The 72,089-nt window shown below is 38.4% G+C and overlaps 1 protein-coding gene across 1 annotated transcript; it reads right to left on the reverse strand.

Moving 5' to 3' along the window:
- Window positions 1-41,021: 41,021 nt before the first annotated feature.
- Window positions 41,022-56,083, reverse strand: RFT1 (RFT1 glycolipid translocator homolog). Its single transcript, XM_074914539.1, has 13 exons — window positions 56,011-56,083; window positions 55,830-55,915; window positions 55,081-55,197; window positions 53,024-53,213; window positions 52,341-52,442; window positions 51,356-51,490; window positions 50,415-50,493; window positions 50,090-50,140; window positions 48,592-48,722; window positions 46,462-46,606; window positions 45,375-45,480; window positions 43,799-44,048; window positions 41,022-42,906 (listed from the first exon to the last, which is right to left on the reverse strand). The coding sequence occupies exons 1-13, from the start codon at window positions 56,071-56,073 to the stop codon at window positions 42,742-42,744; spliced, it is 1,620 nt and encodes a 539-aa protein (XP_074770640.1). The 5' UTR covers window positions 56,074-56,083; the 3' UTR covers window positions 41,022-42,741.
- Window positions 56,084-72,089: the final 16,006 nt, after the last annotated feature.

Raw genomic sequence — 72,089 nt, forward strand, 5'->3', positions numbered from 1 at the left:
GTATCAAAGGTTTTTACAAGCAGAAATTAGATCTGTGCGGAACATTGTTAAAATATATGAACATTAAACCCATTTTAGAGATGTGGAAACAAAGATAAAGACAATGTGAGTTAGGCATTGCAGCCGGGCAGAGGCCAGGAGCAGCAGGCACCCAGACACTGGGTGCGCTGGGAGCACCACTGGATGCACCCCAACTGCCCTCGCAGGCTGTGGAAAGCAGCACACTCACCGTACAGAGGCATCTCCGGTACATTATGGATGAGCTGCTACTGACTTTTATATGGAGTAGCACAAACATGAAGACATAATAGGATTTTCACTATGATTTTGATAACACAATGTAACTAATTCAAAACTGATCATCAACAATCTTTGCAAGTCTATGAAACAACTATTTAAGCAGCGACAGTAACTTTTTTAAGGGTCTACACAATCCAACGTCCATGATTTTGTACTTTCTTTTGTTAAGTGGTTCTTTCTACAATTAGTGTCAGTGCTGTTCGAAGTCGAAGGTAAAATATGCTTCTCCACAAGCAAAAGTCTCAGTACAAATCCATTAAATAATTTTTTTTTTTAATGTTTGAAAGGAAGAAACATGGAGAATTAAAGAGAATAAAATATGTCTCAAAACAAAACCTTATTTGTAAGCCACACTAGTCCATGGATGTTTCATTACAAAGCTCTCCCTACACCAGTCTCCCCACAGAAGTAAAATGTGGGGAGGGAGTTCAAATTCTCACCTTTGTCATTTGCCTGGGCAGAGCTGAATGTCCTATTTTAAAAAGAATAAAGGAGAAAGGCAGCATTGCCACTTCTACATTCCAAAATCTATTCTTTCTTAAATATCTTTGGCTATTAGGAAGCAAATTTAGCTACTGATCTAATTTGTTTCAACTTATAAGTACTAATACCCAAGCAAACATATGTTGAACAGGCTGGTTAAGAATATTTAATGAGAGTTTAGTTACCGATTTGTAAATGAAAAGTGCAAATGTGGCAGTTGCCATAGATCCTTGTAGTTCCTTCCTGGCACTGATCCCAGCTAGGCTTAAAAATATGCAACATATTGATGGGAGAAAGGGAGAAAAAATTTTAATATTATGTGTAAAACTTGCTGTGAAAATACAGTTCTGCATATGGATCTTAATGTAAATTGTATGAGCAAGACAAAATAATTCTGAATGCATTTATGTATGCTTTGTGCTGATGGGATTAATGCAAATATTACAGTTGCACCATAAATTCACAATGAAGTGAATGCCTACAGGCAATTCAGTTTCCTGTCCTTGGTAGCTGTGAACAGAACTGTGTTCTGTTCTACATTTGTCAGCAAATGAAATGGTGAGGAATAATCTCTTCACTTGTACCTACCTCTTTGTGACATTTCTGCCTTGGAAACAGGAATGCCTTTTATTGAAGAAACAGCCACAGAAAAGACACTTCGTGTTCTTGTTCCTGGAAACAGAAGGAATGCAAAAGAGAGCTAACGGGCCATTATTAAACTCTAATGCCAACAGAAGTTAAGCTTATTGCATTAATAAATTATGATAAACTCTAGTAGTCCCCTTGTCCCCCAATTATCATATCCATTTCTGCAAACTCTTGCCTCATTTTCTTTCCTAGCCCTTGTCTAAGAAGTAAAAGAAGCCCTGAGAACTGGGCAGCTAAAGAGCTGCTACTGAAAGAGATTACTTGTCAGTACCCCCAGTTCCCATCACCGGGCAGAAAGAATAGCCCTTATGAAAGGTATCTGAGCTTGAAAAGTCTTTTCTGGGTGACCTGCCCAGTGTGGCAACTGGCTGAGTGAAGAATTTTTCCTAATGTGCAATCTGAACCTCCCAAGAGTTGATTTGTTGCTGCTGCCCCTTGTATCACTACTGAGAATGTGTCATCTTCGATTATTACTTGGAGGGCAGTTACAAAGCTGCCACTCCACTACGTCACACTTCAACCTCCTCTTTGCCAAGAAGCAAGCTAATACGAGCTTCTCTTTACCGAGCACACACAGCTCCCTCAACCCCAATGTCAACTCATACCCGGCTCCCCAGACAGGCAGAACTTGTCTCTGTCATGTATTCACAGATTATCTCAAAGGAATAATAATAAAAAACAACAACAACAAAACAACCAAACAAAAAAACCCCAAACACACCCCCCCACACCCCCCCGCCAAATGGCATCAGAAAATGAAGCACAGAATTAGACATTTAAACAAACAAGTACTTCATAACGTGGCACAGACATTTCTAATTGACCTGCATGGTCACACACAGTGTGTATTTTCCATTTTATGATGGATAGAAAAGTCTTAGTTTTCCTAGAGACTTATGTTGCTTGAGACTTCCACTTTTGTAATGTTGATATGAATGAGAGTGATACTATTTCACACACACAAAAAGCAAAACAGACACAATCAACACGTGCTTTGCCAGACCCAGTGTCGTAAGTAGGAGTATGATTCTGTCAGTGGACTTGGCATTTCAGTTTGTGACTGGGTTGTCACCGGCCTCGGTACGTTAGAGCCAGCACTCAGCCCTTCTGCAAGGCACATCCAGGTGCCCAGAAGCTGAACCGCAGCCACCTGCAAAGCAGCTGGTTTGTGCCTTGTCCAGTGTCAGTCAGGATTTCTGTGGAATCAGACAGGATAAAATCCAACTCTCCAGAGCCGCCTTTAATTGTCTTAATTGCCTGATTAGTTTGCAAGGGCACGTTTTAGTCACCACATGCTGTCCGCAGCTCTGAATGCAGCACGAGCTGGTGGAAAAGTCCGGCAGCACGGACTGTATCCAACACTTACACATACAGTCTGCTTAGCAGACAGGAACTGCAAGTAGAAGAGATCCCTTCAACAGCTTCAGAGCATTTATCATCACATGCCAGCGATAGTCTGTGAAACTGGGGTTTCCAGAGGCTTACATTTTGGTCACATTTGGTTGGATTTTCACAATTACACAAAAACCACAACTACACAGTTTGCAAAGTTCCTCTTTTACAGATTTCATATCCCCACTTCAAATTATAAACGTACTTTAGTACTTCAAAATAAAACCTCATAAGGAAGTTTTAAAGGAGGGAAAAACCCACCATTTCTTGCCTTTATCATTCCCAGAAATTCCAACTACTCTGGTTAAAATTTTTCCTTTCCTTCTCCAAATCCAACATTTAAAAAAAACCCAAACAGTAGGCACACACAAAATACTAGAATTTTGCTTAAGCCTGAGTTGCTTAAATTTGACAAAGCATTTGAAGATTTTATCTTTTTTTTAAATGGAAAATTTCAGAAAGTCTTAACTGGACACACTGCTTATACCTTATATGTTCAAGACATAACCTTAAGGAATTTATAAAATACCAGAACATTAAGACACCCTGCTGAAATATAAAAAGCACTGAAGAGTGAAAACAGAAAAAACCAGTATGTTTAAAAAAAATAATTTAAAAATAAGTATATTATTTCAAGTACATTTTCTGTGACTGGCCAGACTTCTGTTCAAATCACCTTTAGGCACACCCATGTCACATGAAGACCACAGAGAGAGCAGAGCTGCCACAGGGATGTCTGCGTGGTTACACCAGCCCCGGCATCCCACGCCCCACAGAGGCACAAATCCTCAGCTGTGCAGGGCTCGGTAGCTCAGTGGCAACAAGTACTGCAGAGTCCCTTACGGGAAAAGCCTTCAGGTTAAATAATGAGTCTTCTACTTTCTTAGCTATGACTGAGAAAAGCTATAAAGCAATTCAGATTTTTATGTGTTTATAGATATTTAGGAAAATGTTTATATATCCTAATTAAGTTTCTACAGCCCCTTCTAGTTTCTACCATAGGATTTCTTCTCATACATGAATGGTTACATACCCATTATTAAAGCTGATTACACACCAAAGCATCTGAGTGTAGTTATAAAACCTTTACAAGAAACCATGATCTAATACAGGATCTGCGTGGTTCGTTAAGAATCTGAGGAATTACCCTGAAGAAATGTGACTGCTTTATAGAATATTATTTGTGTAAAAAGCATTTTTATTGAGTTTTTAAATTACACTGATGTATAAACTGCCAATCAAAACTGCCTATAAAGAATGAGTGAATGAAATGCTGGTGAACAGGCACAAATTATGAAGACAAGGGCTGAGAGATCAAATGAGTTACAACCACACAACAGCATCTGAGGCAAGAGATACTTTTTCTACAGGCAATAACATTTATAACATCTATCAGCTCAAGTCTATTTCTACCCCTAGTATCACTGAGTTCATTCAAAGTTTAAAGAACTTTAGAAGATGCTTTTGTAAGGATGATTTTGCTCGAGCAAAATAGGAAATGAAGTTCAATGTCATTAGTCACTGGTTTCCATGGGGTGAGAGGAGACCAGTCTGTCCTTGCTTTCTTCAGGCAACAGGCCAGCATTGGGTATATGAGGACTCACACCATTAACTTCAAAATTAGTTTGCACAGAACTTGTTCAAGTAAAAGTCAGAAGCCTCCTTGCTTATAATGATGTGGAGGAACTGGTTGCTTGGACTAGGTAGAGCAGCTGATCTTGTAGCCACTCATTTTACCAAAGAGAAATACTTTTTGCCAAGACTGAGTTTTGTATTTGTTGGCCTCTTGATTCTAGAAAACGAGAGCCAGCCCGCCGAGTACCAGGGTCATACACAATCTCTCAGATGCACTCTTAATGAATTCATGCTGTGAGATCCTTCCTCCGCCCAGCAGGTCAGCACAAGTAACACAAACTAAGTCATTCCACTACATCAAATCACATTCTACCAACCCACATGTTTGCTGATGGAGCTCATTTCTCCAGCAGCAGTGACACTCGTCACACAGGACACCATGTCTCCTCTCCCTTTCTCTCACAGAAGGTCTTTCAGGGACAGCTGGGACCTCGAGACTCCCTCAGCTGACCTATTCCTGGCAATGTTTAAAGCAGCAAAATCATCCATCCCTTCCATCAGAGCAGAAATCCACAAGAATGGTGTGAAGGCAAGGTAATTGGGAGGAATAGCAAAGGAGACACACAAATATTTGGTTGCTGCAGCAATAGCTGCCAGTTAAGTTGTTAAAAGTAGGTATTCTGATAAGGATTGGAATTTCAGATGGTACAGAACCACAGTGCAAGCTCTGCCCCACTGCCTGTGAGCAAGTACATTGCTTCAGGGGCTATGGACACTGAAAGTTTTCTGTGTGCTGCAAAGCTGATCTGATTCCAGGTGCCAAAGACAGCTCTCCCCAAGCCTGGGACTTCAGAGACAGGTTCAGCTCAGGCCTGTCACATCCCACAGAGAAACAACACTACCACACCACAGTGACTTGCACCCTATAGTTTAAGGCTTGTGACTGGCTTGGTCACCACAGCTTTTACAAAACTACCCACCTCACCTTCAGGAGCATATGCTGCAATGGACTTGTTCACCAGTTTCACTTCACTTTAGTATTAGGAATGAAAAATCCCACAAATTATGTGCCACAGTGTATGGAGAAATCAGAGACAGAGAGGAACACAGAAACTGCCAAATTTTGGTGGGGCTTTTTTCATTATAACTTGCTGTCCACCCTGCACAGCAGATAGTAGAACCTGTCCAGCAACTTCAACAGGAAGACTTATGCAGGTCATGCAACTGTTTATCAAGATAAAAAGCACCTATGCAGTTTCTCTGTCTTCAGCTGTCAGATTTCTTCATTACCTTTGCCAACTAGAAAGCCCGGAAGACCCCTGCTTCACTTAAAATACACAGTCTTTTTAATAGTAACAAATATTGACATATTTAACATTTCTAATGCTGATTAAAAAATCTTTTATGTGTTTAACATATTAATTTTAAAGCATAAGAATCTGAAAATGGTCCTATACTATCTTGACATAATCAACTATCTAAGAATAAACTCACAATCATCATAAAACATTTAACAACCTCCCAATGACATACTAGGTACCTCCAGGCTTACAATTTATCTTAAAGCATTAACCCAGTGTTTTAAAAAAATTAAGATATATAAGTGATTGCACAGTGAAATAGCAAACAGCAGTAAATCAGAGGACATCAGCACTTCTAAATAGCATCCCAAAGGCTGCCCAGCTTACTTGGGAGTTAGGCAGGACTACAGCATAAGGTTTGTTAGTTCAAATCTGACCTAGGGTTGCAAGCAAATTCACCCATGCAGTTCCAGCTGAAGCTCATCCGTCCATCAGACATGAAAGGATAAAAGCCCAAAGAACAGCTAACAAGAAGAGGTGGGCTTTTTGCTTTTTCCTTTGCCATTAGAGCCTAATGGCTAGAGTGCACCCCAGCTGTGTACAAGATTGTAGCCATCATTCATAGCATTATGAACTTTTATTTAAACAAAAACAAGTTTAAGATGAGATTCTTACAGAAGTAGCCTCTAAATCCTGTGTTACTGATAGGAAAAAACAACTAACACCACCACCCCCACCCCCCCACCCCCCCAAATAAGAACTGCAAAGCACACGGGTTTTTTTAATTAAGAAAAACATATTTTCACTGAATGCATTCTAACCAGACACTGGCTCATTGTGCCATGCAAAGCCTGTATTTTAAACTCTGCCCTAAAACCACACCCATTCCTACACACCCGGAATATAAACTGGCTCAATTGTTTAAAACTAGATTTTCTCTTAAAGATCGAATTTTAAAGTTTATGTTTTTCAAAGATACTTCTGACCTGTTTTATTTCTGAACATCGTGAAATCTGTTAACTCTTTCTTGTGTCATGACAAAGGGACTTTGTTATTTTATCTATTACCTTCTGTGAATTATATTATTTGAAATTTTGGAGGGTGAGGTATCCTTTTCCTAAATAATGTACTGGACAGCAAATATAAACTTTCAAAGACCTTCCTATTTGGGATTTTGCAGAATTCTTGCTAATACTTTATGTTGTATACATTAATGTATAATATACATTATACATTCTGTATAATACACATTATGTATGGATACAGCACAGTATCCATCCACTCAGTAACTTTGCTCACTGGATTCCTGAAGCAAATGTTGCATTAACCATCTGAGACACCTACGTGGGTAGTTAACAGGAGTTTTTTAGAAAAACAGGTTAAAACCAGTTTCTGTTCAGGGGCAGCTGCACTGTACAGAATTAGTCATCTCACTGATGGATTTAAAAAGTGGAGTCGGGCTACAAACTTGAGAAGCCTACATACAGCTCTCTTCAAGCAATCCGAGCAAACCTTTCTTTTTCTTTGAACACTGCATACTGCATAGAAGAAAATAAGGTCACAACCAGAGATGTCAAATTAATTGCCTCCCTTATCTGAAAAAGTTCTTCACTGCTGCTGGCTTTCAATAGGCAACTAAAAGCTGTCTCTTCTAAGGCCACCTATCTTCAATTAGCTAGTGTGGATACACTACACAAAAGAAACATTTAGTGACTGAGTCTCTCAAGTCATACAAGTAGATTAAAATAATTTTTAGAAATGCCACTGTACTACTACTCTTCCCATCTCCAGCCTTTGCCTTTTCTAGTCATTCTTTTGTCTTCATTTTGACCTTCTGTGTACACTTTCTAGGCTTAGTCTCATGCTGGCCTTGAATAAAGAGCAATATTGTCTGCTGAAAGCTGAAGTTAGTAAAGTGAAATACATAAACAAATTCTTGCCATATACCCAAGATTTCATTATTTCCTTACATCTTTCACAGAAATCTTTGAGCATTAATATGTTTTCCGTGGCACTGACTGCAAAAGCAAGCTATTCCCACTTTATGATTGAGACAGGATGAGTAGAGTCATTTAGCACAGAGGCAGACTGCCTCTTGAGGCTCCCTATTTTCAGGTTAATGCAGGGCAAGAAGGAAAAACAGAATCACAGAATCATCTAGGTTGGAAAGGACCCTGGAGATCATCTAGTCCAACCGTTCGCTTAGCACAGTTCCCACCTACAGCATATCCTTAAGCTCCAAATCGACCCTACTCTTGAACCCCTCCAGGGATGGGGACTCCACCACCTCCCTGGGCAGCCCATTCCAACGCCCAACAACCCCTTCTGTAAAGAAATGCTTCCTAATATCTAGTCCAACTTTCCCTGGCGCAACTTGAGGCCATTCCCTCTTGTCCTGTCGCTTTCTACTAGGCTAAAGAGGCTCATCCCCAGCTCTCTGCACCCTCCTCTCAGGTAGCTGTAGAGGGCGATGAGGTCTCCCCTCAGCCTCCTCTTCTCCAGACTAAACACCCCCAGTTCCCTCAGCCGCTCCTCGTATGACCTGTGCTCCAGACCCTGCACCAGCTCCGTTGCCCTTCTTTGGACACGCTCGAGTAACTCTATGTCCTTTGTGTAGTGAGGGGCCCAAAACTGAACACAGTAATCAAGGTGCGGCCTCACCAGCACCAAGTACAGGGGCAAGATCCCTTCCCTGTCCCTGCTGGCCACACTAATCCTGACACAAGCCAGGATGCCATTGGCCTTCTTGGCCACCTGAGCACACTGCTGGCTCCTGTTCAGCCGGCTGTCAATCAGCACCCCCAGGTCCCTCTCTGACTGGCAGCTCTCCAGCCACTCCTCCCCAAGCCTGTAGCGCTGCTGGGGGTTGTTGTGGCCCAAGGGCAGCCCCCGGCATTTGTGAAACTCCTCCAGTTGGGCTCAGCCCATGGCTCCAGCCTGTCCAGGTCTCTCTGCAGAGCCTCCCTACCCTCGAGCAGATCAACACTCCCACCCAACTGGGTGTCATCTGCAAACTGACTGAGGGTGCACTCGATCCCCTCGTCTCAATCATCAGTAAAGATGTTAAACAGGAGTGGCCCCAAAGCCGAGCCCTGGGGGACACCACTCGTGACCGGCCGCCAACCGGATTTAGCTCCGTTTACCACAACTCTTTAGGCCCGGTCATCCAGACAGTTTTTAACCCAGCGAAGTGTGCGATTGTCCAAACCTCGAGCAGCCATTTTTGCCAGGAGAATGCTGTGGGAAATGGTGTCAAAAGCCTTGCTAAAGTCAAGGTAAATTACATCCACAGCCTTTCCCTCATCCAATAAGCAGGTCGCTCTGTCATAGAAGGAGATCAGGTTTGTCAAGCAGGACCTGCCTTCCATCAACCCATGCTGACTGGGCCTGAGCATCTGGTTGTCCCTCATGTGTTTCATGATGGTGTTTAGGATGAGCTGTTTAGGATGAACCTTACACATGCCCTTACATACATCTGTTTCTTGCACTCATAAACATGCATCCAGTTTGCAAACACTCAGTATTGTGTGGAGAATAATTTTATTCCTACTACATATTTTTAATCTTTCTATAATTTACATTGGGATCAAAATTATTTCCTAAAATCTGTCCGATCACTGAAGGTCCAAAAGAGGATTTAGAACATCTAAATGTTCCATGTTCTTTTGAAATTATTATTTCCTTTCTGTTAAATCCTACAGGTCTTTTCTTATAAGAGGAGATAGGGGGAAGACGACCCAAGAGCTCAGACTGCTTTACAGTACAAGACACTTTAGCTGAAATCTCTACAGGAGCTGCCAGTGAAAGTGACAGAATAAACACTGTCTTCTCTTGGGTTTCATAAAAACTACTGACACCAAGATTTTATTATTAATCCTTTTTTCCTAAAAATAGTCCAATATATAATAATATGTTTTAGTACTAGAGCCAGCAATAAATTAATATCTTTTACAGACTCCATGCTTTATTACTAAAAGATGACTTGTTTTTTAAATCTCAAACTTAATTTTTCCAGAGGACCATTATATAGCAAAGAAAAATCCATCCAATTTTTACTAGACAAGCTAAACAAGTTTCCCTTGGAAAGAATAATTTCAATCAGACTAGGTTAGCATGAAGGCATTGTGCTATTGTTTATGCCTAGAGCCTGAGGTCCTGGAATCATATTCAGATTCTTAACTGAACTGTCCCCAAAATAACCCACAACTCATACCTATACAGTAACTTATGTGCATTGTCATAGATACAACTAGATGCAACTGTCATGGTTTAAGCGTAGCTGGCAACTAAACACCACATGGCCACTTGCTCACTCCTCCTCAGCCCAGTGGGATGGCGAGGAGAGTCAGAAGAAAAAGGTAAAAAACTTGTGGGTTGAGATAAGGACAGTTTAATAGGACAACACAAGGAAAGAGGAAATAACAATAATACAAATAAAAGAATATATAATGCAACACCCGATGCCCCAAACACCCACCCCCCGCTCCCCCAGTTATATACCAAGTGTGACATCACACGGTATTAGATATCCCCTTGGCTAGTTCAGGTCAGCTAACCTGGCTGTGTCCCCTCCCAGCTTCTTGTGAAAATTCACACTCCCCTAGACGAACCCAAGACAGCAACTATGACACATATATTGTGTATGTGTGTATATATAAATACAAAATCTTATACAAAACATCCCATACACACACACAAACTTGGGCCAAGCTCTGTCTTCACCCAGCTTCAATCATGATGAAAAACACAATTAAACTGGTCATCTTCCCCTTTCAGGATCTACCATTTCCCACATTAAAGAAGAGCTGTTCCTCCGGTGTATTCAATATGCAGGGAAGAATCAAGTCTTCTGAAAAAAGATCATTTTGTCTGTTTCTAATCAGTCTTAGAGGTCCAAAGTACTATCTGGAAGGTTAGATGTTTATCCACAGTTCATTCCTGTATTTACTGAGATTCACTTAGGTGTCTTCTTATCCACTTACCATACAATCACTGGCTAAATAAAATGAGCTTGGTTTTCATTTAATAAAATAAGTTCGATATTTAACATCACACATCATGGAGCTAAATCCTGAAATTGCAGAGAGCAGACTGGCCTCGATTATATTCTTTAACGATTCAGAACCCATTGCCAGTTTTCAAGCAGCATGTGAACAATAATATATAGAAGAGAAACAATATTTACCTTACACAAAGATTTATCTTATGTTTCTGTAAAGATTAATCACTTGAGAAATCCCTACACACAAAACATTTTCTCTTGTATACTTATAAAGAATGGCTATTTAAATCAGATCTACAACTTGTATTGCTACTACTCATCACTAAACATCTTTTCATTAGTTTCAATCACATTTAGTGCTGGCAAAAAGCCTTTAACTATTAAGGAGAAAAAGTCCTGTATGTACACAACAGGCCAATTTTATGAATGTGTCTGCCAGCCACACAAATGCCAGATGATCTTTGTGTTTGAGGAGATCCTCCCAAGGCATAACGTAATCTCTAATCTCTGCTGAAGTTTTGAAGAGAGACAGTTGATGCTACTCAATGTTTGTGACTATAAACTCATTTCACAGCACATTCAAATGGTAATAAACTTTGGAACACATCATAAATGTCTTTGACCAACAAAAGAGTTCAAATCCCAAGGAAAATATTCATTTCCAGAATGAGCTACTTATTGAAGACTCTCCTATGGTACTTACTCTTCAACTGCTCTAATAAATCTAAGCTGCATGCCAAAGAATCTTTACCAAAAACTAGAGAGATTTAGTGTTACCAGTGTTATGATTTGAAAAAAGTAATTATCAAAAGGAGACAGATTTCAGAAATCATTGTTCTAAAAGCTCTAGATGTTCTGAAAGAAACCAGTACCTCACTCTCAATTTTCAGACTTTGCATTCCTGAGGAACAGACATCCTTAGTGATGTGTGTCCTGGAAGTGTCAAAGCCAGCATGGCCTCTGGAAATGAGTAAGCAGCAGATTTGTATGTGCTGCAAGAAAAGATACCCTCATATTAAATATATATATATTAGAATGTGAAGTTAACAGCCTGGTATAATCAGGATTTTTAATAAAGCTGATAAATTTTTCAACACAGATGTTCCCACTGAGGAATTGGATTTAATCAAAAAACGTTCTTATTTTTCTAGGAAAAAATGTATGTCATATTTTTCAATTACAGGAAAACATTAAATGAAGGTAATTGAAAGTTCAGTTCTAGTTCTGTTTTCTCCAGAAGGGTATTAAAACCTTTCCTTCCCTTGTGTGCTCTAAAATGGTGAGGAAAGGCATAGTAATTTTAAATGAAGAAAAATAAAACTTCAACTGGAGAGTGTTTTTAAAACAAGTTCCATTTTTTCATTAATTATTTTTACTTATTTCATGTGTTAAATGTAGAAAAACAACTTTTTCATCACTTCACCCATCCATCAGAAGCTGTGGGTCCCCACAAGCTTAACAAAAGCATTTATTTTTTTTTCAAGAAAGAAAACAGAGCATTACTACCACTTATTGAACGATCTTGGCTGGTTAAATGAAAAACCGTTATTTACAGGAAATCTTTGCAAGGCAGAGAAGACAAGGGACCTTCAAAGCAGGGGAACTGGCATTTGTTCCACAAACTTTGTGAGCACACTGAAATAAGAACCAATGTTATAACACTGTGGTGTTGAGCCTGTAAGTCTGTCAAAGCACCAACATCTGTGTCCACTGCATCTGAGGGAGGTGGAAGCTGGTCCTGGGTAAGACTGCTCCCGTCTTCCATAAGCTCATGGCACAGGGCACTAACAGATAGTTCCCTCCAGGGTAAGTCTTCTATTGCCACCAACAAATTCAATTAGTCTGGCAAACACCTCCACTGCATATTCAAAGCTCAAAACCTAAATATGCATGATGGGGCAGTGGTTTATCAATAGTTTACAGGAGAATATTTTCCACTTCATCTTTTTTTTTGGTCAGAGTAGAGAGCAGTAGGTTGCCAAGAAAATGAATTCATATCAAAATTCAGGCTAAATCAAGCTTTCAAGTTAGGGAGCACAAGACAAGAACCTACCTGAATAGGCTTGGTTCTGCCCCTTCATACGTTCCCAAGCTATATAGCCTTCACCGGCACAACTGCATACTTATTTTTGACAGGTTTGCCTCCTCATTCCGTACATGACAAGCACCATACAACTGTACATCTGTGATTTCCCAACATTTGAATGCTCCTTTTTCAATTACTATTTCTATTACATATGTAATTGGTACACCTTATCGACATGCCTGAAAATAACATAGGTGGAAATCTGCAATATGCTGCTGACAGATCCTTTTTCTCAGTCTAAGCTTATAAGTATTCTTAAGACTAAGAAGAACATCACAATATCTCCACTGTAGAAGGATGAGACTGATGCTGTGTTGTCAGGGAACCAATTGCAAACTAAATATAATACTTCTCAACAGGTGCATATCTCAGATTCATTAAATACAGAAACTAGATAAAAGGGGTTATGTAACAGAAAACATAAGCACCAGCTTTTTAAAAATCAATGTAACAGTAAAAGCACATTTGACAATGCAATTAGCTAAGACTGATTCTTGTATATTGACTATGAATATTCTACAAAGTATGTAAGCCCTAATAAGTATGTCTCACTGCGTACACTCACATGTAATATCAAATTTAAGCATATGTGACGTGATCTATGCTCAAAAGGAAGTCTTAAGTATATATATGTAGATTGTTTTTTCCTACTAGACTGATTGCACAGATTAAAGTTTTTTATGCACTAAACATGCATCACAGAATTTGCTTAGATCAGAACATAAACATCCCTGTATTATTGGATAGCCAAAATGTTACAGTGAATTGGTTGAGAAGAGTCAGCTATATTATGAAACAAATAAAAGACTTATTGCTGGGGCTGCAATAATAACATCATATAATGAGTTACAAGCAAAAACACTATCCCATTTTCTAGAAACAAATATATTTTTAAAGTATTGTAGATAGTGGTGATGCTGACATACTAAAATGTATTCCATTAGAAGCAGATGCACTCAGACTCAAAGAAAGATTTGGCAACAATTGAAACCACAGCTTCAAACCTGAAGAGGTACGACAACATCATGCTAAGTAGCTCATATCATCATCATATTGGTGCACATTTCTACTGCAACTGAGTGATGGTGCTATAAAAGCATGTACTGTGAAACCTATATATATGTGTGTACACACACACCCACCCCCCTGTGGAGTCTCCACCCTTGAATATATTCTAAACTTGACGGCACAGTTTTGCCTTGAGCAAACTGTAAATTTTCATATTAACTGCATAAAATACAAATACTGTAAGATACATGAAAAGAAATGCAAACACATACAGATAGGGCAAGCAGACCCTAAACCATTCTCTGCCAAAACACAAGAATCAGACTTACATATTTTAAAATACTAAGGCTGGGAGAAAAAGAATTAGTTAATGGTACAGGGTTTTTTTATCTGTAGTGTGCTTTTTAATTGTGTGCAATTCTTTCCCTGATAATTCTGGCATTTTCTGTCACTGAAATGGAGTTTTTAAATGGGGTCGATAGCCTACAAAGATATTAACATTATATTTCAGTAGTTGTATGAAGAAAGTCCTGATAAGGGTGAACAAGGCAAAAAGGAAACAGGCTTAAAAAAGAATTCATAACTTTACCAAGCTTAAAAAAAAAAAAACCACATTCCAATTCAACTGCAATCAAAAATATCCAACTCCTTTTAGAATGAATACAGGTATTTTTTGACTCCCTAGTGTATACCATAGGCAAAACAATACCAGAGGAGTTTGTCTTTATAAAGTGTATATATACTATATGTATTTTGAGAGACAGCTCAAATCAACATAAACAATCTGTCTTTAAAATAGACAGTCATACAGCAAACAATATAAACCAATTGCCTGTATCTCATGTCACACATAACACACTTTACATCTTTGTGACTTTAATTTAGACCGATAGCCTACTACAAGTTCATCTGCAGCACAAACAGAATAAATAAAAACAGTAATGCATGGAATTGTTTTATGAAATCAGATATACAGGAAGGCCTAATTTTTGCTAATTTTTTGTATTGGAAAAAACCCACAGCAGTTATGAACATAAAGGAAAATGAGGTCAAAATTATCATGAAGTGCCTTTGGAAGAAGTATTCATTTACCTTCCATCAAATCCCATTCTTCGCTGGCACGGGTAGCTGCAGAGATAGCAAACAATTAACTCTGCAAAACTGCTGTTCAGGAAAAACTTTGCTCTGTTGTAGTAGTACTGACACAGACAGCTAAGAAATCTCACCAGGAATAACCTGCTTCTAACATAAAAATGACACTGAAGAAGTCACCATGGTCCCCACACAGCTAATATATGCTGCTAAGCATCTTGACAGCACAGGTGCAGCAGAAGTGTGAAGTCATATTAACCAACTGGATTAAGTTCTCTGCAACTCTACATAATCAATCTATCACTGTCCTAGAAATAGCCAGGAAGGTAGCTTCTCTCCCTCTCCATCTGATCCTATATACCAAGACATTTAAACCAATGCATTGTTTCTCCCTCCTAATGACATCTAAGTATTATCACATAACACAGCTCGTGCCTACTCAGCAACCCAGGCAGAAGGTCCACTGCCTGTGGCAAGACACTGAATTCACTCAGCCCATTGAAACACTTGTTGAACCACAGAGACAACACAAATCATTCAATTTTAAAACGTCCTCTGGGGTAAAGGGTAGTTTGTCAGTAACAACAAGGGGCTTTTCCCTTTTCCTCCCAACCAGCAGCACCCATTAGTTATTTCTTGGGGAGCTTTACTGGTCAGAAAACTGTCCCAGTGATCCCACAACAGCCCACAACCACTTGGCTTGTGGTCTTGATCCAATTCACATTTAAAAAAAAAATATAAATCCCAAGTTAGATTTTCTCCATTTCATAGTTGTAGAAGCAGGCAGAAGGAAGTGTAGTGTCAAAAATTAAACACCTGAGTACTACGGGAAATTAATGAATGTAACCTCCTCTTGATGCCAGAGGAACTGAAGGTAGCAAACTGCAGCATCAATTTTTAAAAGCTCTCAGGACATAATTTAAAGTAATGCAGACCAGAAGCCCAGGCTTCCACTGCAGAACTGCCAGAAATGATAAGAAAAATTTAAGGATACATGCATAAACAGAACATATGGAGGAAGAGTTAACACCATGTTTCTAGAAGCAAATCACAACTCACGAGCTACTAGAGTTCTTGGAAAGAGTCACAGAGCATATGGACATGAAATATATGCCTGATATAGTCTTGTTGGATTTCCATAAGTCTTCTGATCACATATATCAGTGAAAGTTTTTATAAGACTAATCTGCCAGGGGACAGAAACATACAAGTTGAATTGGTTAAATGTTCAAGAAATGAACGATACAAAAATAAACCCATCATCTAATCCAGAAAGCCTCCAGTGAGGTCCCACTGCTCAAGCAGCAATCATGTAGAGATCACAGCACAGATTTCTGTTAAAGGCCACAGTGTTCAACACATTCATAAATCATCTGCAAAAGGGGTGCATACCAAGATTACAAAGTCTGCTCATGTTAATAAAGCATCTATAATAATAAAAATATAACTTGACGGTAGAGAATTGCAGAGGGTTCTCATGGTGCTGAGTGACTCTAATAGAAGAGCTAGTAAAACTCCAGATTGATAAAAGTAATGCATGCAGAAAAATATGATACTAAATTTTTACGTACAGTGATTGACTTTCAAACTACTATTACCACTCAGGAATGAGATTTTGAAGTTACAGTTGACAGTTCTGTAAACACATCAACTCAGTCTTCATTAGCAGTTTAAAAACAATAAAATAAATGCTAGGAATTATTAACAAAGGAATAGGTACAGTCCCTTTTCTCTCCATCACAACAAAGCTGTCGTATACTAGAAAAAGTACAGAATACAGCAAAGACAATCAAAGAAATGCAATGGCTTCCATTCGGATGAACAACTAAATACATCAGTAATATGTCTGGAAAAGAGACAGCTAAGAGTATGGTGATGATCTTTAAGATACTAGAAGCCATGGAAAAGTTAAATAGGAAACAAATGTTCAATAGCTCTCATAATACAAGAGCTATGGGATGTCAAATGAAATTTCAACATGTAATTACACTGTTGAAATTGTTGCCTTAGGATATAAAAGTTTACAAAGGTTCAGAAATGAAGTGGATCACTGGAAGAGCAAGGGAAGTGTTGTTATGTGCTTATCCTGCTCTTAAGTATTTTCCTACGCATCTGCCTGTGTACTGCTACAAAGAGGATCAAGGTCTGGAAAACAGTATGAATTAAGCTATACTGGGCCGAACAAGTATACTACAACCCACTTCACAACACATGGGAACTGCATTCTGTAAGGGGTTTAACTTTGATGAAGCATTACAGTATATTCTGAGCAGTTTACCACCGAAAAACAAGCCTAGATGACACTGATTTCACCATGATGTTGGAAACATTTTCATTCTTCATAAAAGAATGTTGTTTTCATCCTTTGTACCACAAGAACAGTAAGAAGAAAATTACTCATAGACCCTGCCCAGCTATGGACCCTGCCCAGCTATAAATCACACAGCCACAAACTGCCAGAAAAAACACTGGTATAAGTAGAGGCTGCAATGGTTTTCTCTACAGTTTTAGGAAAGCAGATTAAGAAATAAAGTATGTTGAAAACAGAACAGTAAAGGTAAGATCAAAAAAATTTGTCCCAGTCTGGAAACATTAGAGCCCTAAAACAGGAGACAATACAGTACCAACTCCAGGTTTTGTGACTTCCTGTACCAGATTCTTCCCCTTATGAAGCACTAAGAACATTATTTCGTTTATTGCTTTGAAAAAAAAAACGTATAGGAAAATGCTGCTGTGGAATTCTTAGATTACTACCTTGTTTCCAGGATTAACAATGAAGCAACAAACATGTTCTCAGCCTTACTTTAATTCTGGAGCCAGAGATAGCACCATCTGCTTTGACAGCACAGCTATGTATAGGAGATATTGTTATAAACTCATAACAGCTTGTTCATGTTATTTATATTTCAATGAAATCAAATCAATTCAAGGTAACAATTTACCCATAAAATAAAAGTCTCCAGATCCAGGCAGTCCTAGTGTGACTACTGCATTGCTAGGGAGACTAAGGCTACAAGAACAAATATCTGTTTACTGACTCAAAACAAGAGTGGCACAATGAGTAACATAACTTCATTCCTGTATTTAACAGCAAACCTCACCCTCTGCACAGCAGCCACATAACTTCCCAACCAAGGGAAAAGCCCCCATGATTGTATCCTACAGCAATACCTATCATAGGCCTCTTTCTGCTGGATTTGATCCTTTCAGTTGGTCAAAGTTGTGATTACCTATGCAGAAGACAAGGGCACAGAGCAATATAATCTGCGATTCAGACAACTTGTGATTTATTTCTGCTTCTACCACTGCCCTGCTGCATTGTCTTAAGCACTTCCTCCATCTCACCTAGCTGAGCACTGCCTCACGTCCCATCCTCTGTCTCTCAACAGAGCCCTAAGTAGGCTGTAAACTCTTCTGGGACAAGGATTGTATTTTGACATTCTCCAGCACCACAATTTAGCATAGCTGAGTCTCTGTTATGGTGAAAGCCCTTTGGTGTATGTACAATACAAATAGGACATGATGATGATCCCTTCATATATGCAGAGGGAGGAAAACAAGGTAATGGGCCAGAGATTAAAGGTAAACAAAAAAACCCTCTTCAGTTACACATACGGAATATTCATGACACAGAAAAAAAGATTCCACCTGCGAGAGAAAGACTGTCCAAAAAATAACACACAGAGGAAATTTGGATGGTTGTATAACCACTGTAGTGTTACCAGGCAGGTCCCACTGGAAGCACAGACTGTTCTGGCAACACTAAACCACACGGTAGAGAGAGTGTGAAGGTCACCGAATGCTCCTCGAATTCTCTACCCCTCCTGAAACACCTGGGCTAAACAACTCCATGTCTGAAAGAAAAACATAATTCACTAGCCATTCAACTTCCCTCTTCTGTGGGGGAATACATGATCCTCTCAAGGCACATCAGAGTACAGCATAAAACAAGAAGACAAGCAAGCACAACTATTCCCCAAGCTCAGAACATTTGCAGGACAGGTATCTTTTAAAGTAGATGTTACAACTGAAAAAATAGAAGACTATTTACAAACATTTATGAAGTATTTACAGACACTCATGCAAATCTAGTGTTCTCCCTAAAATTTTTGGCAGAAACTGAAAGCAATAGAACAGTTCTGTAATAAGTATATCTGACACTTTGGAGGTTAGAATGTATTCCAGGCTAGACTAGAAGTAGCACATGAAGGGTCATGGAGTCAGTTAACTGGAAGAAACATTGCATCAAAGGACACTAGTCCCACAGTAAGTACACACTGTAGCTACGAAATATGGTAATATATTCTTTAAAAACTTCAGAATGCTCCTTTTGAATTTTTTTCAAACAAATCCATATGTTTGACAAGTCCGTTCATTAGGGGAAGTGGGTCTTTACATTAGGAATGCTAAAGATTTAAATACAAGAGGCCTTGGCAGGAAGAGCCCTTGTGGATGGTTTTAAACACTAACAACCATAAAGAAAAAAAGAAAAGAGATAAGGCCATTAACAGCTCTAATGTCTCATAGTACACTCCCCTTTTATAAATGCTGGAAAATAAGCACATGGAAAGAAAGAAGGAAATGCTCACAAAGTCCATGCTAGTTTCATGTCAAGAATGAGAGATTCAGAGGAGATCTGGATTTTCTTGTTGGCCCTACAAGACTCCATTTTAGTTTCTTTTTCAGATTTAATAGGTTTCTGAGGGACAGCCTGTCGTGGTTTAACCCCAGCCAGCAACTTAAGCACCACAGTTGCTCTCTCACTCCTCCCGCAGCAGCATGAGAGGGAAGAGAATTGCAAGCGTTGAGAGGGAGTAAACTCGCGTGTTGAGATAAGAACAGTTTAATAATTGAAATAAATAAAATAATGAGAACAAAAAATTGTAATGAAAGGGAAGATAACAAAAAAAAGACAAATAAAACCTGAGAAAGACAAATGATGCATATGAAAAACAGTTGCTCACTACCAAGTGACCAAGTTCCCAAGCAGCGTCCCTGACCAACTTTCCCCCCAGTTTATATGCTGAGCATGACATTAAATGGTATGGAAAATGCCTTGGTCGGTTGGGGTCAGCTGTGTCCCCTCCCAACTTCATGTGCACCCCCAGCCTCCTCGCTGGTGGGGCGGTATGAGGAGAAGAGGCCTTGGCTCTGTGTAAGCACTGCTCAGCAATAACTAAAACACCCCTGAACTATCAACACTGTTTCCAGCACAAATCCCAACTATAGCCCCATACTAGCTACTAGAATAAAATTAACTCTGTCCCAGACAAAACCAGCACACACAGCCTCAGGAAACCTTCTATAAGAATTAAGGACTTTGATTACATTACTGTCAATATTTTAGGTTTAAAAGACAGACATAGGAGCTCACTCAACCTTACTACAAATGAATACCACAATTTAAACTGCACTGTCAACATTGCAATATCCCTTTAAAAAACAAAACACCAACAGTGTGGTTTTGATCTCTAAGATACATTTATAAATATACGCTCTATTTAGGATAGAACTTTTTTAAAATTCAAATCCACTTTAATTCAAAGACAAAGTTTCATTGCTTCAGTAAGAGATGATAAAACTAGCATATAATCAAGTTGTGCATGATTACATCACTAAGAGCTTCTTTACAGCTGTAGCTTTATGTTACAGCGACAGATGAACCAATCCCTACTCACACACTCTCGAACCAAAGCTAAGCACGACTCTGCCTGTTCTCAGCAGCTCTAAGAAAAGGGTGTCCAGAAACCAAACTAAAAACAAGGGCCTAAATTTTCAGTTTGAAATTTCCTCTGTGAAGAGATCAGGCAATGCCTTTGATTTGGGCATCTGACTCCAAGATGGAGTTCAGTCTGCAGACTAATCCATTATCTCAAGTCAATTTACTTAAGGGCATTAAATGCTTCGAAATAAAGGTATTTATACCAACACGCACACAGAGTTCCCACAGTCATATTATCGCGCAGTGCCTTGTGTCAGCATGTGAGAAGAAATGCATGTTGTACATGTGTAAACAACTAATGAAATCAGACCACTCCTATTTTATCTACACCAGCAAGACAGTCACAGCTAATTTTTAAAGTATGTACTCGTGTCCACACAAGTAGCCATCACAGGCTACTTGCTTCTAACTCAGCACCATTTCTATACCAATTATTACAGTAGCATGCCTGCATCCCGCCATAGATACAATTATGTACAGAGCTTGTACAGAGCTCCTGGCACAGCTAAAACAAGCACAGAGCAGAAATGAAAAAATGGGATTTTACAGAGTGTTTCTCATACTCTGGTCTACCTCAATATATTAAATCTGCTTCTTACTGTTTAAATGGATAGCAACACACCATCCCCCGTGGCCCACAGGAACCAAAGGTCATTTGCTATGCCAGGGAAAAGGCACATTTTCAACATTTACAGTAATTGGGACCTTTAAGCTGCAAGTAATACATTAGTCATCTCCATACTGGAGGACCTTTCCCATGCAGCACAACATCCAAAACACGTAAGGCAATGGCAATTAGAGCAAACACTAGGCCAGCCTCACAGCATCACGAAGTTTGCAACCGCTCTGTACAATGTGCTCCAGTTCATGAAGGTTTGGCTTTGTTTCCTGAAAAATTAAAGATACTTTGCCTTCCCCACCTCAACGGTATCAGATTTTAGATTGTTTTCAAAACATCTGTCATTTTTTTTAAGCAATAGAGGTGAGTAAACTTGTGAATTGTATGTATTGACTGCCTCTGAAATAGTACCTAGACCTGAAGATAAAGGTCTACTTGTAGAAGCAACTCGGTTTTACACAAAATATCCCTTTTCCTCCTTTACCTCCCTTTCATCCCTTTTCCCTCATCTCATTCCTCCCAATTCTCCTAAAATGAATACACATAGAATGGATAAAGCAGTTGAATTCATTAACATTTAAGTTTGTTCTTCCAGATAGTTATGCCTTATATAGAACAAGCAATGAAGTGAGAGTACTTCAAATATGAACTGCTGCAAGCCTGGGAGTCCTTTTTTTATTTTTTGAACAGTGTAATATGCAAATATGGCACTGCAAAGGACTCCATTTAAGTGAAAACTCATCACCTTGTGTCAAATGAAAGCTTTTTTCTCCTCATCCTCTCCATATAAGCGTTCATATGAACTTGTGATCTAGCTAGAATATCTTGCATTTTTTACAATAATGGGTAGAAAAAAGTTATATAAATGCACTTAAAAGCTGAATAAGGTCTTGTAACACAGAATTAGAACTGCCAGTGCCCAAAATGTACAAAATTTATTGAATCGTCAAAACAACCTTCAAATTTGCTATCACTATTCCTTCACCTTCCCACACTACATTTCGCATTATCATCTTTTAAGTGCTCACATTAATTTGTGGGGTTTTTTTGTAGGACATGAGGAAATCAAGGGGTTATGTTTAAAATTTAATGCATGGAGGTTGACACTAGAATCATCTATAGCCTGAGAAAGGTACCAAAACCCAAACTCCTCTCAGCTACGGACTGCAATCTGACACAGATTTCCTAAGCACATCTGGGGAAGTCATTTAACCTCTCTGCCCCATTTATGCCACCTACCAGACATTTTACTTCTGTTCTAATGCTGCAAGTTACTGACATTTAAAGGGAAAAATCTGCATTACTGGAAATGTTCAAAGTTAAAAGTAGTGCTCCATCTTTAAATTCTCTGAAGAGCTACAAAGTCTGGACTGAAAAAGGGATATTCTGGAAGCAGTCAAACGAGACTGCCTCTATAGGCGAGATTTCTAAAAATAAATGGGAATGCTGAGGGGAAAAATTCTGGCAATGGAAGACACCAGACATAGATGTAATACATATCCTAAAGACTGCTGTAAAAATAGCAGCTTACCACGCCGTACCTTTTGGAAAGTCACCACAGTGTTACCAAGCAAAAAAGGCCACTCTGGGACCAGTTTTACCCATAATACACATCTGTTCATTTACCTGATTAATCTAAATTACACAGCCTCTCCCCTGTGAATTCAGCCTCCTTCAACTAATCCCGATTAGTCTTCCCAGCACTTCTTATTTAATGGTTCAGATTGGCAGCACCTAACTCAAGGGGTTAGTAATAGTGTCAAGTCACCTAGTGCATACCTGAGAGAAATAATTAGACAGAGTCCCCTGGCACAAAGACAGACACTTGAAACAAACTACGTGAAACAAACACAGTAACAAGGGTAGAGGAAAAAAACCCCAAAGTCTACTGCATTCATGCTAATGTAACTGATGGGAGAAGCTCTGTCACCAGAATTCTAGCATGGACAAAGTAAATGAAAAACTGCAGAAAAAGACAATATATACCCAGCTATGCTTACAGCACACAGTTTTATTTGCCAAAGAATTTTAGTGTTCCATAGCAACTGTCTAAAATAATTTCCTTGCACTACTGAAAACGTTAGCTTTTTCATTTGTAATTATGGCACTCCAATACTATTTTTAGTTTGATTTGATGAGGATCCCTGTATTTGTGGAAGGGACTGCTTTGACCAATAACGCAGATCTTTCTTTTTTTCTCCAGAAGGTGAAAGGATTCTCTTAAAATAATCTTTTCACACATAAGTAGACAAAATAATTGAAATAAAAACTGATTATATAAGACTTCTAATTAACCCATTTGTCACCAACCCATCTGTTACCAACCAATTTGGTTAATTCATTAAAACGAATTGCCTCATTACATTTAGCACAAATTGTGAGAAGTATGAAGCTTTAACACTGTAAAGCAACATAAAACCTTCCTTCCTTGCGGAAAAGTTCCGAGTTGCCTAGAAAATCAATTAGCAGCACAGGCTGTTCAGTAGACCATTTCCTCCATCTTTCGGCAGAAGAAAGGACTGCAATGCTCTTGGGTTCCCTCTTCCTCCCCCACTCTACCAACTGTTGGAAACCCAGACTGCTGCAGATACAAAAGGCCTTATGGCATTGCTTGTCCGACAAGCTGAAAGCTTGTAATTGAACATCTCACACTTAAAAAATTAAATTAGATGTCCAATAGTGATGCCTTGCATAAAATGATGCTGTTCAAGAACACCAAGTCTCAGCTAAGAACTCCATAAAATAGTGAACTGGAAACAACTGTGTTTCCAGGCTCCAGCCTGATAGTTCTGCAGAGGTCTCTGTCCTCACTGACATTGCCAAAAGTTATTGCCGACTTAGTTCATTTGAATAACAAGATCCATACCAAATATAAGAAAGACAGAACATCTTTAAAGGCACCTTGAAAAGAAATGACAAACATTAAAATATTATTCCAGATGAAGCAAGCAGTCTTATTCATCAGTCACTGATAATGTTTCCGGGGGAGGTGGGAGTGAAGGGAACTTAACTTTTGCTAGAACTCCTTCAGCAGCAGCCACGCAAAACCAAAACAAAAAACAGAAATGCAGAATTATTAAAAATAAGCATGCAATGGTGCTTTTTCTTTTTAAGCTGTAGAAAAATATGTAGAAGGCTGACAGAACAAGTAAACAGTTAACACAGCATTTTGAACACATGCTTATGAACAGCTTTAAATAATAAAGACAATACTCAGCTCTGTAAACATCCAAAAAGCTACACCATGGACCACCACGGAAATAAAATCATCTTACATAAGTATCACTTCTTTCTCTTATGGGAAATACTTTCATATAGCTGTTAACAGGACATTGCTATTATACTGTATTGCTTTAGGCCATATTAGCATTATGTGCAGTAATATAACCCATCATTACAGAAAGCAGATAAATGGGCTTCGTGGAGCTATTTCCCAGTATTCTTCATTTGAATAACACCCATTTTTTTCATTTACCACAAGACAAAAACATTAATTCTTATTCACAAATCCATTTATGGAAATATAAAATTTGAATGCTCCAGTAAGAAGCTACATTTTCGTTAAAAGTGTTCTCAGAAGTCCTGATTCTATCAATTAAAATAGCCCTAATTCTGCAACACAGAAACCTAGGACAGAAATGCCCAAGATGGGAACAGAAGCCACACCACTCAACTGAATTCCAATGCCAGCTTGATCCCTGACTGTGCCTCACACTCCTGATGGGGAGAAAGAATTTGGGGAGCCCAAAATTTGACTGGGGTTTACCTGTAATTTTAGAAACAAGAAGTCCATAGAGAAATTCTTAATTGACTGAAAAGTGTTCACACAAAAACAGCTTGGGGGAGAAGAAACACTCTGTACTTCACAGCTATAGATCAGATCACATAAATGGAGAGAAAAAAAAAAACCACACAGCCTCACAGGTATTGCCAGTAAATAGCAAAGCATACTTTTACAGTGAAGGTCACAAATAATAGCTCGGTTATATTCCTCAACTATGATCAAAATTTTAGTCAAATAAAAAATTGTATCTTCATAATGAGAAGTAAACAAGATAACTATAAACAAGTTAATAAACTCTTCATTACTATAAGAAGTAAAACATTAAAAAAAATAATTTCACATTTTTATGTTGGAGGATACAGCCAGCAAAATCTTGTACAACAGGAAAGAGAACTCAGAACCTGGGAGAGAAACATCCAGAGAATAAGGCAGTCTAACGGCTGGAGATCAGGTTCAGTGCTGAGCAAATGCAACTACTGAAAGGGCAGCGTATGCAGGCAGGGGCGGGAAGGGGTACAGAAGAGATGGAGGAAAAAAATAACAGAAAACAATACACTGTGTGGAGGGAAACAAAAATGTATCGGGTTAAAGCCATTAAGAAAACCACAACTGTGCTGAAACATAGCAATTGTGATAAATGTCACAAAGATGTTACTGGATTACAAACAGGCAAGGAAATATTCTCAAATTCACAACTCATGAAGTGAAATGCCTCCATTTAGGGAAGGATCAACAAGATTTCAAAACACACAGATGTCTAAGGGAAATCCAGACACAAACACTCCCCCACACACACAAGTGTTGTTTAGTTTCTACTATTAGGAATCATTGTTCTTTATTAAAAAGGCTGAGCTAGCTCTTCAGTACCGGTACCGCTTGCTGACGCTACGTACTTCACAAAGCCTTTTTGCAGGTTACTTAGGTTAAAAGGAAACTCAGTGAAAGCTTCTCCATTCCGTGTGCTTAAAATCACAAAGTTCATCTGTTGACTGTGAGAAATATTTCTGTCATGCCTCAACTTTGCATTTCATTTTAAATTAGGAGCTCCAAGGGCAGGTTTAATCAGAATGCCTTACTGGCAGCATCTGCCAGGACAAGACATCCTTATAAAGCCAATGAATTATCCCTGTCCCTTCCAATTTGGGTTTAAGCATCAGAAGAATTTTGGATAATGTCTATAGCATGTTAAAATCCTTAATCAGTAAACGGAAAGGGGAGCAGATTTTTCCATCATAGAGCTCCAGCTAAAATCTACAGTATGTTCTGCATCTTTATGTAAGCTAATTTTACTACCTCTCAAACATGAAGGCTTTGCTGTCACTTCTACAGAGATATCTATTTCAGATAAATTTAAATGAGGAACAAATTAGAAAGTTACAGTTTAGGAAAAATTCCTGCCAACATTTGCGTTTTTACCATATGTCAACTGTACACTGCTAACCTATCTCACCTCTTCCTCCTTTTTCATGCCTTTCAGATTTTTGCAAACTGTCTCAATCCCTTCCCATACTTGCACATATTTAGCAAAGGTCTATACAATCATCTGTTGCTGTGCCACCAACTGCAGGGCAAATCTAAGTACAGTGCAGTCTAAGCACTAAGTCACTCCTAAAATAGATATTCCAGAGACAGTATGCAAAAATAAGCTAAGTAGCAAGATAGTTGCAGCTGCATAGGTCTCAGTCCAGCCTAACTAGGTCAGGTGCTTGCAAACTTCAATGCATCCAGGACACTGACAACTGAGCTGTTATCAGTACCGGGCTAGCAATACTAGATTTAGTTTGGTTCTATTTTCATAAATCAAACTCAGGTCTTGCTGTGTCGATACAGCCTGAAAAATTCCAGCCCTGAAAAGGGTGCAGTTATTTAAGCTTTCAAAGCTTTTTCTCCACAGCCTCTTTCAATGCTTTACCCACGTTCCTGATGATTGCCACTGTGTCAACTCTGTAGTGATGAAATGCCCCGATCAGAGGTCAAGTTATAGTTGCTCTAGTTGCCACAACAGGAGACAGTTCTTACAGTTAAATCACCTAGCCACTTACAGCCTCGGTTTTGCCCTCCAGGAATGCTGATATCTTAAGGAGTTGATAAGAGTTTCACTGCTAAAATTCAGGTGCTTTTGGTTTTAAATACATCTATTGGGATCTGAGCAGTTCTTGTGAACAGAGTCCAAAAACTTTCATATTTGTCTTGAATCTTCCACCAACTAAGACACTGAATCAACTCATTTGAGGCTCAGAGTGAAAACTCAGTTTTCATGCCTACCCATAAGCATGACAGCTTTGCAGATTTGGGTCTGCTCCTGCTTTTAAGAATTCACCAGTAAGATAAAGCAATACAAGAAGATTGGATAGACGAAACAACAAGGGAGCAAGATAAAACAGAATTCTGCAACACAAACTCACGGGTCAAAAGTCATATTATGTGGACCTAAGAGACTTCTTCTAGTTCTACATTAATCTCCAGTACTCCACTTGCCAGCTCTCAGACACTAATATGTTTTCTAGCTTCTTATATCACTTTCTTCCATTACTTATGAACCCTGACAGAAATTTCTTTCTGGATCTGGATTTCTATCTTGGGTTCAAACATTTTTTCCCACATGAATATCTAACTACAGTTCTACAAGTTGAATGTGCTTAACTATTTTCAACATCTGTTTTCAGATCCCTCTATCATAAAACAAAACAAAACAACCACTACCACCCACCTCCCCCAAGGCAACAGCATGGATTTCTTGTTCATTTTTGCAGCTTACCATCCCTGCTTGCCTTCTCATTCCCCTTCAGAAGACAGCTGCAGAAGCACTGCATTTCCATATTTCAGAAAAAAACAGGAAATATACTTTCTATACAGTGCAGGATCACTCAACTCAGACAAGCACACAACCCTGGAAGGAGCAGAGGTAAGTCAAATGCACAAAACCCACCAAGTAAATGCTGGCTAATAAAACATTTCTTTCACGGCTTTCTAACTGCTTTCTTCCTGTCTTATTCCTTTCTTGTCCATTTTGGAGATAGAAGACTTTCTTTTCTGACACTATAGTGTATCACAACAGTCTCCTGGTATGAGCCTCAGCATCTCCTCCATCTTTCATTTTGGGAAAGCAGTGATTGTCATTAAGGATCCTAGATGTGGTCTAGGGTAGCAGAAACATCTATGCATCCAAGGACCAAACCATTTTATGTCAGTCAAAAATGAATTAGCTATCTAATAGGTAGGAGAGCGAAATGCACTTTTAGGAAAGCATTCAGTATGCATTACATACAAGGTCCTAAACTATGCCTTTAAGAAGCCAGACCTGAACTTGAGGAAGCAATATGAAGGTGCAGATGTATGCTAAACAAGGTGGTAAAGCACAAGGGCTTTTAGAAGAAACAAGACCAGGAAACAAAGCAAACTTCCCCAAGACAGAAACAGTGATACGTTACAAAGAGTAACACACACATGGGGAAAAAAGGGGAAAAAAAAACCCAAACAAACATTTTTTTTAACCTAAGTTCAAAATCCTTCTTTTATAACTGTCTTTTTATATCTGATGACTGTCAATTTGGGTCTTCAAATAACAAATATTCTAAGGAAAACAGACTCTTGTCTAGTTCATAGATTCTATGAATAAAAAGTTTGTAGCTGAATTTGAAGATAATTTCTCTTTGTTCCCTAATACACACATACACAAATGTATGAAGTCAGTTCAACCACTCTTCAGTAATTGTGATACAGTAATAGTCCTGCTATATGACTTTTTAAAATTTTTAAAAGTTAGAAGAAAGCTGCTAGGGAAAAGAGAAATTATTAAATATTTTGGTATTTGCATCCTACTTCTACAACATGAATTAGCCAAGAGTCATGCCTCCAGAAAAAAAAAAAAAAAAAATTGTAAGAGAAATTAAATACTTACCAGGAGAGATACTTTTCACATTGAATGCCCAAGCCATCAAACCAAAGCTCAGAAGAAATATTTTGGGTTGACAAATTGAATACTGAGCCATATATGCCTTTACTCCCTACATATACAAATACAAAGTACAGTGAAAGTGCAATTGTGCAAAATAAGGACAAGCTATTCTAAGCATACAGAAAGTGTCAGGATGATAAACCACATAAGCACAGAATTAAATCAAAGTTAATGGCCACTAGCTGGTATTTAACTTACTTTCATTTCTCTTTTCTTTCCATTTTTCCACCTAGCCTGCTCAGCTAATAAAATTGCCATTATAAGTGAGAAGCAAAGGCACGATTCAATGCTACATCAATTATTATGACTTTATTGTGACATACTGGTATTCAGCTGATCCCAGAAGGCTATACTGATGCCTTGGATGCAATTAATTTTTGATTGATCTAACTCACTCCAGTACTGCATGTAAAATGTTCATAGACATTTGAATAATTCTATTATACGTAGGAGATTACTGCACAGAGATCATTCGAAATTAATTGCCAAGTTATTTTAGTAAATGTAATACACCATTCCAGTCTTATTGTGGTAACAGTTATGTAATTATTTTACAAAGTAAACTAATGAAATAAATGAACTCTGACTAATATGTGGCATAACAGGGCTGAAGAAGTGAAATCACACTGTAGATTTCTTATCTACCTCTACACAGTTGGGGTTGGTGAGTTAACTTTACCATTGCAGAATCGAATATGAGAAGAATAACCTCATAGAAAGGATTTTGTTTCACAGGCTGCAGGTGACCTTAAGGGTGACAACTTCTAAAAGAATCAGTAGAAGATGACTACTCAATACCATGTTTACAAAACCCGAGGATAAAGAAATCTTCATTATCACAAGGAGCTGCCAGAGTTTGTTTTATTTTGTGAGTGCATATGATGAGTTTTCTCAGGGCTAAGTATCATTTAGCACTATCTGCTACATGCAGAAAGTTAATTTTACATTTTGAGCTGCTGGCTATCGCCCAGTTAAGTCACGTGACATTCAGTTTACAGGACAGCTTTGACATTAACAATTGAGACTTTCAAGGAAGCCAACTAATGGAAAGACTGACAAGTTGGCATTTAGTGAGAAGGACAAGAGTTTGAAGCTCTGCAAATCAGGACCTGGGGAAAGCAATTGCAAAGTTAAAGCAAACAAGGCACACGAGGGGCTTTTACTAGCACGAGAGACAGGTGCTCATATCTGGAGGCTGACTGCAACTGCAGTCTCTGTCTCTCCCCTGGAAGCACTGCATCCATATTTCAAATCATTACTCCAAAGCATAGAAACAGGATACTGTGATACTTTCAGTAGGGTCAGTAGTGCAGAGAGCCACAGGTGTCACCACAGTCATTGTAAAACATCTCTCAACTCTGAATCTTGCCTCCAAGGATGTCAGAACACTAGAAACTGCAGCTTAAAATTGTTATTAAAAATACAGAAATAGACATCATGACATGGAAAGGCATATTTAATATTTATGTAGCTTACATTTTTTATTGTAGATAATTTCTCTTTATAGATTAAGGTCCCTGATAATGATCATCTTTTTTAATATCAAATCCTCTTTCAATGTTAAGAGGGATTGGATCTGCTGAAGTCCCACATGACAAATTCACACAGGCTAAAGAACAACAGAAAAAACAAGATCTACAAAATGCTGACCTCTGCTACCCTTACCAAAGAACGTACAGCAAACTGTCTTAGAAGTTGCTCCAAGACCTGACAACTTGCACCAGTGTTAGATTGCTTAAGGAATTTATTTCAGCTACTCTTTTAGTCACAAGCTCCCAGCTATACTACAGTAGACTATTTTGGCAAGCATAACTAGACTTCTATTTTAAAAAGCAAGAAGAAAAGGAATAAGAAAAGCAGCATTCTATGGAGGGGAAAGGGACAAACGAGGGAGTGAACAATGAAAGGAAAGCAAGTCTCATTTTTGAGATTGTTTCAGCAAAAAACAGGAAAACGTGGAGCATCATTTGGATTTTTTCTCTAAGCAGGGATACACAGATCACGTCTGTTAAAATCAAACACAGCAGCACCACTGTGAACCTCAGCAGACACTACTAGGCATAAACAGATGACTAGCCCATTCCCCCATTAACTCTCCTCTGTGTTTGCAGGACTAGAACCTATTTATTTCTGTGTCATGTACAGATTTTTAATAGGAAGGTATTCTTTTATGTTTCTTCTGAAAAACATTTTTAATGTGGATTAATTTTGAGTAGACAGTCTGAAGATTTTAATCACAATCCAGACCACATAATCTACAGGGAACGACCACTCCTGCAGACTGTCAGAAGCTGTGGTTTGTGTGAAATTGGTGGTGCTCAGAGCTGATGTAGCAAGTTTGCTACATTTCATGTGTGACATTACTATTTAGAATATTTTTAAATGAAAAAAATAGCAGCAAACTATCCACAGGAGAATACTCTTAGTATCTTTTCACAAGTCCTCCAATGTACCAGGGCTAAAGATAAATACCTTTTTTTAAAAAATATGTGTAAGTTACTAGTCATATTAAGAAGTGAATCTGACTGAATGTGCAGCAACCATGATAGTCTCCAAATTCCAGTGGCAAAAGAACTTCTGCTCTGTTTACCCAGAGAACCATAGCTCCAAAGAAGCCAGAGTAAAAACAAGAATGTACACGGCAGGCTTCTTCAGGGAGTCTGGACTACCTGGAAATGACACTGAAGACCAAGATGGGCAGAGAGAATAACTGGCATTCTAGGAAAAAAATATTTGTTCAGTTGCTTTACTGTTATTTTTGTTTGCTTTTGTTCAATTGCTTTACTGCTAACGGTTTTTTTAGTAAAACCTAGCAAGAAGCAGTGTTTTGGGTAGCTGGCACAGCCACAAAAAGTAGTGTCATCGGGAAGAATGAAAAAACAACCAGCTGTCTGGATACCCATGTTGGCCTGTCAGTGACCTGATCTACCAGGAAGCCCAGGGCAAATCACTGTTTTTCTGGACAAGTTTATTCCCATGTAAAACGGGCCACCCCCCTCACAGGCATCAGCGCAGGAAGAATTCCCCATGCTGTCACTGTGGCTTAGTTCACAGAATCATGGAATATCTCAAGTTGGAAGGGACCCATAAGGGTTATCAAGTCCAACTCCCCGATCCTTGTGGGACTACCTTAAACTAAATCGTATGACTAAGAGTGTTCTCCAGATGCTCTTGAACTCTGACAGGTATATGAAGACTGATAGAAATAAGAAAATCCCTGGCATCTCCAAGTAGTCACTAGTACTTCTTGTTTTGCAGGATCACAGCTTTATTTGAGGCAGGAATTACCTTTGTCTGGCTTTAGAAGATATGAAAAGTTGGTCAGGATCCAAACAGGTAAAGCAGGCATCCAGTGGTGTCAATGCTTTAAACATACAAGTTACATACAAGCTTTTCCTGTTTAGTTGAATGATTTGTCTGTAAAAAGCATCAGCACAAAAGAGAAAATTTATATTTTGGTACAGTCAAAAAACTGAAAAACCCCAGAGACTCCCTTGTGTCTGACACACAAAGGTCACCCCAAGGAAGAGGTAAGAAGTTATCACAGTTACAACGAGTCCAAGGAAGCATGGTACAGGAATCAAAAGTTAGCTCAGGTTAGTAATAGGATGAGGAGGATTAACCAAAGCTAAATACAGGGTGAGATCCCTTAATGTCTCATATGGATTGTATTAGCTAAAAATGAAATCTCAGAGCAAATGTAAATCATTAGAGGAGTTTAAGAAACCTTAGTCATACGCCTCCAGAATACTGCCTGTAAAAATCACCGGCAACATTGAAAACATGGCAAGGAAAAAAAAGAAAGTTGTGGAGATCGAGAGGCGGAAATGCTATCACAAAGAGACAGCTCCACCTTATGTTTGAGCAGCATCAGTATTTTGTTCAAACTCACCTTCCAAACATACATCTAGGGGAAATCCAGCTAATGCAATCCATAGAACAATGGTCAAGAAGGCATCATTATAGCATCTCTGTTCTGGAGTTATTTTTTCCACTCCAGTGTTCACAGTATTACTGGTGGTAATAACTATGCTCTCCACAAAACAGATGTTGTGTCATGACCTCTTTACTTTTCCAGGCTGAATTCAATGCCAGCATAGAATTTCCTCGTGACAAAACAATGTTATGTTCAGCTGCAGTATTTTTCCACCTAATTCACAGCTGCAGAGAAAAAAAAAATATCCAACCAACCCGTCAGAATCCTTCATAAATTGTTCAAAGTTACAAGGGAACTGGTTTTGGGTAGTATTTTTCGATTCAGGTGACAGAATTCATTATTGGAAAAGTGTATTTGCTTAACACCTCCTGGCTTTGATCTTTTCCAGACTTTACTTCAGCACAGATGATTTATAAAACTTATGAACTGAAATTCACGCCCAAAACAGGAAGGTATTTTAAAAATAATTAGTCTTTGCTGTGACACGATGAACACCTTCCTACCTTGAACAAAAATATTTAAGTCCAGAATTAGGTATTGAAGTGCAATTGGTGGTGTCTAAACCTTGTTCTGAATTGCTGTACATGGACTTTGCTCAAATAATGAACTACTCAGCTGAAGGATAAACTGGAACATGCATGTAAACTTCTCACAGTCCGGAGTACAAAAAAAAAAAAAAATATCTCCTTAGGGTCCTACAGCCCATACAGCAAAAGGACTTGTAGGAAAACATAGATAGCATCAAGAGAGAGCAAAGAGTAGGAACAATGAGATATAACATACAGGGGGTATAATTTCTGTTGTTGGTTTTGCCAAGATGCTACTCTCGGCAATAGCTGGCAGCCAGCGTACCAAAGAATCGGTGGGTATCATGCTGGAGACAGTCTGGGGGGAAAAGAAACCTGAAGCATTCTTTAAAACTCAGTCTTGACTTGCCAAAACCAACACCATTCAGCAAAGACCCTCTATATAGAGCATTATACAATTTCTCAAGAAATCTTCTAAAAAGAAGAAAAAGCTTAAGACACTCCATGCACTTATCAAAAGAACAGCACATTTTTACATATAATCAATGCCATGGCCCATCAAGAGCAGCAGAGCACTATTCCTTTGGCCAAAGGTTATCGCAGTCCCCTTGTCTCATCCTGACTTTGTAAAAGTTGTCACAATCGCAAAGATCCTGCACACCCTGACATGGAGAGCAAACAACAAGGAAACAAAAGATAAACCATACCGTTTTACAAATTATTTCAGAAGCGAATTTGCAAGCTACCCCTGGCCTTCCATAAGAAACAGTCTCCAGAAGGTACTTAGCAGAACAGCTATTTCAATAAATATTTATGAATACATCAGTGCAAACTGATTTCACTGATGTTTAATGCTTGCTGTGTAGTTACAGAAACATTTCCTTTGGTCTATGATGTTCTAACACATATTTGTTTGACATACATTCGTCTGAGTGAAAATTTGGCAGTCATTGCAAGTTGTCATAACCTATACAAACATCAGTAGTTTGTGATGGCAACACATGCCATAGAAATGGATCAAAGTTCTGACATCTGGAAGCAATTATTCTTGTTAGCAGCCAGGTGATTTTTCGATAACTGAGATAAGGCATCAAAACATTTATTAATTGTCCTGTGAAAGATAAAGGGTAATTCCATGTAATGACTTGCTCAAGTTCTGCATGAGCGGCTATAACTTACGTTTGTGTTCTTTTTAGGACTGTAAAGGTCATTTAACTTTTTTTATTTCATAAAGCTTGTTTGTAGCCAAGGGATGTCTTCAGCTAATATTCCATGGCAGTGACATTCTTTAACTGTAAGTTCATATGCCTTCACTGTTGCTTGTCATTTCTAATGACAGAGAATTACTCTGTTACCACCGAAGAAAAACTAGAGCATTACTACTGGTATTATTTTTTAATGTGATGAAGCTATCCACTGAACAAGCCTCCCACCTTTGTAGGCATTAATTGTATCCAGACAGCAAACTTCTTACTCTAACTTTTTTTACTAATATTCTATCCAGTAAGCTCAAATAACATTGTGATCTGCTTATGTCTGTTCTCTATTTGCTTGATACCCACTGGTTCCACTTTTTCCCTTCCAACAAGCAGGTAAGCTTTGCATTTCGTACAAATAATTGTTATGGCAGCAGTCTAATACAGCAGACAAAGAACAGCTACCAAGAATCGTGTTTTCTTGGCACAGTCTCATTGGAGAAGTCTCTGCTCTGAACTCTTATAGCTTGCACAGAAAAAATTTTGTGGTACTGATATTGTTACTGGACTATGGATATCTTTACCATTCCTTCCTTTACTCTAAGGAGAGACATTAGTTTTATGGTCAGTTTTATCAACAATAATAATGCTTAATCAACTGAAATAATGGTTAAGACTGGAAGTATTACACAGATACACACATAAGTGAGCTGCGATTACCAGAATGTACAAGCCTCCTCGAACACTTACCAATCTTCCTTCAATGTTACCTACCCTCTATCCCAGTTTGCACTATTTCACTAGTAATTTTTCCTTCATATACGTTAAATCCCTTACTAAAGTACTGTCAGTATTTAGTGTTCCTCTGTATCAAACCTTTTCCCTTCTGTTTTATTCATCCATCCTGGAGTCCTTCTATAGTTACACACTTGCTTGAAGGGACATTAATGAAGTCAGCATCATGATCCCTACACTGAGCTACTTCTCTTCAAGCCAATAATGCTGGTAGCATAATCCTATAAAATAAACCATACGAATTTACAATGGATATTAAGCTACTATGGTTTTGATTCACTCTTTCAAAACTTTAATTGAAATTGATTAAATCACTTCTTCCAAGATTGGTCAATCTTTGTATTTTGGTCTATTTTTGTGTTTTTTCTTCCCAATACACTGCACAACCAGCTTCTACAACTACAGAGGGCTCTGCCTTCTTGTACACATTGAGTCTGCATAATCCTTGGGGACTGAGCCACATGTTCCCAAAGGGTGTTAGTGTTTTGCCATTCCTTTCTTTTGCACATGCCTTTCTTTCCCCATACTGGTCACCACTTAGCAACAGCTTGTCAAGCCAATTCCAAATCTGAAAACAGCGATTTCTCCAAGTCTTCTTCTATTACTTTTTTTAATGGCTAACATTTCACCTCCTCAAGCAGAAGGGACACTCCCTTGCTTTCATTTGTTTCTTCACTACTGAAATTGCTGTAAATAATATACACACCACCTTATTTAAAAAGTAAGTCAGTCTGCAAGGATGAAGTATTTGCCAATTACCTTTCCTTGCTCATTCAAGATTGAGTTCACACTTAATACATCGAATTTTCTACTGTTTTAGTAGTGAACGTAGATACTCATACATTTATATTTGCAATCCATACATTATTGGTGCAAAACCCTTTTGTCCCCCAATTCATTAAACCTAGGATCCTCTGTGCTAACTGTGGGCTTGCTATATGTCTACTCTGAGTTCCTTCAGGTAGTGCGTGTCCTTTTGGGGAAAGCACAGTCTGCACCACAACTTGACCCTTCATTGCCACATTCTCCCTGTGCCCTATGACCCTCACTAGAGATGAATATTCTCGCTCATGTGGTGTGACAGCTTCTTCTGGGAGCCTCAGAGTTTTTGATTTGTCTGTCACTACCCACAATTTCTCCCATTCTTTTGCATCAGGGCTGCCCATATGGGTTAGTAGAAGAGAACTGTAGTAGTAGAGAGCTAGCCTAGTTAGCAGAAGAGAACTAGTCTATATCTTGATGCAAAGAAGCACAGAAAGAGGAAACATAAGCATTTTCCAGGTAACTTGGTTACCTGCATCAAAGTGGTCTAGACTGTACCAACTATCTGCACTTAAGTCCCAAGGGCTGAGGTCTTCTGGGCTCAATTCTGCAGTGACAAATCCAACCACACCTTGCTCTTCCTGGAGTGCTCTTTTCAAAGACCAAGTGACTTCTCTAGCAAGCTGAATGATCCAATCCACAATCTTGCTTCTATCACCCTGAAGCTATGTACGCACTTCATCAATGCCGTCTGGACTCACTTGATCACAGATGGTGAACACAGGCTTTTTGCAGCACAGGCACACTACTCAGCACTACTTCTGTTCTTCTGCTCTGATTCTCAATTTCCTGGGGAGGGGGGCAGTACAATTCTAAAGGAACCACAGGAAAACCCAATTTCCAGACTTACATACAGTCTACCTCAAACAGGAGGACTGTTAGAAAGACAGTATTGTCACACACTATTATCTGTATTTTCAATGCATAAATAAAAGCCTACTTGACCAGCAAAGCAGAATGATAAACAGTCTGCAACAAAGTATACTCTACTTCATAGACATAATCTGCTTCTTCCAAGCATGTTCTACTAGTTGCCTAGAGAAGCACCTGTGCAGATATGTACTCAAAGAGTTTTATTTGCAGTGACAGAAATGCATCCAGAGATGAAGTAACTTACAGACTAATGACCTTCCCTCAGAGGGACACTACAGTCCCTGCACACGTACCATGCTCTGCCGCATTTCCTCTCTTCCTTTCCCACCAGCCCCAAGAGACTGCTAAAAATCATTACACAAATAAGAGAAGGCTTAAGCACGCTTTATAGTACTTGCTTTATAAAATTATTCCCCAAAAACCTTCCACTAAAAAACTGTTAGTACTGCCAAGTCAAGCATCCAGAACTGAAAAGACCACCCAATTAGGCTTATGTGCAACCTTAATTTACTCCCTCCTCACACCCTGCTATCAGGGCTTGCAAACAGGCCATAATATAACCTTCAGCTAGCTGACACCTTCCTCATTCCACCCCAGTGCAGGACTCCGGTGACCTAACACATTTTTACATTGAGACTGCCTAAATTGATTTTTCAGCAAATAAAAGAGAGATATCTATGTACAGGAGCTGGTTATGAATCGTTTAGCAACATACAAGTGAAACTGTGTCATGAATCAAAAAGAAAAAAAGTATCAAAAAAGGAAGGAATTGAAGACATTCACAAGTCATCACAAGGCTCCTTCTCAGAGACAGCGCATGACTAGGCCTCAGTTGCTCTCTGAGACACCAGCACATCTCTTTGGAACAGCATCAGTGCACTGTTTCACACTCCTCCTTCTCCCAAGGAGGAGCAATGAAGGAGCAAGAGTTTGAAGTACTCCCACATTCAAGAAAGTTATAGGCAAAATCCTGCTGTCTTCTCCGAAGTTCTGTTGCTCCCTTTTTGAAGCACTCTCTCCAAAGCACATCATGAAGAGCAAAACATGATTCTCATTTACTAGCAGATTACATACATCTTATCTGTATTTAAGAACTGCGGTGTGTCTCAGTTTTTTTCTTCCTGACACAGTTTTAGTCATTTCAGTCGTCTTAAAAGGGTCACAGATATAATGTGTCTGTCCTGGTTGTGTTCCTTTCCATGTTCTCAGTTCAGTGAGATGGCAGAAAACTCTTTGGAAGTAAGTCACTCTGAAGACAGATGTGTCTGTGAATCACAAAACCTAGCCTGCAAATCAACACACAGAGCTCCATTAGATGCTCACTTACCACAACTGAACAGGAAGTCTGAAAAAACAAAAACAAAACCTTGAGTTGTTTTACCTTTCCCCCACAATTACAGCTGGAAAACCAAATATCCTACCCTAGCAGCATTCTCATCGGAATCTGTGAACGAAGCTCATGATAGCAGTGTGCAGTTATGGACATCCCAACTTAAAATCTCCTTCTAGATTTTCTCATTCTCGTTCCATTCCTTCTTCTAGATCACAGCAAGGTAGTGCATGAACCACAGTTCAGATCCATAAACCAAAGAGAACAATCACCTTTTTGTGGAAGCAATCCAAAACACAACAGAGATAAGCACTTCCTATGACTGTTTAGTTTAGATCGCCCAGCTGCTAATGCTTCTGAGCATGCCTTGCACTTAGTTTCCATGGCCCAGCTGTACATCAGATGTGGAGAGCTTCAAACTTCATTTTAAGCTTATAATGAAAATGAACTGCATTTACATAGCACTATCAGAATGCAAATGAGATGTATTTTGTGCCAAACAAAATCATTATATCTCAGCAGATTTACTGATGTTCTGGTTCAAAAATGATATGGTTCAAAAAGCTTCAAATCCTCTCTCTTCAGTAATATCTTTAAAATAAACCACAAAAAAGTGTGATGTTCAAACAGCAAGAAATACAAAATCCACAAAAAGAATTTCAAAGTTTAGATTTAAGCACTATGCAGAAGCCATCAAACTGGGACTAGCTGACCTCAAGGTACTCACACTTGGGCAATCCTTCTTACTAGCAAGTCAACACCTCTTAGGGGTGCTGACCTGTGGTCAACATTCAAGCTTACATCAATTGCTTTTCATGCCCACTACAGCAGATTAATCATTAAAGTAAGGCTTTAACTCCTAATTTCTTCCAAAAAATATCCCAAATACGTGTGTGTGCACCCATCCTTCTATTTCTTTATATATAAGTAAAATATTTGTCATACTTGGAAAGAAAAAAACAGTTCAACAATTGGTTAGTACTTAACACTAGCATTACCAGTTGCAGCATAATTCAGCTAGCAACGTTCATTAAGTATCAGGTTTACTCCTTGCCACTGGAACAGTTTTTATTGCAACAACACATTGCTTAAAAGCCAAGAAAGAAACATGGTAATTTCAATCCACACAAGCATACATTTTCACAGAAGCAAAGAGGAAAAAAGGTGACTATAGTGATTCCAGTTCTTAAAAAAATACTACAGTATATTTTCTCAATGTGTTTGTTAGGAAACAGTGTGCAAGTTTCTAGGTTGATACATTAATTTATACATAAAAGATCCTAAAATATTCAACCAAATTTAAGCATCAACTGTACCAAAGATACAAATAACACTCCAATGCGCCTTAACTGGAAGACAAAAACAAGATGTAAGGGAAATAAGTTTTATCTTATTAGATAACCATTGTATCTTATAGTTGTTTGAATGTCATACATCCAACTATTAAAAAAAACTCCACATCACATGATGTATGAAATCATAATTTTTTCTCCAAAGAAATACAGTTTAATTCTCCTTTGGCTTGAGCTATAGGATTTCTGAAAAACACTGCAAAACAGCCTCAATGAAATTTACAGACAAACTTCCCATTGTGCCTTTGCCAGACAAAACTGGAAACAAAAGTGAAATTTGGTCAAGCTCAATCCCAACTTTGTCCCTGAGTTTGACAGAGTTTGCTTCTTTATAAATAAAGCAATTAACTTTCACATAACAATCACAGATAAATAAGAAACCAGGAGATAGCTTATTAGGTCTGTACTTCCTGTCCCTCCGTGCCATTTCCTGCCACATAAAATGTATTTTTAAAAAAATAAAACCAAAACCACAAAACCCAGCCAATCATCACTTAACTGCTTACAGATTAAAAGAGGAAGATATCCTTAATTTGCAAATGAACAGTGATTAAGCCATGTTAAATGTCTTCCTGATTCATATGAAATTGTGTATTTCACTTGTTGAGATGCAAGAGGTATTTGTAAGCCTTTCCAATGTGAAATCAAACTAGTTTAAAAATGTAACTTCTTCAAACACATACGCAGCATTTACGTTAAAAAATATTTGTAAGACTAGACAGCCTACTATCTGAACAGTGCGATCTCACACCACCCTATTTATGCAAATACTAGCAGCAGAAATAGTATCACTGTACAGCTGTGATCACGAGACTAGACAAGACAGTGTGACTGCAAGCTTATTTGGCAGGAAAAGTTTTTCAGTCTCCAAAGCACATGTGCAGGGCTATACAAAATTCCTCATTCCAAGAATTAGTTAAAATTCACTGTACAGATTGAGATATTCCCACAGGAGGGTCGCAAAGCCATGCAGAAAAAGACCCTAAAAAAAGTCCTTTAGTTCAACCATCTTGTTTGTTTTTTAATTATGAACAAGTAGGTAAAGAAAATGCATTGACAATTTATAATAAAGAAGTTTCAATCCTCTACAATGTATGGAACTGTACTTCATAGACTCCATACCTGATAAAAACAAACAAAAAAAAAAGCTGCAAGATAACTCAGAAGAGGAAAAACTTAAAAGACAAAAAAACTACCAAATTCACTTAGCAGGGCAGAATAACATAGAGTTTGTTTTATTTAGACAGATTTCATAATAACTTCATAAGAATCAGCAAGTCTGTCTCTAGCACCTTCCAGCCAGGTAATGGAGACACCACCATTAGCTGAGGAAGTGCACCTTTCTCCCACTGTTACATTTTGGCTTCTCTGTGATAATTTTTCAGTCACCAAATTCTCATATAAAGCATCTCTGGTGATATTCTCCAAGTGAAAATTACCAGAGTTCAGAAAATGTTTCTAACTGTACCAAACTGAAAACACTGATACCAGAAAGCATTTCATTCCACGAGCTATAATTACCAGGATGAACTCCACAATGCCATTACAGTGAAGAAATTTTTTAAGCAGTCTGAGGAATTGCTACATAATTAAAATAAAAGCTTTTGACTGTACATATCTGAGGACACATTTTTCATCACTTGACATTTTTTGGTCCATCCAAACAATGCAAAGGGAACACTGATCATTATAAAACTGCCACTTGTATGATATATTCTGAAACTGCCAAATTCAGATCTTAGACCAGCAAAAAAATATACCATGAGTCAACCCAAAACCAGCAGCCTAACATATAATTTAACAATTTCCTAATGTCCAAATTTTCAACAATTCAAAAAAAAAACAAAAACAATACAAAGGTTAAGTTTGAACAAGCAAAGGAACAAGACATGAAAACTGGTTTCAACAGAAAGAAGCATTTTCTATCCAGTAACAAAAGTTTCAATATGCATACATTCTTGGAAGAAATCTTATAAAATACATTTAATATTCGATTTTGCAGAGGACAAAATCACTTCTATTGAGACAAATTTATTCACGCTGGCATTAAATCTCAGATAAAAACAAAGCAATGGAACAAAAGTAAGAAGTTTTATGATTAACCTTCTGAAACTTCAGCATCAGTGTGATTATACTTAAAACCTCCTGTAAAACACTGCTTAAAATCCCTTTCTTCTTTTAACTAAGGCTTCAGAGTATTTTTGACAAGTGAATCAATACCCTCACAAATGAATTATCTGCCGAATGAAATAATCTGATACAGCTAGCATGGACACATGCTGCGTATGTCATTAACTTGTAAACATCAGAACTTTCCCTTCACTGCTTTACACTTAAAAGAACTGACAATTGGATCTCTCTCCACTGCATTATGATGCACTTCAGCAACAGTGACCTTGCTACTGGTCCTTGCTCTAGTGTTTTCTTCAGCTTTTGCTCTGCGCATTTGGGGGTGGGGGGGTGGGGGGAGTGTGTTTGGTTGTTTGCTTTTGTTTGGGTTTTTTTTGTCAGACTATTTATTTTCTCATCAGTTCAGCAGCCCACCATGCCAAATAAGGGCATTCTTAACTACATCATAAGATGTAAGTCATATGATGCCTTCATACATGTACTGCCTGTTGCTAAGAATGGATTCTCTCTCCACGAAGTCTGTCAACTAGGTTACGTCAGAAGGGTGTATCTTAGATACTCATTCATTACCAAAGAGTCTGTTCGAAGAAAAGCTTAGAAAAGAATGATGGATAAAGAGAAAATTACTCAGCTCTCTTTCACAGTACTAACCAGCTTAGAAGACAAAATAACATTCAGCTGGAAATCTTTTACATCGCCACTCCAATATTAATGTTTCCAATAAACCCATGTGAAAGCCTTCTTCCATACAGATTTCATGCAAAAAATACAGCCCTTTTACTGCAAGAATGTACAAGAACATGAGCTTTTCATGTTCCTTTCTTCATGTACCGGGAGAGGAACTGGCTTCTGACAAAGTGGATCAGCTTAGTCTCTGTGCGGAATATAGTAGCGGCGGTCGCTGCAAAGCACAGAGCGCCCACGCTGATGTGAATCAGCCTTGCCATCCAACCCTTGTCACAGCAGAAGAATACCTACAACAAAGGAAAAAAGCAATTACAGGAAAACTAGTCAGCACAAAGTACATTTACTATCTTAATGACAAAAAAGATCTAACACCTCTCTTGACCATGCTAACGTCACCATCAAGCCAAGCCAAGCATGGTTTTGCCACAAGCACTGATCCTACAAGAAATCATCTTTTAGTCACAACACTTGCTTTCTAAGAAAATTCTGTCAGCAAAAATAAGCACTCAGTAGGTACCCAGTAAATGTGGAGGGTGCTATTATATGGCATGCAGAAATATGTTAATCAAGATATTAAGACAACTCTGCTGGTGCTATCATGCAAAGTCTGCTACTTTGCAGGCATGTATTAGGCTGGTTTCTAACAAAACCCCACTGGAAATCTCGCATTTCAAAAGATCAAGCTCTCCTTTCTAAGGCATAACAGACTTTCAAACTGTCAAATTTTTGTACATTGAAATGCTACTGTCTCTGTAATAATTAGTCTGTGCACTTACCATCTTGTAGTCTGAATAAATATGATAAATGTGCTCTTAGCAACTTTTTTCTTGTTCTTGCTTTGTTTTTTTCCTCTATCACTTACTACAGAATTTTTAATAAGTTTCTGTGTTACTGCAAAATTTCAATTATTAAGAACCAAGGACATGGATTCATCTGCAGACAGCAGGAAATGTGTTAAATTTTATTTTCCATGTCAGACACACCTTCTACAGGTGGCAGACATAACTTTGTAGCAAAGATGAAGTCTCTTAATATTATATACTGTCTTGTCTGTAACGGAAGTCTTCCAGCTTGTCCTCAACAAGCCTTTTTTGCCAGTGCTATTTCTCTGCTTGTGGACACAGAAGACATTTGACACTGACTTTCATAGTGAAAGCAAAATCTGAGAAAGATGCTTACCTCTGAGAAACCTGTGATTACTCCACTTAGGATATAAACAAGTACCAAAAATGGTGAGGGAAGCAAGCCTGTCAAAGGTCTGTAAGTGCTTTCTTTGAAGTAATCATAGATGTAGTGGATGCTGTGAGCTATTCGAATACCCATGTTAAAGCAGTTGGCAAGGATAAAGCCTATACTGCCATGCCAGTGGGTCAGGAAGTAAGAGATGCACAGAAATGTGAAAGACAAGGCCAGCATAACAAAATTGTACCTAGAAAAAGAAAAGAAACAATCTAGCAATGTATATAGTTACAGTAGCCATTTACTAACTTTATCCTTGAAGAAATACCACAATTCATTTTCTAAAATGAGGAAGAGAAATTCTCTTACCACCTCCTAACGGAAGAAGATAAATCGGAGAATCAAGATGTCAATTAAAAAATTTACTGAAAGAATGGAAAATACACCAAACAAATTAAACCAAGAACTACATTATGTGAAGGAAATTATAATTTTACTAATCAGCCGTACCCTCATTTTAAAATTAAAATGTAGTAACAATGACTAGTAATGTAAAAATTTTTGGATTTTTTTCTGTTTTAGGTAGGTATTAAAGAAAAATAATGGTCAACAGATGATGCTTTATTTAGCTTCTGATCCAAACAGTAGCTTTGAAAACAAGTTCCCACTTTAAAGGGTTCATGAAAGCAGCCCTTGCTAAATCTAAAAAGATACTACTTTGACTATGGAAAGTAGACCTCACTGAAATTAATTTGGAAAGGCCTTGTAAGGGCCAGCTGCTACATAAGCAAAAAAATCCTTGATGGTAACACTGGGAAGGCAACTAGGCTTCAAAATCAATAACCCAGGATGAACACAGAATCCAGAAATACTCCAGGCTGGAAGGGATCTTAGAAGGATCTAGTCCAACCTCCTACTTAAAGTAGATAAATCACTGAATTCAGACCCACAATTTACATCATTCAGAAGTGTACCTGATATACAGTAACTGTACATGAAAAATTTTAACAGCTGCAAAATTTTAAGAAGTTTGCAGTGATAGTTTGTCTTAAAGGATAACTTCAAGAACATATGTACAGAAAACAAAACTTCACATTTACTTTCCCAGTTAGTGATGTACCAACAGCTAAGGTAACAATCTTTATTTCTTAATTACTGACCTTTTTACCCAAATGTTTAAACATCTGCTAAAGCTTCTACATCTAAATCTACATGCAGACAGCTAAATAAGAGTTAATTTTCAGTGTGGCAGGATATATCCAGGCTGATTTCAAATGCACCAATCTTTTTATAATGTCATTACAAATAAATTTTTAAGAAGATAAATGTTTATTAACAAATAGAAGCATGTAAAAAAATGGAAATAGTGCATGTTTGCTTGCCCATCTGTTGCAGCTGGCTCTGGATAAAAGGAACACAGTTTTTAAAAGTGACTGCAGAAAGAAATTTGCTCTTTGGAAAAAAGAGCATTTCCAATCACATAACCACACAGAACAACTGTTCTCTTTATGTACAAACTCCAAGCAAACCATATGCAAATTAATTACAGGGATATTCTGGGGACACTATTTCCTACCTGTCTACCTCTTCTCTGCACATCAAAGCAAACGTAAAACATTCTGTTACTCCATTGATAGCGAGAAATAGGACATATAAAGAGTAACATCGGAGGAGATCTGGACCTAAAAAAACATGTTAGAATGATAAGTAGATTATTTTTTCTTTTAAAAAACACGTTGATTTTACGTTCACTAAGAGATAAAAGTTGTAATATTACCACTAATAATGGAAACTTAAGTTCATTTGAACAAGTTCCCTGTCTAGATATCTTGACAGGAACACAAATAAACAAGGCAAATAAAAAAACCCAACAAAACCTAAACCACTCAAGAATATCAGTTATTATAGTAAGAGAAAAGATATCCATAAAAAAGGTATTAAAGGGAATTACCTAATTAAAAATTAATATTTATTGTAACCCAAATCTTCTCTTGTACAGAAATTTGTGGAAATTAATCCAATAGTCATTACAAGGTTCTAAAAGCAATAAAATGTTTATTTTGAACACAACACTAAGAAAAACAGAAAGGCCGTTCAACACATTCGGAATTGTGTTAGTTAAAAATTATATTCAGATTTTTATGAGTCAGAGATAATTCATACATGACTTCAAAACTCTCCATTCAGACCTTAACCTTTTTCTTGACCTTCAGATATAACAACATGGGAAAAAAAATCCTATGCTTTTTAGCAGGTTAGTATGCATCCCTGAATATTCTTTCTTGATGGCGGCAACGTAGTTCCTATTACTGAGTCTCCTGTTTCAGTTCTAAAGAACAACTGCCCAGTGAGCAGTAAATACACCACAGAAGTGGGGCAGAGCTGAAGACTTTCTTTCCAGGCATGCATAAAAACATTACACTAAAGAGCACTTTAAAGAAAAAAAAAAAAATCCAAATTAATATATCCATAAATACCTGATCAAATAAGTCAGTACAGAAGCGCAACATTTCATTTTCACACATTATCACGAGGTTAAAAACTAAAATTACTTGTGAGTCACTTGACTTGCATCCATACTCCTAAACACAGTCCTCAGTAAACAAGTCTGAAAGTTTCTCTTTTGAAAGAATGGCTTCTTTGCCAGCTCCATAAATCTTTACCTGTTCCAGAACTGAGCATTGAGCCTCCGTAAATATCCAGAGCCAGCTGAGAATAGGCATAGCCAAACACTGTGATGGTAAGGCCAATCAGAAGCACAAGTTTCAACAGCAATTCTAATACATTTGCAGCCATAGCAACATCATCCTGGAAAATAATGTATTAGATCCCATGAATCAGAATCAACAGAAAAGCTACTTGACAGAAAAAAAAATAGGTTGCAGTGCAAAAAGGGGTGAGATTTATCCATACACATGGTCTTAACTTCCAACAATTTTAATGTATTTATTATTCCATTATATGCTTTATTCATTACAAACGCTACACAAATATTAGTGTGACGGTTTGATGAAACCACAGTTAACATCTCAACCATCCAGTAAAGAGCTTTGGCAAACTGTTTTTATGGAAACACCAGGGCTGTGCAGGTAATGGCAGGGAGGCATGGCAAAAGAAGCAGGTCCTGCGGAGGTGGGACCACACTTTTTGAAGTCTGAACTTCCCTATCTCGAATGACTCTGTGAAGAGTCAATAGAGAAGCCGTTTTCACAAAAGGTCAAACAATAGTCACACCTGCAGGGAGGGAGGAGTAACTCCCCAACGGCCCCTGAGCCCACCAAGCCATTTCCAGAAGACTCTGAAAGTATGAACTGCACACGTAGCAAAAGCAAGGAGAATTCTAGAAGCATAAACTGCACGTGATGTGTAATTAGCCTAATGAGTCCAAGTGTCCACTCGGAGGAGGGGCAAGGAATTATAAAAGGACACAAGTCAAAGTCCCGCATGGCTGCGCTCCTCCAGAACTGGACCAACAACGGAACCAGGACTGCTGAAATCCTCCTTTTTGTCTTTCTCTTTTCCTCTTTCCCCTTTTCTCTCCCATTCTTATTCTGTATGCCACATATAAGGCAAGGCTTGTCAGGGCATGTTTAAGGATTATTGGGGCGTGTTTTAAGATCTGCCACTGGTCAGTGTAAGTTTATTGCCTTGTTGCAGAGAATGCAAAGATTACTGACAAAGTTTCACACCAATTATCTGTTGTGAGCAAACAAAAATTAAGTTTTGTGAATTGAAGAATCTTTGGTGTCATTTCACCTTAATCCTGACCTGAGAATTGGAGAATCTGAGTCTTCCAGAGAAACTGGGACATGACAATTAGCCATCAATATGTCTGTTCAAGGAAACTGCCTGTGTTTAACAGTTAGTCAGCAGCAAAGAAGAGCACAAGATCTGCCCAAGGCCACGGTTTGAGGCAGTGGGAAGGTCAGACTTCCTGCTGTACAGGACTACAGGATTTGCCACACCAGAACAAGTAGCTTGGTCAGTTCTACTATCTCATTACAAGAGGCATTCTTGTAATGTAATGTAACTTCACTACATACAGTGAAAACTCATAACCATTTTCCACTTACACATCAGGTAGATTATATATAAAATATATATATACGTACACCTTCCTTAGCCCACCAATGACCTGAAGCGTGGCATTTGTTGAACTGCATGCTATGGCAAGTAGTAGAATTACTGCAAAAAGTTGCCATAGTATCAGACAAAAGCCCAGGCTGATCAAGAATTTCTTACTGACAGCATGCATGAATATTACTCTGTGAAACAAAGCTCTGGTTTGTTTAACCATTGATATTCCACATACAATCCAAAAGCTCAAGAAAAATACAATTCTCCTCTTCCCAAAACTGCACTCTTCCAACACATTACTCTTTTAATACTTAAACAGCTACTTAAGAGTTTCAAGTAGGTTAAATAATTTCAGACAGTATTTATTTGATAGGCAATTATTTAAATCATGAAAATGTGCTGTTTCTAAGTGTATCTGGAGATACACAGTACACTAGGGTTTACATCACACTGTTTGGAGCAGGTGATGTTAACTTCAGTTATAATAAAAGACAGTATTATTCTGCTAAATATCTTAATTTGTTTCATCAGCATTTTATCTATTTTCTTTTTGGTCCAGCCTCACTCAACATTTTTTTCTCCACTTCAACTTTTAAATTTTAACAGCCTTTTTACTCAAACTTAAACGCATGCTTCTGTCAGTCACATTTCTGTGATGCAACTTATCTGTAACAAAATTAAGCATTTTACATGTAATTAATCCAAAATAAACATACCTGCTTCTGATCCTTTACGTTCTTCCCTCTTTCCAACACGTTAGCAAAAAAGACATAAAAACTCTCCTCAATAGGCAAAAAGATAAACCTGGCCACCAGTGAACCAAGATTATTCACAATATCATATACACCTTTAAAAAAAAAAAAAAAAGAATAATACCAACATAGCAACAACCTCTAATTTTTTTTAGACACATCTTAATTCCAAGTCTTTAACAATTACCTGAATTCTAATTTAACATTTCCATCGAACAAAGAAAAAACAAATTAATTTAGTGAACGTTAAAACAATGTTCCCTAAAAATCCTGATGGTCAGCAATCACAGCTCTAAATCACAAGGGCTGCTCATTAGATGGCAAAGCCAGGACAAAAGCATCAACTACAGAGATATGAATCTAGTAACAGTACCAAGCCACATTTAAGACTCTTACTGTTGAGGAAGTCAAAAGAACCTGATTAATTTAACTGGAGGAAAACAGGAATTTAAGTATTTACTGATAAAGGAGACAAAGATCCATTTCAGTGAAAGTAAAAAGAGCCACCTCATAGTAAAAATGGAAGAGCAAGCCTATGAGACATTTTACCAACACTTCCATACTCAGCAAGATACTGCTCCAAACCTGCTAAGATATCAATGTGCATATATACATACACACAGAGAGAATACAGTCATTGACAGATTACGAAATCAGGTACGTGGGTAAGTGCTTCTATATATTCACAATGAATTAATAGAGTGAGGTTCAGGCTGATTTCGCAGGACTTGGAAGCAATGCTTCTCAATGTTTTAAGAGTACAGACATTTTTGTACGCATTGCTCTTTCAAAGACCCTTTAAGTAAGAGGCAGCTCAATTATTCCACACTGGAGGAGGATCAGAAGTGGCTGCAGTAACTGGTGGTAAGCACATTCAGCATTTATGAGGGAACATACTACTGCCAGCAATTAAAAGTAATTCAAACTATCCAAGAAACTCCTAACAGTGGGCCAACAACTACAATCTATTTTCCTTCCCCAAGCTATGAAGACCCAAGGTGCTGCCAACTTGGTCATCTGAACGGCTACTGCAACACACTAACCACACTGAATTCTTTCATGGAACATAATTCAGTTTTGAGATGAAATGCTATAAACAATGATGCTCTTGCCCTAACAGCTAACAAAGATTCAAAAGGAAGACAGAAAACAGCAGGAAAACATAATTACAAAAACTGAAGAAGACAGACAACTATAATACATCAGGGCTTTGGGTTTTTTTTAAAAAAAGAAACAAGATACATGGTATTGCATATCCAACTGGAAAGTTTTGATTCAAAGAAAAAAATTAAAATCCAGGATCTTAAATTAAATTTTTATCTGTATCTCTGAAATGTATCTCAAACTCACAAAGGCTTTGAAATCTTCCCAGATTTTCAAGTTATCTTCAAATACTTTAAGTCATCTGAAGAGCAGTAACTGAAAAAACTGTGTGATGGTATTGTGAAGTGGTGACACTTACCCTGATCTCCAAAATTTAACACGTTCAAAAAAGTCATCACATAACGTTCACCTGTAAGTTCAAAACAAAGAATTTAAGATCAGTCCCTAATTCTTTCCAAATAGTCGTTCAGACACTTCCAATATTAAGTATTCAAGAGAAAGTCATACAGGACAGCACCTAGTTCAGAATACCCTCAAAAACTTCATTCAGGTTGGTAACATCTGTTAGCAACAATCTCTGAAAGTCACACGCCCACATGCCCCCAGTTTTCTCAAGCTTTAAGTCTATTTTGTAAATAGTATTCACTAGTCCCTCTCCATCACAACTATACATCAAGCCTCACCCTCTGTCAAAATCTGCTTCAGGAAGGATTGTTTGAAGAAACTCCAAGTCAACCGTGCTTCCTTCCCATTCACAAAGGTCTGCAAAAAAAAAGTACTGAAGCATAATAAACATGATTGAAACTACAGAGCAGAGATAGAAAATAAACAGCCAGTACATTACTCTAGTCTAGAGTATATAAAATACTGCTGAATTCAAGCACCAATATCACTGATCAGGCAAAGACTTTTTTCCCTTGCTGAAAATTACTACTGTGGCAGATAAAGTATTCAAACAAGCTTTCTACAGAAAATACTAATAGAAGTTAGGGAGAGAAAAAACCACCATGCTGTTTAGCATGCCAATATAACTTCCACCTTCACTGTAGATACAAATGGTTTACTGCTCTTCAAACTGTTCCTACAAGTCTTGCAACCAAGAACCACCTTTATCTTTTCAATCTGTAGATCTTTCAAAGTGTTTTCTTCTTCACTGTGTCTTTTCACTTCTTTCTTTGCCTCATTTCTCTTGAGAGATACTTGATTTATCTGTAGGATGCTGTGTACGTTTATTCTCATGAAAAATCGAAGTACCAAAATCCATGGTAAAATGGCTCTGGTTTCCTTCCTGCCTCTGATCCAGTGATACCCGTTCATTCCCCTGCATACTGTACATGTACTCTGTAATCTTCAGCTAATGGTTTATGCAAAGATACTAAAAGATAATTCAGCAACAAACCCATACCACAGTGTTCAAGTTTCAGAACATTTTTCTGACAAGGATTTTACTAATACAAACTACATGCAGAATTCTTAAGGTTGTTTTTTTTTTTTTCTTAATTAGTCATATCTTCTACAGTGCTAAGATATGCCCTCTCTTAACTTCACTATCTCAAACTAATTTTCAAAGCTCTCTCAAGAAAGACTTAAAAAAGGAAATCAAGAAATAATCTGTGCAACCTACCTCATCTTCTACCAAGTTAGGTAATAGAGCTTTCACTCTAGTAACTGGAAACGACTTCTTTGTTGCTTCAGGAGATCCCAAAAACATCACAAAATAAATTACATAGCACATTACCAGAACACTGGCATATAAAAGCTGGAAAGGTAGAGAAGCAAAGATAAACAAACAGTGAAAATTAACTTACAAATGTAGAATTACATGCTAGAATTACATACTAGAGACCCAAATTCAGTGAGAAAATGTAGTGAGACCTTATTCCTGTCCAATATTAAACTACAAAAGACATTAACACATCTCAAGAATGCTGTTGATCTCTTCTTTTTTTTTTAATTAGTAGGTTATCATAGCCCTTTGCTAACTTTTATGTCCTATTAAGCATTTTTAGAATTATTAAAGTCCAACTATGAAGCAATTAGTCAAAAATCAAGTTGACAGAGAAGCTACTGCCTACATCTCTTACTTAACAGAACATTTAGGTTGGAAAGGACCTTTAAGATCGAGTCCAACTGTTAACCTAACGCTGCCAAGTCCACCACTAAACCATGTCCCTAAGTGCCACAACCATACAAACACCTCCAGGGATGGTGACTCAACACTTTAATCAACAGATTATAGTATTCCACATAGCAGAACCCAAAGTTTAACATTAATTCTGAAGCCAGGTGAACAGAGTCTTCAAGCATTAGAATGTGTAACTCATTAAGAGTCAACATAAAGCTTATACAGAACAAAACAACCTTATTTGCAAAATGTGCCTTCAGACAAAAGAAGGTGCTTTCTTGCACCTTCATTAAACTGCTCAACGTCACAGTATCAAGACAATAACAAGTATCAAGAAAATACTAAATGTAAGTGCTAAATCTTAAACCTCCCAGGGGCATTTTCTCTCACCGCCCCAAAGTTATTTAACAGGCTAAATGTCAAAGGCAAATAAAAATTCAGATGAATTGAGAATTTACAGAAGAACAAAACACAGGAAACTTACCTGAGTCAAAGAAAAAATGTAGAGGCCCCACTGAGGATAAAGGACTACTAAAATAACTGTCAAAGTGCATTTTGACACTACAGAAAGGCTTTCAGCAGTTACCTTTGAGAAAGAAAAAACTGAGGTTTATTTTCTACAAACTTAACCACATACACAAACTTAAAATACGTTAGTTTCACACACAAAACTTATGTAGAAATATAGGACTTTCCAAATCACAGAGTTTATTTCTGCTCGGTTGGCCATCTTTGAACTTAATTTCTCTGTATGGTTTCTATTCTCATATTTCACAATTCCTCCACTGCACTTTCCCAGTCCTTTGTATGGGACATTAAGGAGAAAATTTTGCTTGAGACAATCATGTTCTCAATTGTTGCATTTCACAGTTTCATACCAACAATCAAATGAAATGCAAAATTGTGGAAGCTGTGTACCTCTCCCTCCAATTAAAATTCATCATTTAATGATCACTGAGGTGATAATTTCTAAATAAGCCAACTTTTTTGCTTAAACAGGTACAAATTCATATTCATGTTACAACTATGCCATACAGTACTAAACAGTACACACAGGTTTGGATTTTAATATGCTTGAATATACAAAGATCTAGTTCAGGAATCTGTTCTTTTCAATAGGGAATGGTAATTCCCCTCACACGCATACACCCCATGTATTTTACTAACCTTAAGTCTCACAAACAAATGAGCTTGTGCTAAAACCCAGAGCGGTTCTCCCAGAAGTTCAATAATCGCAGAAAGACCAAATGCCACTACACCAGCCTGATAATGAGGAACCACAGAAGGATCAGGTACTTCAAGCAAATGTAGCCAGACTAAGCCCAATAAAACAGACCAAAAACCACCAAGAGGGACTCTAAAAAGTTAACATAAAAACATTATCAATAGAAATGTTACTTTAACAGGAAAAAACCCAAAGAAAATTATATTAAAATGTCACACATGTCCAAAATAATTTTTAAAAAAATTATTCCCTGAGGAATTAATTTCTATTGTTACTATACCAAGAATAGCTTTTTTTGTGATGAACATCTTTAAGGCACTCTTTGCAAGCCACAGAAAACATTTTTCTGACTCATCCATTTTCTACTCAAGAACCTAACACAAGGTCAACTATCTGCATTTCTTGTTCCCTAAGACCGAGCAATTCTGATCCCATATCAGTCTGCACAACACTGAAAACTCGTCATTGCTGCAATTTTTATAGTCTGTGGTTACAAGGGGTTTGGCAGACCAGATGTGTTGTATCTTGCTGTAACAGCTAAAGATGCCACCACTCCAACTGTAAGTCTCACCCAGAAATCACTGGTTCTCCAGAAAGCAACAGCAGAGTGAGCAGAAGAAAATGCATGCCTGCATCTCAGGTATGCCAGTTCACAATGCTCTACTGTAGCCCAGAGCCACTCTGACTAGCGACTGCAGCTAAAAAGCCAAGCTAGGCACAGGAGTGCAGACGTGTATTACCTTCTGTTGACACTGCTTCAGGAACACGAAGCTTCTGGCAGAGTGCAGAAAGTTTTACACCACTGCAGCAGGATCTATTTGATCCTCCCATTATCAGATCCCTAAGGTATCTGACATCAAGTTCCTAAGGCGTATTTCAGATCCTTCAAGAAAGTTAATCTTCATTTTAAATTATGCTTCTCTATAAGGAAAAATTTAAAAAGAAAAAGGTGCACACAGTCATTGTTAACTACCATTTAATGCCCCCTTGAAAGGCTGTCAAATAGCAGAAAACTTACTATAATACAGTGAAGAGAACAGATCTAATACATTTTAATTAGTATTAAACCTATCCCTGAAAGGGATAATTCTTCTTCTTTATAGCTAGATGCAGATGACCATGCATAACTCCCCATTCCTGGGCCAGATCTAGTTAATAGCTGTGCTGTTCTACGGAAAGTCAGTAGGGTGCCCCAGTGGAAGACCACTACTTTGTTGTACAGGGCTAGTTTTCCACCATATCAGGCAGATCAACTTACTTCCCAACCCACCTAATTGCAGCTCCACAGCTGCTAGATGTGACATAGAGGAAGCAGCACAGCGATGCATTCAGGAACCGAAGGGAGAAACAAGTAGCTGCAACATGCAATTACACTCTCTGGCTACAGCTTCACGTGGCCTTCAAGCTATTCACTTTCTGATATAAATGGCACTGCAGTTGAAAGAAGTTGTCCAGTTTACTCCCTATTGCTTAATTCCAACTCTTTCTTGCACCTTTTCATATCTATCCTACCCAACACAAACAATTGCATTGCCATGCCATTAAATCACATCAGGGCTCAAGACTTGAAAAAATTGATTTGAGAGGAAAAAAAAAAATCTCTAAAGCAGCTTCACAAATGAACATCAAGTAATACAAGAGCAAAACTGAGCAGGCAGAGGCAGAAAAAATAAAGGACTACATGTTTATGCAACAGTATTTTCCTTTAACAGCTACAACATAAACTTCAGGGTAAGCAATAGAACAAACACCTCCTGATTAACAAACACCTTTGGTGATGCACTTTCCCATGTGTTCCAAAAAGAGATCAAATCCATAAATGCTAAAGCAATAGACTTGACTAGTTCCCTGCATCAGTCCTGTAACATGACTGAGGCTACTAAATGCTCAATACTGAAATTGCTACTTCAGTAAATAAATACTTGCTCTTGTATTGCGAGCTCTCAGACAAGAATTAGAAATAAATACTAAAAAAAATTAATTTCTAAAGGTATCTTACGTCAGCCACAGTAGATTAATTGTTTTGGTCCAGTTTCGCTTTGTACTTCCACTCAAACAAGCTCTCCGAAATGCCTCCCTGGCTAGGAAGACAACTGTTGAATACAGTAGAGTTAGCCTAAAGGAAGATGAGGTTAAAAAAAAAAAAAAAAAAAAAAGATATAAAGTTATTTCTTTACATACTACTTCTGAAATCCTTCATGTACTAGCATCACTGACAGTTTTTACACAGGACTGCCTCACAGACAAAGCCAACAAGCATGCAAAGACAACAAGGTGATATGAGGTAAACTATCACCATCTCTTTAAAAAAGGAGGGAAAGGAATTACATGTGATTATTCAAATAGCAAAAAATACTTTAAGTATATCATAAATCAAAAACGCAATTGCAAAATTTATTGTCTAGCAACAGCTTGTAACACACAATTTTGTCTAGCTTTTCCTCATGAAGCTGGCGGTTTAACATGGAAAGCAGGCCGGCAGTACCTCTGTTTCAAGCCAAAAAATAACTTGGGAGAGATTCAACGACCAAAGACTGTAAAACACCCAACAGCACATCAAACAGCGTTACGCAAAGCGTTATTAGCAACACACCCTCCGGACCACAGAGCCCGAGATCCTGCACCAAACCCAAACACCTTCCAAAAGGCCCGTCACACCGGGAGCCCTGTTCCGAGGAGCGCCTCGCCTGTGCCAGCCACGTTCCAGGCGAAGAGCGCGGTGGGGATGCGGGTGCTCCTCGCCCTCACCTCACGTTGACCACGCCGATCAGCTCTCGGGAGAGGTAGCGCAGAGTGAACGCGTTCAGCCCGAAGGTGACCACCCGGAACAGCACCTGTGGAGGAAGCGGCACGGGAAACACCTGCAGGCCGAACGGGGACCGAGGCGCCTCCCGCCAAGGCGGGGCGGCGGCGGCGGGCGGCCCCGCACCTGCAGCAAGGCGCTGGAGGAGGCCAGCCGGGTGGCCTGGCTGAGCGCGTCCTGCGAGGCCATCAGCTCCCGCCCTGCCCCGCCGGCAGGAAATGGCGGCGCCGCCGTCGCGCCGCGATCCCGTCAGCGCGGGCGGGACCGCCGCGGCCTGCGGGCGGGGAGCGGGGCCGGACCCCGCGGGGAGCGCCGCCCTGCCCTGCCGCCTGTGCGCGGCATGACAGGGTACGTGCTTCGGGCATGAAGAGTTAACTTACGAGTTAGCTGGGCCCTGCGGTCTGCTCGGATGAGAAAACTAGCGTTCGGCGCCAGCTTTCTGCTTCGCAAGCAGGTATTCCGCTAAAACAACCCCCAAAAACTGCACCTTGGCTTATGAGAAAAGATAACATACTAAATAGCGTTTTCTGACAAGCGCTGTTTTCCAGAGATTTCTCAAAAATCTCCATACGAGTTCCACCAGCACCTTTCTAAATTGAGGGCAAACACACCAGTTTTCCCCGACTTGAGGAGAAAGACAACCAAAACTGAGGGAAAACACTCGCTGCAGGTAGAAGAATGTATCTTAATTCATTCTCTGTAATTAAAAAAAAAAAAAAAAAACCACAAAAAACCCATGAACCACAAAAAAACCCCAAAACCACGAAGAAACCAACAACACACCTTCAAATAGCAAAGATGCCGTTTAATTGTAACTGACTTGAATTTAATAATACCCTGACTTGAACTCTTCCAAATAGGTAAGACTTTACACTCAGTATATCTATGTTACAGAACATTACCTTCAAAAGCATGGTGCTTCCGGCTCAGAAGTCACATTAGTCACATTTTTTCTCAGTAGTGTTACAGTTGAACTAAAATTTTGCATCTCTAACAGCAGCTGTTAAAAAAAGAGCCGGGGGGGGGGGGGGGGCGGCGGGGGGGGGGGGCAAATGGCTGAGCCTTACTTGATTTCAGCTTGAACAACAACAGTTTAACAAGGATCTTAAGAGAAGCTTGCATGAAACCCCCTTCTCCTCTGAGGCACTTTCTTCTTTCCATGTTCAGAGTAAAAGTTTCCAGATTTTTTTTTTTTCCCCTTTGGTTATTTTTCCTGATAACATTAAAGTAATCTGGAAGTAATGTGTAGATGTGGATGTACATAGCAGAGGAGTACATCCTACAAATTCTTTTTAGTGTGATACTAATATTGAGAATACCTAACTTGTAAAAAAACTAACAAAAAGATAATTTTATCCCATTGTAAAGATGGGGACAGAGAAAAGAAATTAATTGGTATTGGGTAACTGCAGACACAGGAAGAGATCTCAGAGATTTTGCGTTATAGGAGTGCATTCTAGCTAGAGGGGAGGAAACCTGCCACCTGCCCTCTCCTTTAGGCAGTTTCTGGGTTCTCAAATGGAAAAGGCAATTTAAAATGTTGTCCTAACTCAGGCTCTGGGCTTTTCTCAGCGGCAGTAACGGTGACAGCAGAAATCAAAAGACTTCTAGTATGTTATGACTTGAGCTGATGTTAATATGGGCGATAGAACTGTGGGAATTAAATCCCATCACAAGTTACCAGAAACACTGCACAGGGAAACAAAAATGCAGTTGAGGAGCATGAAGCATGCAGCACCTATCAACACTCCAGTAAGGGTTCAGGTAGTATACTCTCTATATATACACGAACATTTTCATGACAAAAGTAGGGAACTTCAAGGAATAAAGCAGGAGAAATCAGTGTGCTAACTCGAGGCAACAGTCCGACCTTTTCAGGCATCTGCCACGGGCAACAGTAAGTGACAACTAGTGATGTTTTGTTGGACAGCTTAGCTTGTCACCTCGTAAAGCTGAAACAGAAACAGCTGCAAAGCATGGGGAGGTGGAAAAGGAAGAGGAACAACTGTAACTTCAACTTTTTAATAGGAACCAGCTTTGCCACTTAGGCCCTTTCGGCGTTAATGCATCTAAGCCACTAGATGGCAAACGGCCTTTGAAGCAGCCAGCAGGAAGAAGACACATTGGTTAGTCCTGTCAGCATATGCTTGAGCTTAGACTAACAGTATTTTTTTACTCTAGTAGCATCTTTCACATTCTACTGCAGGTTATGTCAGAACAGGCCAACTCATAATAGTAATGTGGCACAACACAAGTCAAAATCAGTATTTCAAATTTATAAACTGACCTATCAGCTAACAATTTTATTCACAACTGTGTGTGAGTGGGTTTAACAACTGAACTAGATGACAAAAAATGCTTATTTTCAGTAACATAATTTGAGAACAGGTATAACTTAAAGGAGGACCAAGTTACTGAACTGGCATCCAGTGTCAAGAAAGCTTCACAAGAATATGCAGTCAAAACAATTGCTCTCCAATTCCCACAACAGACAGTGCCCACTTAGAGCATTCATACATCCTCTCATCACAACATATACGGCTTTTGGTTGTCCTGTGGCAACTGTTTGTGGCAGCATACTCTAAAATAGTTCACTTCCCTTAAAAGCAAAGGAGGCAAGATAAACTTAACTCCTACAAAGGTCTTTACTTCCAGACTTAGACTGCATCTGGAAGTAAACTAGGCCAGATGTTCCTTCAGCACAGAACACACACTCCTTGGCTCGGGAAAATGGAATAAACCCCTGTTATTATTAGAGGTATGCAGAACCTCAATGGCAGAGAGAACCTCTTCCATCTACTCCAAAGCTGAACTAGTCCAAAGAGACCAGATAGTTGTATGTACAGACCTTAAAATGAGTTGGGATTCTTCCTTCAGGCTTTCAAAATGAAATATCTTCGTGTTTCAGTAGCTCAGTATCTGTTCCACTTGAGATAACTGTATTACCCCATTAATAAGGTATTTTGAGGTGAAAGGTGGACTTTGACTTCAAAACACAGCCTTTATATAAACTGATAGTAGTCCAGAAAATTTAAAACCTGTTAGAGACCTTCCATAGTATCACCTCCCTCAGAGGGAAAATCCTGTTCAGATAAAATACTGTAGCTAATTCCTCTTGGGACAAAAATTCCGAAATTAATGACAAAGTGAGACTGGGAAGCAGGAATCTGTTTTATCAGCAGTGAGACCTTGAAACAAGCCTCATCAGTTGTGACTTCTCATCTGTTCTAAAACAAAGCTCTCATTGCTGAGCAAAATCAAATCCAGTATAAAGGATCAATAACAAATTTGCATTTTATTAACCCAAATAAATGCTGCACTTTATAGGTATTAATGTATTTTGGTATCTTCATTTTATTTGTGGGTTTCCTTTCCCTTAAAGATCCCTTGAAGAATCAAGTTAGAAACCCAACTGCACTATGAAATCATAGGCAAGCTTCTCTGCTGCTGCCCGATACCTCCTAGAATAGTGCATGATGTAACACAAAATGACAGACTAGGCTGTGAGCTAAAGACTGTAGATTTCTGCAGCTGCTGAAAAAGCTTTTAGCTTTGCAGTCAGGACCGATTTTAGAAACAAGCAAAACAAATACTCAAAAACCCTGGTGCTGGCTGAGCAGCCTTCCCCCTCAACAGCATCCTGTCCAGTTGATTCAGTGCGCCGAGACCAAGCAAGATCCCACCCATAGAGACCCAAGACACCCACAGAGAGCAGCCAAACACTGCTGCCCATGCACCCAGCCCTGTGCCTCTGCAGCTGGAAGGAGAGGCTCTGAGGGCAGCAGGCCCTCCCAATAGCATGTTCTGCATTGAAAGATGGATACGCAGTCCTCTTCCCATCCCTCTGGCCTGCACCATGATTCTAGTAAGTAGACAAGTGGGTACAGAACTGGAGCTGTATAGTACTGGCTCTGCAGAGCTCACTTAGCACAATACCCCGTGCTTTGTAGGGAACATGATGCTCAACAGAACTGCTCTGCCTCTGCTACAAGTCCACACAACCATTTCAATAACTTTATTCCTGGGGTGGCAAAAGATTATTTTCCTTATACTGCTCAGAAGCCTTGTGCCAGCACAGGACAAAGTTTGTTAAGTTTTATGATAACAAATCCTGGTTTTAATTTTCTTTGTTTCTTTTTAAAAATAAATGCATAGAAGAGATCGTTCTCTTTGTTTCTGACCATATAAAGCTTGTTCCTTTACAGAAATAACTAGGAGATTGGGGTCAAAGCAAGGAGTCACATGGAGACTTACCAGACTAGGCACTAAATCTCATTAAGCTTTCTTCCCTCCTCTGAGCACCCCTCTCAGATTAGGGATGTATCTGCACCTGAGGAGGTAAAATTTGCAATTCAGTGCAGAACTGCAGGAAGCAAAAGAAGAGTCACAGGCCATTCACCAGCAAAGGACACACTAGGAGTTACTGCTGTACCAGTTTCTCTTCCCTCCAACCAAAGTGTCCCCAGAGGGCTTTCTAGATTAGTTTCCCCAGGCCTTGTGGACTATTAACCATTTTACAGGCACAGAGAGATTAAACAAAAATTTGCATTTTTTTTTTTTTCTGGCTGTATTATTAGTTCAGCAATGATTTAACTTACATCCTTTCTTTGGAAAGGAAGAATAAAAGGGCTTTCTGAAGAATGCAGAGGAGTGGGTTTTTTCTGTGATATGCAGTATTTGAAAAATGCATGGTCTCCACTTTCCTTTGCTTTTGTAGCAAAGGAAAGTGGAGCCTTTGACTTTAGTATTAGCTTTAATTTTACCTCACACATTTTCACAGTGCACTGGCCTTCAATGTACCGTTTATATGCAATTTGATCAACTTGCTTTGCTGCCTTATCAATTTCACTTTTAAATTCAACTTTTATTTACTGAAAGATTTTATGTATTAAGTATATGGAAGACTAACTCTTATATGTGAAATGTTATGTACAACTCAAAGGCAAAGCAAAAAAAGGCAGCAAATATACAAGTCAAATAGTAAAACATTAAGGATGGGATAGCATTATGTTTTCAAAAACAGTGCAAATTATTACGCTGCATACTTTATAATATATTAGGCGGATTTTAAGAAATAGCGTATATTGAATAGAAGAGCAAAAATTAGTGTTCTACATAAAGCTAATGCACTTCTGCTTCCAATAAGATTTACACTTTTCTTGTTCTCTTTGCAGCTTAAAAATCTGGTACATTCAAGAGACATTCTAAAAATCTACAAAAACCTCCAAGTTCTTTAATCTGGGGAGAAGTAATAAATTACAGTGGTTTTGTCACTAGAACTGGCAAGCTCCTTGTTTAAAATTCTTGCAAAATTTGTACATTCCTTAAACACATAGATAATTGATTTTGCACAATCTTTACTGTCCTGTCTGTTCTAAATGCTAAGCATTTCATTTGTATGTATTCATATATGTTCAACTGAAAAATATTTCTTGCCTTCCCCAAGGCTAGAAATTCCAGCCATTTTCACTATGATCTGACAGTCTCCATCTGACCTGTCCTTTAACTGGCTTAGGAAACTTTGTATCAGCCCCTCACTTTGAACACTGAATAGACAATTCCTCTAATTGCTGTGTGCCTTGGAAGTCTATCAATATATAAAACAAGACAACTATAATGGAATATTTCTCAATCTTTTTGGAAAGTTTGTAATGTCAGCAATAAACATAAATAAATTCTCTTGTGGATCGTTTCCTTTACCTTGTCAAATATTAACTGCCTTCACTTATTGTTCATGTCAGATATATGCACCTTCAGCTATCACTATGACGAGTACTGTTTCTGGAGGGTAGTACATCTCAAATTCAAACCTATAAACCTGAACTATAAAGGTGGTGATGAGTAGGTGCTGAGGCAAAACACTTATATTTTCCCTCCTTCCTACGCATTCTCTGTAAGATTAACTTCACAGTTATACTTGCTGCTGCAGGTCTGGTGATGACTAATGCATTACCAGTGAACATACAGAAGTGTTTTCTGGAGCATAATAGCCATAGTAAAGTTATAGAAACAGATTTTGTAGCTGTGAGCATTTGCACTTGAAAAAATTTCTACTAGCTAGTGCTTGGCATCTTCACACTACAAAATCATTTCATAAGCTCCAGGCTACCTTCCTTGAAGAAAAATGTACTTGAAAGATACGGACGTGCAGAGGGCCTGCAAAAGAGACTTCTACTTGCTATATGAATACATATGTTCACAAACACTATTTGCTTTAATAGTTGCATAGAAATAAGGCTCTGATCATTAAAACAGTTCACAGATGCTGAGTACTCATGCAGAATGATCCTCCTACATTTTAGAATTCAACAGGAAGTGTTATTAAACTTGCTTTGACCTCAGCATGACTTGTTCGTGTGTGAAACAGCCTTAAGACTTTTAAAATCAACAGTGACGATAACTCAATGAACACTGTAAAATACACACAGTGGAAGGACTCAACTGGCAAATGCTTCTGAAATACACATTAGAAGAGTTCAGATTCTGAAAATGCACTGAATACAAGATACTCATGTAAAATATTCCGTTTTTTCTATCCTTTTCTTCTTTGAGTCACCTGGAGACTTACTTATGAAGTAGATGGAGACATGCAGGAGTTATACTTAACAACCAGGAGGATACCTGACACAAAATGGAATAAGTGGTTTTTTGCTACCTTAAGTAATTCAGCACCTAGGAGAAGAATCACTTAATGGAATGCCTTATAAAGGTTGAAAATATAGGATTTGTGAGTCACTATACAGTGCCTTCAGATTACATTTGTACAATATTATGTAATATTGTGCATGATCAGCTGTAAAGCAGAATTAATTATGAGTCAGGTATCTCTTCATGTCATTCATTTCCATTTCCCTTGAGAGCTGACTTCCATTCTTCATGGAAATAACCCCTCTGAACAAGACAGTGATTAGTCTGACAAATTGATAGAATGAAATATCACCATCCCTCTTTATGGGATGTCCTCTAGCATCCATGACAGTTACAGTTAAGTGAAATACATTTTTTGGATTCCTCTCATTCCCTAGGGGCAAGCAAGGAATCTTTTAAATAAAACAATCCCAGCATATGTTTACCTATTCAGTTGCAGAGATTCCCACAGTATTGTTCAACAGTTAAATTTCACTTTCAGTACAAAAACCTGAAATCCAATTAGAAAAAAACTCACTAGCCATACAGGAAACAGAGATTAACACTGTGCCCAGCAGATCTCTCTCAACTACAAATAAGGGAAAAGTAGAGCTTTCAAAAGATCTATTTACCTTTTAGTAAGAAATCACCTAAAACCAACTTTTCAATACAGAGGAACAATATTGAGAGTCAAAATCATCTCTGACTCTAATCCAGATGTCTGTATAGTCAAGTTACTGAGCTTCATTCCCTCCATTTGAATTGAAAACATTTTCAATGCACATCTTTCTCTTCAGACAAAAGTACAGTTATTCTCTCTTAGCCCAAGGAGGCCCAGGGTCATAAGACAACTCACCTTCACAAGTCGTACTGTTCTCAGCTCATTAGGAACAAGAGACTACTCTCCAGCTTTCAGGCCTATATGGAACAAACATAGGAAGGCTTAGGTCTAAGAACACCATCCAAACATCCAGTTCTAGTGATGGAGAAATAGAAAAGACAAGTGAGATCAGTCATCACACGAGATACCTATCTGCAAGTCTTCAAACACAAGAACTTGTCCCTTAAGGAGACTGCAAAGTAAAACCGCCCTCTTGCTTCTGTACTAAATAAGCTATTTCCTCTTAAAGACACATTTTTTCAGCTATGCCAGTCACTCTGAGTTTGTGTGCTAAGCAGTCAAGTAGAAAAAAAAATACTTCCCTTTGTTCAGCCAAGTTGTAACTGTATTACAATTGAACCATGATGTGTCAACAATTTGTAACTTGAAAAAAATTTTAAAAAGAAATTAACATATCCATTCTCACTACTAAGATTTGGTTGGGGGGGTGATGGTTTGGGGTTTTTTTTTTAAGCAAGAGGTATACTGGGCTAAATTCACAACTGGGATAAACCCCCTAAAGACAACAGCAGCACCCAACTGTTGCCTCCACTGGGCTATGCAGTTTTGCTTCCTCTCTCCCTCTGCAAGTTTATGGTTTCATTGCAGAGGGTAAAAATTTGCCTGCTCTAACAGAAGATGCTGTCATCCATTAATGAATTCCTGACCACGCCTACATCCTGGTGAAAAGATTGGTTATAGTACTGTCAAGACACTTGGGCATAAATTATTAGGCATCTTACTCATAAAATATGGCAGGCACAGCTTTAACATGACTAGGAATGTGCTCTGTTTCCTTCCCCTGACAATCCTGTGAGGGCCACGTGGGAACCTTGATGCTGGTATCTTCATATTCTCTATCTTTATGTTCTTAAGAATTTCTGCTATGAGAAGAGCTATGTATCCCATCAGATATTTGATCTTACCAGAATGTCTGCATCCCTACCAAAAGTCATGGTTTGACTTCTTGCCCAGTGGAAGACAGGTTGAAAACAAATGCAGTCACCTCTATAGTCCATAAGAGAGCAACAGTAACCCAATCAAAAACCAAATGTAGGCCCTTCCACGTTTATCTAAATTAAAAATTCTTGAGAAAATTTATTGTCCTTACCAAAGGGAAGAAACTCTGAATGAGTGGTGAACAGAACTGCTCATACCAGATCAAAGGAGCTGGATATCCCTCTCACAAATACTGGTCTCCACACACAACAATGTACATGCCTGGTAGGGAAATCCATACTCTGGCTCTTGTATTCTGCCTTTACATCTACAACTACTATTTGCATCAGAAGAGAAATACCAACAAAGGGAAGAAATTTCATCCTCCTGACTTCATAAGTATTATGTTAGAAAGCTAAAGGCATAGCCTACAATGGCTATAATTAATCTGGATCCATAATCTGTTACTATTGCCTCTACTCAGTGTTCTGCATCTTCCAGGTCATGGTTCACACTACAGTTCTTTCATCAAATTCATGAAATCTGCTTTCATCAGCAGATTTCAAAAGCACTGTGTACTTCACCATGCATTTTTAGGTCTCCATGTCCATCCTGGCTAAACATAAATTTAAAATTCTTTTCTTAGAAACCAATAATATCAGATGCTCACTGTAAGAGATGTCACAGGAATCATTTAAGGTTTTCATGTATGGTAGAATACTCCCACTCACATCCTGAAGAATGTGGGGAGGTTCAAACAAAAGGATCTGACCACATGTCTGAGACTAAACCAGCAATGCAATCCATCTTCTTCTACCCACACCATACTCCTAAAACTTAATGTCTATTATGAAACAAGTTCCCTTCCATCTGCATGCAAAACTCACTATGTTGTGAATCGTGCTGAAAGTCCAATAGAAAAGCAAGAAATTGTTAGTGGCAAACTAACTCTTGAATCCATTCCATCAGACAGAGAAACTTGCAACATTCCTATATAAACATTTAGGAACACATGTCCCTTCTGACTATTCCACTGACACTGTATCCTCAGAGTTTGACTTTAATCAGTTCATCCTCTCTCAGATACTAAATTGTACTGGACTTCATTCTGTAATGTTGTTGATAATGTTTTCAAAGCTATACGCAGTTTTACTGCAGCCTGGTAAAGTGCTAGTCAGGAAATTATGTAAGAACCGAGCCTTATTTTGTTACTGCAATTCTTGCAGTTTTCCAGATCTTTATGTCACTGATTGCACATGATTATCAACATAAAAGAGAGCTCTTCTAACTATCATGCTAAACAATGTAATTAATTCCATTATACAGATACAGAATACATAATTTGCAATGATACAGGCCCAAAATCTGAGGTGCCATACTAATCTGTAATGATAGAAAGTAAACAATCCTTTTCATTATGTAATTCTGAATTTTTCACTAGTCTATTCAAAATCGCTTTTGTCCTTGCATATTGTTTTTTCAAATGTCCTTTTAGTTATTCAGAAGAACATTTACATGAGCAGGATGAGATTAGCTAACTTTGTAAGTCAGACTTTAAAACTGGACAGTTTTAAAATAACTTTATAATATGTATTGGCCTCCCACACCCAAGAAGAGCTGTCTGCTTTTAAAAGACTATCAGTTGTGACTCCTAGTTGCAGACTTGTACACTTGTTTTTCTTTTGAATACAACTGTTTGCTTTAAAGTGGCAGTTACTGGTTTACTACCCTAATGTTACATTATTTATGCTTTCCTGTACCAAAAGAACTGGAGTGGTTGGGGCATTACAGGCCACTAAAACTGAAATCTACTCAAGTGGAATTTCTGAATAGTTATGCCATAAATTATTGTAAATTTGACAATGGAAAACACTGCCAAAGCAGTGAAAGCTGATCAAAACCTCAGATTTTGTTTTAAGCATATTACTAAAATCATAGGCTGTTTCCTGCTTTTTGGGTAGATAACAAATACATGAAGATTCATTGAGGTGTGAAAGGGGGAAATCACACTCATTCACTTTGCTTGCTTTTTCACAATCCAGAGTTAGATTCAGCCACTTTTCACCTCTGAGGCAAAATCTTGCATCATTAAAGAGAGAGAATGCGAAATCATTCATTTAAATTAATTCCATTTGATCACCTTAATCATGTAGAAGCACATAAGGAGGCTACAGCTGGGTAGTGCATTGTAAGAGACAAAAGCAGAAAATTCAGCTTCGAGAACAGTAAGCTTGCTCTTTGCTGTTACCATCATCACTGCTCTTGTTACTTTCTTAACATTTGTAGAACAAGCACAGCTGTGTAAAAAACAAGCTCTATACTAATAGTGGGGCACAGGATACTCATGTATGGCTACTCTTCCACTGCTAAAGTGCCCTTTGCTATTATGCTTTTGTTTCAAGACTGAAATGAAGATACTTTCCCATATACAGTAAACAAAAACAAGAATAAAGTTACTTCAAAAGTGACAGTGTGAAATGGACAATAGAAGAATGCTCAATACTTCATTATACTGCAAAAGGAGCCAGAAAGGTTTTGAAAATAAATAAGACTTATTACATCAATCATTTTTAAAAGAATGATGATTCTATATTTAGAAAATAAGTCAGACACTGAATTTCACAACCATATGTGGAAAACATTAAAGGGAAAACTGGATGGGATTGGCAAGGCTGTGTGAGGCCAAGAATTGATAATTTTTTTAAACCCACTCCAAAACACCAGTGGGGGGCAAGAGAGGAAGTTTCATGCAACTCTCCCCTGCAACTATTGCTAAAAAACATTTGACTAGCAATATGCAAAAACTGGCAGTGCTGTACTGCTACAGAGACTGAATTATGCTGACAGCACCAGAACTAATCGGGCACTTTTGGGACAGTTTCCATCGTTACTGCCCAATCTCTGCTGGTTTGAATAAATGGGAAATCTCAGTCTAATTATTCCAGTGCAATTTGTGAGATGAATAGACCCAAGATGAAACAGCAAGACTTCCCAGCCTTCCCTTGGAAGTTCATAAGGGGATTTTTAGTCAATAAGCGGTGCATGTTAGCCAGGATTTTACTGTGAACGGTAGAAAGTTTGTGACTATATTGTCAACACAGATAAAAATAAATGTCCTGAATATGCATTATTACCACTTTGTTCTGAATATGTGTACCAAGAATCACAAAAAGGGTCTTGCTCATAGCCCTCAAAATACTACTTTGTTATTAGTTCCTTCCATTTTGAGAAAAGATTACACCTAGTGAAAATTTGTACGACCGAAAGCCAACCATTCTATTTTTGAGTCCGTTCAGTTCTGCCAAAAGGCATATGGTCATATTGACACTATCCAATCATACGCATATTCAGAGCATCATATCAATATTGATTAATTGTCAGAATGCTCACACAAGACAAGCAAATAGAAATACGACAGCCAAATGCTACGAACAGTGCTGTATTCATTCAGATCATCTTACCATTACTTTTATCTAGTATTTTCAACCTGGATAATGTAATTTAAATTGCATATTCTCAATAAGCATACAATACAGTACTCATCTATATAACTAACTAAGTGGCAAAGTAAATGAATCACAGGGGTTAGGGGGAATGAAGGAGACCGTTGCTTTGTAAGATTAAGAAACATCTTGGGATATTTTTTTGAAAACTATGCCACGTAATTCCTTAAGCTTCCTTTTCATCCCAATGTTTCCCAGATACTTTGTCCTTCACAAGACTGTGCTTGCCTCTGGGGAAAACAGTATTTTCACTGTTCAAGCACTACACAGCTTGACCGGGCTGAAAAGGAAATAAAGCATATTTAACTAAGTGAAACTGCAAGTTGCCTTCAGAGACTGAAATAATGCAGAGAGCCTAAGAGTGAATGCCCTCCTCTTAAGAAAATGGTATAGAGATTTTAAGAGCCAGAGCTTGTCAGCCATCTTCCTTTCCATCACTGAAGGATCATGCTGGCTCTTTAAAAGAATGTCTGTGTGATCCTTCCATTCTTTAAGGCAAAATATGAGAGGGGCCAAATGACTCATTATGGATCAAGACCTCACAGGACCCACTAACACTACATCCCCAAGCAAAGAGTGAGCATATGTAGAACTCATAACGCTGCCGTGGGAAGATAAGTAGTGAAGGAATCAAGAGGAAATTGGGAAACAGACTGAAACCTGGAGCCCTGGGAAACGTACTGAAAAGGCTTGGACTCTGAAAGAACAAAATGTATGGTTTTAGTTTACTGGTTTGCCCTCTCAGCAAAACAGTAATTAAGTTGCCCAGAACTAAAAGCAGTTCTAGTAGTAAGTCATACTCCCACTACCTGGAATGAGGGTGTCGTTGCTTAGTGATCTGTGTTCATACACCGTTGAAGAAACAGGGAACAAATCTGCACATGTCAGAACACCAGTGGAGACTTCACAACTCATATCTCTATATTATTCTTCTCAAAATCAGCCAGGATGGTCATATTTCAAAGATGACAACTGTCTTGACTGATTGATTTTTAGACTAACTCCCATGCAGTGACTGTTTAGCTCTTTTCTATCACATTATAAAACTGCAAACATTAGACATCTTGTGTACACCTGCACAGAGAAAAGTACCATTTATTTAAGACATACCAATACAGGAGGTACAAATCAGTCCCTACATCATGTATTATTTAATCACTTCTGAAGGCACTGGCTTTAAGAGGTTACATAGTATGCTCCTACATCTACATAAATGTGGCATTTATCTGGATACTGAGTTTTATTCTAGACTCTGTTGCCTGACAGCTGTTATTCTGGGATACAGATAATATAAATAATTAAGAGGCAGCACATTCTTCCAGCTACTAATGCTGTAAAATAATTTCTCAGCAGTTATCCCATAATTAGATCTAATACTGATTATTAAACACTTGATAATAATGTATGGTAAAAGACAGACAACTGTAACAGAACTAACAGTGCACAGGAAGGGCTGATTTTATCTTACTGGCTTTCTGCCCCGTCTTCATAAAATTCTTCAGGAGTGATGACAGTAGATTTAAAAGCATTTTTTGCATGCAGGCAGTAGTTTTCTAGCCCTCATTCCTGCACTTCTATCACATCTCTGTTAATAGCAATATGTTTTCATTAGTGATGGGGCATCAGTAGCTACTGCCACAAGCTGAGTCACATTCAGGTGTGCGCAGCTGTTCAGAAACAGATGTTTTCCTCTTACAGTTAACCACACAGCTGGCTGTTCTACACAAAAACTGTCCACATCCGGCTGGGCAGACCAAAGAGACAGTCATCCGTGCACTCAGATCCATTCCTTGTACAAAGGGCATTTTTATGAGCCACCACGTATTTCAGAGATGGAATCCACCAAGTTTTGATTTTTACACTAGAAAACTGGACCCTTCCCTGAGGTTTTCTCAGCCCCAAGAGCTGCAGAAGAGTGTGCTGCCACTTCTCATGATGGAATAAATGTTATTTTAGTCCTTGGAAGAGCCAGTGTAGGCTTCTGAGCAGATACTGATACTAGTGATGTTGCTGGTACAGACACAAACTTACCCATGCCTGGAAAAACAAGCCTTCCACAAATGCTTAATCAACCATCAGGCACTCTGCAAGGAGCTGCAGCTCATCATCACTTGCAGCTTGCTCAGGATCTGGAATTAGTGAATCCAAGTTAATGAAGACTCACTATTTAGGAAAGAGATCAGTTCACAATTAGAACTACACTTCTAAAATGGGAGTTTAAAATTAGTATGTCTGTAGATTTTTTAAGCTGGAGTAGCCAGAAGTTGTATATATGGACTGGAGCATGTTCCAGTAATTTATGTAATTAACACAGATACAAAGTTCTTCAAAAAGTTAAAACTGCATCCCCATATACTGTCTCAAACTTTGTCCAGTCACCCAAGCAATCACATTCACCCCAGTACCTTTGTGGACTTCGACTTTAAAATCATTAAACTGATTCTAATCCAGTGACATACTGTGTTGACTTTGTTGAGAGCCCAATTAGGCTCCTGCTACTTGAAGTCTTCAACAAAAACTCTCCAAGTTTGTTTTAATGTTGCTATTGACACGCTGACACCGCCAAAACTATCCATTACTCTGTGAGAGTTAAGTGTTGTGGATACAGCAGATCTTAAGAGCTGAAGGCACTCAGACTTGGATCCAATTCCTGGAAAAGCTTCAGGAAGCTCTTTCATTAACAGTGTCAATTCAGTGGGTATCATAATTTTTCAGTTACGCAGTTAAGCTGATTTATCAGTACTTGCAGAGGCCTCAAGTGTCTGGAAAACATTTTTGGTAAAACTAAATTACTGATTCTGACTATTATAATGTCACTATATTATATTTTGCTTGTACGGGAACATGTGTGTTATGTTCCGAGTATCTGTGCTATCACTGCAAAACCAATCTGGAGACTACATTGACCTCTACTGAAGTTCAATGCTGCACAGCAGTATATAAAAAGTACTGTTCTGGGGAAATTGCTTAACGATGAGGTAGCTCATGTCTGAGCTTGACATATTAGATGGTAGCCAAGTGAGCAACCTGAAAATATTAGTAGGTACCAGTTAATCCTATTTTCCTATTGGATGACCTCTCAAATCCCACCTGGAAGAATCCCAGATGAAAGTGTAGCCCTAGGATCTGAAAGATTGTTCTTTTCTTCAAAACCTGCATTTTTATTGTAATGCTGCTACCATGGAGGTGCTTTTCTACACAGAAGCTAGTGGATGGCAACAGTGACAGTACTTCAGCATGATCAACATTCTATTGACAGAGGTAAAAAAAAAATAGCCAAGTAGAAGAGTTTGTTAGAATATGAAAGACTATGAGCTTTGAAGATTTATCCTGGCTACAGACTATGCAGTAATGCCTTGCCTTTGTCAGCTTTCTCCGTATAACCCTACAATGTTAAAAAAACCCAAAACACACACACCAAAAACACACACACACACACACAAAAAAAACCAAAACACACAAATCAAAACCAGGGAAAAAAGGACTCATACCCACTCCCCAGTGAAAAGCAGCTATTGGTCACAAACACTGTGAGTAACAAAAATCTCCTTCAATGAAGCAAACAGGCCTACTTTGAGACTGGAAGAAACAGATGTAGTTGCACATGATTAAACCAGAATCTCAGTCTACAGCCATCGGAACTCAGTGTGTTTTCAGAGATGTTCTCATTAATCAAACTGCCTAATTAAGAGTGTTTTAAGTGCCTCTACTATAACAGTTAAGTGCCTTTACTATGGTCTCGTAACACGGTTCATGTTAAACTGTGACCAGATAGAAGCTTGACTGTGTTGATAATCCAATTACGTTTTGGGAACTACTGTGTACCTGTTGATTAGATTCAGAGATGAAGACAGAATTAGGTACCACTTGCCATAGCTACATCATTGTAGGCTTGTGTACATGCCACAGGGTTTGCTGTAACAGATTATAGAGACAAATTCTGGAGACAGATGATATAGACAAGAGCATTCCTTTGGTGTTTGGGTTAATCTGTGAATAAGCAAGGCAGGAATTTAAGGGAGAGGTATTATATGCTCTTGATGAACAAAGAGAAGCAAGCTGGCCTAATGAAAACACACACAAGTGCCATTTTCAAAATTTTGTCCTGCTTCTCTCATCATTGGAACAGCCAAAATAAGCCACAACATCAGGAATATTTCTTTTTCTACTATAACTACATACAATAAGATATGTTTATTTGTGTGTGTAGCATACTTTCACCAGCCATACTTACACTGTCAATGCATCAAAACTAA

This window comes from Athene noctua, chromosome 10 (assembly GCF_965140245.1).
Source record: "Athene noctua chromosome 10, bAthNoc1.hap1.1, whole genome shotgun sequence".
NCBI lineage: Eukaryota > Metazoa > Chordata > Aves > Strigiformes > Strigidae > Athene > Athene noctua.

Bases quoted from the DNA above. Each gene is read 5' to 3' on its own strand.
- RFT1 (XM_074914539.1), bottom strand. From the start codon at position 56,073: ATGGCCTCGCAGGACGCGCTCAGCCAGGCCACCCGGCTGGCCTCCTCC. The intron at 52,443-53,023 runs GTTAGTAAAATA...TCTTTCTCAAAG, and splicing joins ATTTGTTTGTGAGACTTAAG to GTAACTGCTGAAAGCCTTTC. The intron at 44,049-45,374 runs GTAGGAAATAGT...TTCTTTTTCTAG, and splicing joins TGCAGAGAAGAGGTAGACAG to GTACAATTTTGTTATGCTGG.